The sequence below is a fragment of the Vipera berus genome, assembly GCF_964194415.1.
Source record: "Vipera berus genome assembly, chromosome: 3".
NCBI lineage: Eukaryota > Metazoa > Chordata > Lepidosauria > Squamata > Viperidae > Vipera > Vipera berus.
This window is the reverse complement of record NC_138204.1, coordinates 187,500,645-187,572,733: the sequence shown is the minus strand read 5'-3', so window position 1 is coordinate 187,572,733 and position 72,089 is coordinate 187,500,645.

The following is a 72,089-nucleotide window of genomic DNA, read 5'->3' as shown; positions in this document are numbered from 1 at the left end:
CGTCCCATCCCATTAATCCCTTTCATTTCTTGCTGTTCACAGACGAAGAACCCTGGGATGGCCGTAATAAGAGCTCCTCTCCAGTAGTTATAGGAGTGCTCCTGCGCTGAGGGGCAGCCTTGGCTTGGTAGACGTTCCTGCGGTATCAGCTTCCCAGGTTGGATCAACCTGGTTTTCGGCCAAGCCCCTGCCAGTGACATGTTCTCAGTGGCTGGAGCGCCAGCCTGAGCTACAACAGCCGGAGTCCCGTTGCGGCTAGAAGTGGTTTCAATTTTCTCCTCCATCTTGAGTCTTCACCAAGTCTTTACCGCTCTCCCAAAAATGAGTGGGTAGGCAGTTGGAGCCCAGCACCCCGAGAAAATTAAGTTTTATGAGACTTGGCCATGGTTCCGACAGAGACAAATAAAGCAGAACTCCGAACCTTGCAAATTACTCAAAGAACATGTCAAAAGTGAAACCAAGTCTGGAGACACATGTAACAATTCAATACAAAGTTAAAAAATCCCACCCCTAAATCTATGCAAGCAACTATGTTCTCCAATACATCTTCTCTGCAGGCTTTTTACACAACGCCCAGCCCGCAGTCTCAGGAGCAGCCAATGACCTTGGTTCCCACAGGACAAAAGTGTATTTTGACTAGCGAAGCATCTGGGCAACCTCTCCCCTCCATTCTATGTGGCAACCAAAAATGAGTAGGAAAAATGGTTGAAGCCATGCTCATTTGTAGAGTTAACACTTTGCTTATAATTCTCTTTTTTCTTTTATCCTACACTGTGACCTGCTTTTTCAAAAGCAGGTATTTTCAAATGCATACCGGTTCAGCCACAGGAACAGATTTATCTTTAAAACTATTTCTAAGCACTCCTTATTCTTAAAATGTATCTTCTACATACAAGTTCATAACTATCTCAGATAAGATGATTTACTTTTGGCCCAACATTCCACAGCTAAATAAATAATTTCATTATGAAAGTATTATGGGATTCTTTAAAGCAGTAGCCTTTTTATGTAGGAATATAGAACCATCTTGTCCTGCACTACACACTGAGAATAAGTCTATGAATGGCAAGTATTTGTAGTACAGTTATAATAACTACTAGTCACAGGTAGAATTATTATGATAGACATTATTATGATAGGCGTTATTATGATAGGCACAGCGTTCTGTGCGCCTTTGGCATCTAGTCATGCCAGCCACATGACCACAGAGACGTCCTCGGACAAGCGCTGGCTCTTCGGCTTTGAAACGGAGATGAGCACCAGCCCCTAGAGTAGGAAACGACTAGCACGCATGTCCGGGGGAACCTTTACCTTTATTCCTATTATGGGATATTCTTATTCCCAAATGAGCCATTTTATCAATTCAAAATCAGAACAATACATTTTTAGGATAAACTATTTCTCAAACGGCCATTTTGGAGTTATAACATTTCATGTGGTATCCTTACATATTCTCATTTTTTAAATCCTTTAAAAATAATTTAAACTTATCAGATGTATGTTCTTCTCAATTAGGAACTTTATAGTAAAAAAAATGGAATTAAATGCCATAGGCAATACTGAAATATATTTGCATGACTGCCTATTAAAAATACTGATAAGGAATTAATCGATGTGAGAGGCTTTAAATAAAGTATATTTCAAAGGTGACAAGTTTGTCTACAACAGCATTTATTGATTTCTCCTTCATACTAAGAAATGAAACTGCAAGGAAACTGGATACATAATTTCAGTTATATACTTTGCCTATCAATTGCAGAGAAGATGAGTTGAACCTTTAAATTTAATTATGAGAAACATCCAGAGATCTGAGTCAGATTGAAGGGACCTGAATCATTTCAGCAATCTGCTCCAATTCTCAATCTCCTACTTCTTCATGAGTTAAAAAGAAAAATAAACTTATTAGAACTTTTTAGAATAAACTTTTTGAAAACAGATTGCTTCTTGCCTGCATTAAAAAAATGAAAAAAATTAGAGGCTATAATGACTTATTAACCCACCACATATACATGAAATCCATATCTTATTAACAGAAATAATTTCTATGCTTAGTAATTATAGCCAAATGCTAAATCAATGCAATATAACTTGTTAACAAAGTACCATATATACTTGAGTATAAGCCGAATTTTTCAGCCCACTTTTTGGGCTGAAAAATTCCACTTCGGCTTATACTCCAGTCAACAAAAAAACTTACCGAGGACTTGTGCGCGGCCGAGGCTTTGGTGCTTCCGGGATCGCGCGCACCTCTCCCAAGCCACCGCCATCCGGAGACCTGCCGAAGTTTGGGGAGGTTTGGGGAGGTGCGCGCGGAAAGAAGCAGGCAGGCAGGGCGCGGAGGAACGGAGACCTGCCGACGTTTGGGGAGGTTTGGGCGCCTCCCCAAACCTCGGCAGGTCTCCGTTCCTCCGCGCAGACCTGCCGACGTTTGGGGAGGTTTGGGCGCCTCCCCAAACCTCCCCAAACCTCGGCAGGTCTCCGTTCCTCCTGCCGACCTTTGGGGAGGTTTGGGCGCCTCCCCAAACCTCCCCAAACCTCGGCAGGTCTCCGTTCCTCCTGCCGACCTTTGGGGAGGTTTGGGCGCCTCCCCAAACCTCCCCAAACCTCGGCAGGTCTCCGTTCCTCCTGCCGACCTTTGGGGAGGTTTGGGCGCCTCCCCAAACCTCGGCAGGTCTCCGTTCCTCCTGCCGACCTTTGGGGAGGTTTGGGCGCCTCCCCAAACCTCCCCAAACCTCGGCAGGTCTCCGTTCCTCCGCGCAGACCTGCCGACGTTTGGGGAGGTTTGGGCGCCTCCCCAAACCTCCCCAAACCTCGGCAGGTCTCCGTTCCTCCTGCCGACGTTTGGGGAGGTTTGGGCGCCTCCCCAAACCTCGGCAGGTCTCCGTTCCTCCGCGCAGACCTGCCGACGTTTGGGGAGGTTTGGGCGCCTCCCCAAACGTCCCCAAACCTCGGCAGGTCTCCGTTCCTGTTTGGGGAGGTTTGGGCGCCTCCCCAAACCTCGGCAGGTCTCCCTTCCTCCGCAGGTCTCCGTTCCTGTTTGGGGAGGTTTGGGCGCCTCCCCAAACCTCCCCAAACCTCGGCAGGTCTCCGTTCTTCCTGCCGACCTTTGGGGAGGTTTGGGCGCCTCCCCAAACCTCCCCAAACCTCGGCAGGTCTCCGTTCCTCCTGCCGACCTTTGGGGAGGTTTGGGCGCCTCCCCAAACCTCCCCAAACCTCGGCAGGTCTCCGTTCCTCCGCGCAGACCTGCCGACGTTTGGGGAGGTTTGGGCGCCTCCCCAAACCTCCCCAAACCTCGGCAGGTCTCCGTTCCTGTTTGGGGAGGTTTGGGCGCCTCCCCAAACCTCCCCAAACCTCGGCAGGTCTCCGTTCCTCCGCGCAGACCTGCCGACGTTTGGGGAGGTTTGGGCGCCTCCCCAAACCTCCCCAAACCTCGGCAGGTCTCCGTTCTTCCTGCCGACCTTTGGGGAGGTTTGGGCGCCTCCCCAAACCTCCCCAAACCTCGGCAGGTCTCCGTTCCTCCTGCCGACCTTTGGGGAGGTTTGGGCGCCTCCCCAAACGTCGGCAGGTCTGTGCGGAGGAACGGAGACCTGCCGAGGTTTGGGGAGGTTTGAGGAGGCGCCCAAACCTCCCCAAACAGGAACGGAGACCTGCCGAGGTTTGGGGAGGTTTGGGGAGGCGCCCAAACCTCCCCAAACGTCGGCAGGTCTGCGCGGAGGAACGGAGACCTGCCGAGGTTTGGGGAGGCGCCCAAACCTCCCCAAACGTCGGCAGGAGGAACGGAGACCTGCCGAGGTTTGGGGAGGTTTGGGGAGGCGCCCAAACCTCCCCAAAGGTCGGCAGGAGGAACGGAGACCTGCCGAGGTTTGGGGAGGTTTGGGGAGGCGCCCAAACCTCCCCAAAGGTCGGCAGGAGGAACGGAGACCTGCCGAGGTTTGGGGAGGTATGGGGAGGCGCCCAAACCTCCCCAAAGGTCGGCAGGAGGAACGGAGACCTGCCGAGGTTTGGGGAGGCGCCCAAACCTCCCCAAAGGTCGGCAGGTCTGCGCGGAGGAACGGAGACCTGCCGAGGTTTGGGGAGGCGCCCAAACCTCCCCAAAGGTCGGCAGGAGGAACGGAGACCTGCCGAGGTTTGGGGAGGTTTGGGGAGGCGCCCAAACCTCCCCAAAGGTCGGCAGGAGGAACGGAGACCTGCCGAGGTTTGGGGAGGTTTGGGGAGGCGCCCAAACCTCCCCAAAGGTCGGCAGGAAGAACGGAGACCTGCCGAGGTTTGGGGAGGCGCCCAAACCTCCCCAAAGGTCGGCAGGTCTGCGCGGAGGAACGGAGACCTGCCGAGGTTTGGGGAGGCGCCCAAACCTCCCCAAAGGTCGGCAGGAGGAACGGAGACCTGCCGAGGTTTGGGGAGGTTTGGGGAGGCGCCCAAACCTCCCCAAAGGTCGGCAGGAGGAACGGAGACCTGCCGAGGTTTGGGGAGGTTTGGGGAGGCGCCCAAACCTCCCCAAAGGTCGGCAGGTCTGCGCGGAGGAACGGAGACCTGCAGAGGTTTGGGGAGGTTTGGGGAGGCGCCCAAACCTCCCCAAAGGTCGGCAGGAGGAACGGAGACCTGCCGAGGTTTGGGGAGGTTTGGGGAGGCGCCCAAACCTCCCCAAAGGTCGGCAGGAGGAACGGAGACCTGCCGAGGTTTGGGGAGGCGCCCAAACCTCCCCAAAGGTCGGCAGGAGGAACGGAGACCTGCCAAGGTTTGGGGAGGCGCCCAAACCTCCCCAAAGGTCGGCAGGTCTGCGCGGAGGAACGGAGACCTGCCGAGGTTTGGGGAGGCGCCCAAACCTCCCCAAAGGTCGGCAGGAGGAACGGAGACCTGCCGAGGTTTGGGGAGGCGCCCAAACCTCCCCAAAGGTCGGCAGGAGGAACGGAGACCTGCCGAGGTTTGGGGAGGTTTGGGGAGGCGCCCAAACCTCCCCAAAGGTCGGCAGGAGGAACGGAGACCTGCCGAGGTTTGGGGAGGCGCCCAAACCTCCCCAAAGGTCGGCAGGTCTGCGCGGAGGAACGGAGACCTGCAGAGGTTTGGGGAGGCGCCCAAACCTCCCCAAAGGTCGGCAGGAGGAACGGAGACCTGCCGAGGTTTGGGGAGGTTTGGGGAGGCGCCCAAACCTCCCCAAAGGTCGGCAGGAGGAACGGAGACCTGCCGAGGTTTGGGGAGGTTTGGGGAGGCGCCCAAACCTCCCCAAAGCTCGGCAGGAGGAACGGAGACCTGCCGACGTTTGGGGAGGTTTGGGGAGGTGCGCGCGATCCTGGAAGCACCGAAGCCTCGGCCGCGCGCAAGTCCTCGGTAAGCTCCGGGCGGTCACTTGCTTCGCGTCTCCTGAGGGAAGGGGGGGCGACTGGAGCGGGCGTGTTTCCTCGCCTGCTGGGCGCCGCGATTTGCCCGGGGAACGCGCGGGCCCCGAATGGCAGCGTGGAGCGAGGAAGCGGACAGCCAGGGCTTCCCCGAGAGCCGCGGCCACACAGGGTATTCCTGTGTATTCAGGCTTGCAAAATGGCGGATCGAGCCTCTGCTGGCGGCAGAGGCTTGCAGAACGGCGGATCGGCTTATACTCGAGTCAATAACTTTTTCCAGTTTTTGGGGGTGAAATTGGGGTCTCGGCTTATACTCGAGTCGGCTTATACTCAAGTATATACGGTACCTTACTATCTGTGCTATGTCTGTTCTTTTTGTTTTGCAACCAAAATGGTGGCTTTCATGTACTTTCCTAGATTCTTTCTGTATTCTTTCTGTATTTTATGAATTAAATATTACTTCTAATACTTAATTTATTCCAATTAAATATATGTATACGATAAGATGAAAATGGAATCTTGCTGTGACAAATGAAATCTTGTGACAAATGATAGACAAGAAAGACAAGAAATAGTAATATAAAGTGAAATATTTAGTGTTTTCCTTTGTACACACCATGTTTATTCAACTTATGTTATAGGAAACAATTCCTAGAAAATTATATTCATCTCTAATATTTTATCCCTAAAAATTATAATACTAATTTGTTATCTTGCTACAAGTTCACAAAATGGATTGCTTTCTCTCAAACTATATCTCAAACTGTGTGATATTCCACTATAAGCATACAATAAGAAAGCAATTAATCTTGTTTTTACATACATGGCAAGACATGCTGGATTTTCTGAATGCAGAATAGCTATTCCAGGCAATCTTCTGTTGTTTGCATGAGTCAACTAACACAACTGACAAAAGGAAGACACGAATATTCATTCATTGTTACTGATCTGTACAACATTCCATTTCAGGATTTAGATCAGCCTTGAAAGCTTTTTCTAATGTTAATTTTGTCTGGGAAAAATGCTATTTAATATAGTAATTTGAGGGAAAATATATCCTAAGTGGGGGAAGAAGAGGTAATATTAATGGCATCATCAAGAATTAATTTTCTTAGGGGTTCCGGTTTGCGCGCGTGACACTGGCGGACGTTCTGGGAGAATCTCTCCCACTGCCGTCCGGTCTTACTCCTTCGGAGGACCCTGCAAAGGGTTAAAAGTCGCCCTGGAGGGGCGACCACTGCGAGGCGGTCAGCTCCTTGAGATCACGGAAGGGCAGCAGCCCTCCGTTTAATCTGGAGTACTCCTCTGGCCCAAAGGTCAATTATGGAGGTCACATAGACCTCCATAATTGGATTATGATCCCAAATGGAGCTACTTAAAAGAGCTGCACAGAAGCTGTAGAGCTATTTACTCTTTCAAATCAAATTTGAAAAAGAACTACTTAAACATTCTGCACTTTTAATAAGAAATCCTACAGAAATTATTTCTGCCTTTGAATTTGTTCTACCTTCATGACTTTAAGATCAGCAGGAATTTAGAATGACAAATAGCTAACTATGAAACAAAATATTTCATAAAATTTTACTTCCTTGTAATCTATTTTGCTCCAAATTTGGTGTTCAATATAACAGCATGCCAACTGAAAACAGGGTAAGCACTGAAATTTTTACAATCTGCTTTTATGGAGCAGTAAAATTTGAATTTAAATTCCTTATTAATCACATTGGCAGAGAGGATTTTTGCTGTCTAACCTGGGTACACGTAACTGAAATATCTTAGTTTAAATAAGAATAATTTAAATGAGAATAACTCAAAATGCATTTTCCTTGATTAAATTGTGTTCTCTAGTACAGTTTACAACTATTTATTTAGTGACCATGTGAAGTTACAATGACACTGCAATAAGTTACTTACACATAGGACTATTGCAGCATCCCCACAGTCAGGTGATAAAAATTTGGGCACTTGGCAACTGGCATGTATTTACAATGATTGCAGCATCCTGGAGTAATGTGATGACCAATAGTGACCTTCCCAGCTGGCTTCTGAGAAGAAAAATCAATGGGGGAAGCTGCATTTGCTTAAAAACTGCATGATTCACTTAACAACTGCAGTGATTCACTTAATAACCATGGGGGAAAGGTTGCTAAAATTGTTCATGACTGATTTATTTCATAATTTAATTGACATGTCACTCATCTTACTATCCAAAACAATGTAACAATTACTTTGCTAAGTAACAGAAACTCTGGTCCCAGCTGTAGTCATAAGTCGAGGACTATCTGTAATGCTTGTAGTTGTGAATATAAAATACAATGTAATAATATAATTCTTAATATAAATTATATTAAGTTCTTATCTAAATGACTAAAAGTGATTATTGGTAAAAATAATAGGAATGTATGAAAAAATAAAAATTCAGCTTTGTTACATGCATTAGCATAGAGATCTATAAATGTAGAACAATTTTAGAGAATTACCTTAAAAACAGCAACGAAAATACTAATCCTGTCTAGGTGATATTCAACTACCAGCTATCTAGTATATTATACCAACCTATAATATCTTGAGGGTTTGGGATTAGTATCATAAAATTTATTTCAGTATTTATTTTATTAAAAGGTATTTTTTCAAGAATATTATATGTATGGAGAATGGTTCCCTGGTTTCATTCATACTAAAGGAAATTGTTGAGGATTAGAATCTGCAATTACCTAAAGATGCTACTGTTTAACAAGAGACACAACAGACACTAAATGCAGACCAAATAATTATTGCTTTATTTACTTATGGGGCATTCCAACCCTCATTAAATGCTGCATACCAATTTTATCCTTTCTTTGCTGAAGAGAGCAAACCGAGATTGTGTTAAAATGAAAAGATAAACTGGTACTGACACGGTATCTACTTGGGTCTTGACATCTGACACAAGTTTTTTTTTCCTGATGTGATCCAAGTTTTGACACTTGCCCCAGCCTGCAGATGCCTATTCACAGCCTAGCCAAATGCCATTTTATGGTGGTGAACATAATTCCTATAGAAAGGTATTGAAGGAATAGGTATAATAGGGAGGATTTTCATTGGGATTTAATATAACTACTGCAGATATGATGCCAGTCCTGTGTCTTTTCCTTATCTGTATCCCTTTTTCCAGCACTTCTGCTAGCACAGGATCCATCAAGACACTTGATTCCAGCAGATCTATCTGTTGGCAGATCTCTGGAGTCACCCAAAAGAAATTGATTTCATTTGGAAGAAGCATTTCTTTCTCAGGAGACACATCTTTGAAACAGGTTTCTACTGTTAATTTCCTAATCAAATGTGCACGAAGTTTAATAAAAACTTAAAATAAAATTAAAATATACTATATACTCATACTAACATTAAGGCAAGGGATTATTTTTGATAACTATTTCTATTTCTTCTGTGGCTCAATCATTAGTCAAATACCAGTCTTTTTCTCCGGAATATTAGTAGTGAAGCCACAAGGCTTTTATTTAAAGATGATCAAAATCATAAGAAAGCTCTTTATACTATATATTACTCCTACAGATCAATATAGTGTAACATGAAGTTGTTGTTGTTGTTAATAATAGATTAATTTATATAAAATTGGCATTTAGGCACCAGACTAGAAACCAGGAGACCATGAATTCTAGTCCTAACTTAAATACAATGCCAGTTGAATGATCTTGGACCAGTCACTTTCTCTCAGCCTTAGGGAGCAGGCAATTACAAATCATTTTTGAAAAACCTTGCAAGAAAATTGGAGGGACTTATTCAGGCAATAATAGGTGAGTCAGAAAAGCAACGAGAGGAGAGGAGACCAATCATTATATAAAACACACACAACTGTATAAAAACTATTGCGCATATGAAACAATAGAAAGATTAATGGCATCCATAATCAGAAGCAGGACACTGGAATTGCTCAGCTCCATAAAAACATTTGGTTTCACTTTCTTAAATATTCACTTGACATGGAGGAGACTAGAAAACTGAAAGCTTGTTCTCAATCTTTCCTAAAGTATGCTCTCTAATAATGGTATGTGACCATAATAAAAACTGAACTGAACTGTATTCTCTTCAGAGTATAACTACTGAATACAAGAGTAGACTACTTTCCTATCTATGATAAGTAGAGATACAGGCTAAACAATTAGCCTTCCCTTTAGCAACCCCCAAACTTTTGAACAAATTTCCCCAAGGAATATTTGGCACACTCTGATTTTGCATTTTGGGGGTATTCTTCCCAGGTATGTATACTTATTATATTTTTAATATTCTGATTACTGGTGTAATCTTACTTATGTTCAGAATTTTTTATTGGCTCATTTGGTGTCCATCCATATTAGTAGTGAAAAAATAATACAAGAGTTTTTCATCTGTAACTGTCAAGTAAAATAACAAAATCTTTACTAAAATCTAGAGGTACTATGGTATCTTTAGAAGATAAATGGAGATTAATCAGAAATAAGATTAATCAAATTTTGCCAATTTTTATATATTTTAACATAAATATGCAAATTATTATGTTCTAAATTTTATATACTATAGTATAACTTAAGGTATAAAAATAGTATTGCATCTTATGATTATCATCTTTAGTGACTTGAATTTTATGCTATTAACTATTATGGCATAAGATTGAAGAAGTAGATGAGTTCATAGATTTAGGAATCCAATTTAAGCTAATATTACATACTGACAGACAGCAGAAAACCTGTCGTAAATATCTGCATACCCATTAAACAAGGAATGTAAAAAAAAACTTTACATTTTTACTTTTTTACCTTTGTGCTTCTAAAAGAAAAAAAAAAGCCTGGAAACGTTTAACCAAAGCTAAAAAAAGACAACTTGAATTATAATAGAATCTTTTTGATAAGACTTTTAAACAATGGAAATTGAAATTCTTCATTTTAAAGAAAGCAGAGTGGCAAGGACAGATTCTATATGCAAAATAATCCCAATTGCTGCAATCTTAGCTTCGAAAAGGGCTAATAGGCTGCAGACTCTGTAAACCACATTGCTACAACTCTGCTATGATAAAAATAGCTGGTATTAGCATAATTACATACCATAAATTCTGAATTCTGTGTCTTATAGGATTCTAATATCCTTACAGTATTATAGAAAAGCTATAGCCTAGCCTTAAAAACTGCCAAAACTGTATAAGCAAGCTATATTAATATATACTTTATACTTTCTAAAAATATTGCAGAAAAGTGAAAAAGTGTACAGGATAAAGAAGATAAAAGTAATTTTAAAAATCTGTAATGGAAAAACTGCAGATACTTAATGCAACATTTTTTCTATTATTTATATTTTACATTTCTCCATCACTGTGCTTAATCTATGTATTAATTTCTAATGAAGAAAAAAGAGCTAAATAGAATTTATAATAATTGCAGGTAATTACCAGTATTGTTCATATTGTTTCGTTCTCTTTTAAAATATTTTTTACACAGAAAGTATAAAAACACGTTTCCTGTTAATGATTTTGTCTACATGAAGTTGTACAGCTTTCAAGTGATTTTAATGTGCTCTGCTTTATCATTTCTATGAGAGATTTATATTATTTAATTAATACCTACAGTCTATAAAGTACATATGGTCCCTGAAAAATTTAGGGACAACAAATAAAGGTCCAGGTTCAAAGGAAATTGTTGTGATAGTGAGAAGTTATACAGCAAAGAGATCAAAAGGGATTAATGCAGGTGAAAGTTGTTATAGCATGTCCTTGAGAACCAGTGTGGTATAAAGATAAAGTGAAATGAATTGAGCTCGTGAAGGAAAGCCAGACCTAGGGAAACTAATAATGATGATTTCCTGCTTTAACTTTTCCCCACTGACACCTCTTTGGATAATTAATCTCTTAGAACAGGAGTCCCCAACCTCCAGTCCATGGACCAGTACCTGGCCGCGGCACGCCAGCAACTGGTCCACATAAAGTTGTGTTAAGAATATATTTGTATATCTTGTGTTTACTGAAGAAAAAGTCACAAAAATTATATTCCAAAAATAAAAAAATGGAATCAGTTGAATCCATATCTTTTATGGAAAGCTGTCTAACTGGCTGACTTAGCAAACACCTTTTTATATGTAGCATCTAATAAAGGGATTAAGAATGACTCTCTGACCTTTGAACTGAAGAAAACTGCATGTGCTCTGAAACTCAACAGTCTAATCAAATACATAAACCTCAATGCTGTTTGCATGATATATCACTATTTTTACAAGAAACTACAAGATGAAACATGGTGTTCTATTTTCACATTGCATAGGAGAATGAGAACTCTTTTCTTATCTACGGACACATGTGAAATCATGGAGTTGTAATCATTCAGCCAGAAACTTCTTAGTTTTCGATATTAGCTGCACCAGGACTCTTATTAACATTTTAATCTCATGCATACGCATCATAAAACTTCATATGATGATATGGCATCGTTCCTGTGTGAAATGTAATACTTCCTATAAAGTGAACAGTTAAATTGGATACATTATACCTTTATACAAATATAAATGTCCATAAAAGATGGAAAAGATGTGATCTTCATGGAAAACTCTCGGTTCTGTAGATAGACAATTCTCAAATTTCCTTGGGCAAAGCTGTAATAATGTAATCACTTAAAGCATTAATTACTTCTGGAGAGCATAAAGGCCTTTGAAACAAAACAAAGGACATTTACTCTGTGATCCAAAATGAATTTGTCTTTGTGGTATATTGCCATAGAACATAATTGCTAACAATGAAATAAATTCAGAAATAATCTGATGAAATTGCAGGTTCACTGGCTATTAAAATGATTAGGGACATATCTCTTGACAAAGTTCATTTAAATTATACAACATTACAGACACTTCAAAATTCTTTTAAGTGACCCACGCCATTATTATAACCTTATATACCGATAGCAAACACATTCTGGTTAAATAACCCAAATACATAAGCATGCTGTGAAATCCTTCATATTCAATGTCCAAAGGTAAATTGGAGCATGTGATAACAGAAACATAGCACTTGTATGCAATTCCGTAAACAACAGAGTCTTTCTCTGAGACTGTGAAACAATATAAAAGCAACCTATATCATGGCAAAGGGCATGAGTACGTTTTCATCATATTAATAATGCAATTTTTTTTGTAAATTCTACTTCTTTAAAATAAATATATTATCTAACTGCATTATCTGGCTCTATATTGAACAAAATTTGCTAATGCAAAAACATATAATAAGATACTACCAAATTAACAAAATGTCTTATATCTCTCGTCTTTGTTACTTATAAGAGTCAAATAATATATTGCAAAGAAATGATGATAAATCCAGCTCAATAAGATGAAAATAGCTTTTGGGGGGAATCATCCTATTATATTTAATCTCTGGTCACCTCCTTTGTAGTATTTTCAGAAGTATACATATTTATGTCCTTACTCTTTGTCCAAATCAAAAAAGCATATAATTTAAAAATAAAGTGATGTGGAATAAAAGACAGTGGAAGTACAAGCAACGTCTATAATTCAATGTGATATTGAGTGAGAAAACAATATAATGGGTTTGGCTTTTTTTTGCATTTTAGGAATACATATTTATAGGTAGTCCTTTAACAACCATAATTGGGATTGGTATATCAGTCATTCATTAAGTGAAAGCACAACTGTGCTTATGTTACTTCAATTTCTCTTTGCTTTACAGATTTGCAAAGCTTGTAAATGTGAGGATTGGTCGCAAAGTTACTTTTTTGTCACAACTGCAACTGTGAATGGACACTCTATGAGGCAGTTGCTAAACAGCACTACATGTCATTTTAAAATGCTTTGGAACTCTGATGTCTGCAAGGGACACTTTTGATTATGCAAGGAATCATCAGAGTTAAAACATTCCATCTGAACTATGGGTGGCTCTGGGGCTGCTTGCCACACTGTGGTCCAGGGACTTCTTCACATGCTATGGCACTGGGGCTGCAAGAAGACCCTGAGCCACAGCATCAAACTCTTCAGAATATAAAGCCTGGCCTGAGCCCAGCCCAGCCAAGCACCACAACACAAAGAAAGACTCCAAAAAGTCCCAGCCGCCATAGGAAGCTCCAGCAATGCACCATAAAACCACTGCCCAGGAAACTGGAACTACCCTAGCCATCTCAGCCCAGCTATCCTCACTGCCCTGCTCTCTGCCACCTAGCTGACCCCAGCTAGTAATTGCCTCACCAAGGACCAATCGCCCATGAAGTGGTGAAGGTCACAGAGTACAGGACACCAAGGGCAAAATTAAAGGAGATAGCTAGGAGGTGAAGTGTCCTTGTGGTTGTAAGTGCAGGCCGGCTGACAAGTGCCCAAATTTTGATCAGATGACTGCAGGGACACTGCAACAGCTGTAATTTCAGGAACTGGCCATAAGTCCTTTTATTCAGTGCTACCATAAATTCGAACAGTTGCTGAAAAAAATGGCCATAATTTGAGGACTACCTGTGCCGTGTTGACAGCAGCTGAACTCCTCAGAGAATCAAAGGATAATCTCTTTTGGTTTCCAACATATAAACCAAAAAATGACTGTTGAGATTAATAGCTGAAACAAAGATAAAGTATTTAATCAATTCCAAACTCTACTTATTGCGTATGCTGTCAGAAAAACTAGATTATAGTTAAACATTAAAAATTTTATCACAAAGAAAAAAAAGTCATACTTTTTCGTTGTCATAGGTATGAACTTATTTAGGATGGAAACTAAAATGTTAACATCAAAAGAAATTACATGAATAATTTTAACGAAGCAGAAATGGGAATCATGTGGATGAAGAAGTACATATAGATCATTTTCCAGAAATGAATGAAGTTCAATGCTTGAAGCAACATCTATTGGAGCATCAAAAAATAAACAAACCAGCAGTGAGCTTTTTAACACATGTGTGTCCGTGACAGAGGGAGAGAAAAAGTTATATTAGTTTTAATAAATTAGTTTCAATGAATGCAATAGTATTCTTGAAATTAAAATTGTTTCAAATAAACTTTCAAATGTAACCTTAAGAAATAATGTATAACAATTAGTCAGAAAAAAGACATGTTCAATTTTAATTATTTTAAATTAAAATTACTTTAATTTGCAAATCTTTTAGGTTAGGCATGTCAAACTGCCGACCCGCGGGCCAGATGCATCATACTGAAACCACACCCACCCCATTGCCAGCATTGGGGAAAAAATTGTGGTATGTCACGTGATGTCACGAGTTTGACATGCCTGTTTTAGGTGATTGAGCCTGCTTTCAATATGTGTAGGGACATAACACAACCCTTTTCCAATTTAAAAGTTTATTCAATAACTGACAAAGACTATAGTAATTATATATTGGTTTACAGGTATTTTAAAAAATGCAAAGTAGTTATTTAATGCAAATAAAAATGATTAAAATTCTAGCAAATCACCTTAATTCATCTAAATGTAGTATACTCATTATCTCTTATTAAAATTCTGCCCTTTGACAAAGTCAAAACTAGCATTAATTTTAATAAGGATTTCTCTTGAATAGTATTAAAGAGATAATTCGAAGTTTATTTCTGTTAAGAGTATACAAGTGAAATATTTGGAATAACTGAGATTATAAAATTTAAAATACTGTATTAAGCCTGCTTTGTACTCAATTTCTTTTTATTTGGTTATTTCTTAACTCTTCTTACAAAGTGTAGATTGAAGTATTGTAATAGAGTATACATATATCTCTACGTATGTATGTATATATATGTGTGTGTGTATTGATCAACCTAGTTTACTCATTCATCATCCAAAACTAGAATTAATTTTATTTTACAGTAAAGTGAAACCTTTTTTCTTTATCACTAGATATGCTTTTTGCATGAAATATTTGCCTTGATCTGAATAGATCATTATAATATCTTCAGAAAACTTTGTTGAATTTCTGCAACAACAAACAAGGTAATGATTTGTGCAACACAACATTCAATGATAAAATTGCTAGTAGATTCTATCACACTGTTCTCTCAGGGTCATAGAGTTGTAACAGCACCATTTGGACAATTTAGATTAAGTCCAACCTACTACTGAGCAGGGGAATCCAAATTAAGACAAAACTGATTTTTTTTTTGCTTCAAGACATAAATGAAAGGGAATCCATACCTCACTCACTCTCCTGGTCTCTACCCCTATTGTATCATATCTGTGTTTTCATATTAAGAGTTTAATGTGTAGTCCTTGGAGCTCTCTGAGCTTGTTTTTTTGCAGATGTTTCATTACCAGACTATGTAACATTATCAGTGTTACTTAATTTTCTAATGAAACATCTGCAAGAAAAGAACCAAGCTTAGAAAGCACCAAGGACCCCAAATTTCAAACCTGAGATAGACAGATAGATAGAAGAGACAGATGCTATATATATGCTATATATAAGCTATATATAAGAGTTTAATTTAATTTCATAAGATGATAGCTGATGGGAGAGCAACAGCAACACCAAAGCTGTAAATTGGTTAAAGAGGAAAGCTGCATCCAACCAGTCACCAAGAATCAAGCTGAATCTGAAGGAATTTAAGCATTAATTAATGCATAGGAAAGCTACGAACTTTATTAGCCAATTTTCTTTTTTTCTTTTTCGTTAACAGGAACCATTATAACAATACTCGTTTCCACACTGTACTGTATGCACAAGCCTTTATTTGAAGTTTTTACTTAGGATATTTTATTTTCCAACACCCATAGGATTCAGTTTAATTCACCATGCCTGAGCTTTATAGATCAGTCCATAATGGAAGTTATATGTTATTTCATTATAATATCAGTGAACATCTCAGCAAGACCAATACAAGGTATAATTTTGCATATATCCATGGATGAAATGATTGCCTCTAAGGATATCTGTCCATCACCACAATAATTTAAGAAAAAAATGTAACCACATAAGTACTGCACATATAGTATATTGATTTTCAGTATTGATTTTGGGTTGGCATTTGGAATTATATCCTACTTTTTATCTATTTCAGTTGACATTTTGCAAAGATGTATTTGTTCACTCCAAATGAAACATGCCACTGAAGCACCCAAAAAAGGAGTGTTTGTGATCCTTCTACTGTTTCTTCTTTTGGTAACAACTAATTTTCGTATTGAACTGTTTGCTTTTGATTACATGAAAAGTACTTACAAATCTTTTTAAAGATCTTTGCTCTCATACAGAGAGAGGTCTGGGAAATTTTAAGGATCAGAGTCATCAAAGAAGCAACATTCATCACACAAACACACATCCAAAAATATATCCAACCTGTTGGAATGGATCAGGTCCAGTAGATAGTTAACTCACTTCTCCCATGCATAAATATGATTTTTTTCCTGTGTAATAATGCAATTTATCTAGTCATACTGAATCTGTGAAACTTCTGCTGTGAAGCTTCTGCTGTTGGTAAAGGTGAATTGAGTTTTTGTAATGAGGCATATTTCTTTGTCTATAAACAATCTGGCAATCACTAAATTATTTTTCTAAACCTGAGGAATTCTCAATTTTAACATTACAATTTCCCTCTTAAAATCATAAATATATTTTAATTTCAAAACTATATCACAGATTCTTCAGTAAAGAAAATAAAAGACCTTTTTAGAACATTGGTTTAATTGTGAACAAGCAGTATCATGATGGAAGTTATTCAATCTCTCCTAGTTGATTTCTTCTTCTCAAGTGGATAACACTGGATATTTCTTAACAGTGAAAAAAAACTGTGAAAAGAGTTGAATTCAGTTTTCCAGGAGTGGCTAGCAATGCATAATAAATGCATAATAAAATATGCATTCACTGCAGTTAATCAGCTTGTAGCTTTGCAACAATTAACTGTGCTTTGCACTATAAAATCTTTCAAGTATTTAACATTACTCAGTCATTATACTTTCTAGTCTGTTAATATGGGCTCTTTCAATATGGTTATTACAGCATGATGACCACGTTTTCGTTCAGGATCTGAACAAGACAGTGCTTTATTGAAGCACTGAAGTAATTCAGTCTATTCTATTAGACACATTAGATTTTACTATATCTTACTGGTACTCATTATGATCCCTGTTGAAAGCACTTTGGTCAGCATGAGCCAGCTTAACATTAAACAGCAACGTTGTCAGTTGAGAAGTCTGGCAACCTTATATGTAACAACCCTCCTCCCAATTTACTTTGGCTTAAAAACATAACTTCCCTAATACATAAAATTATTTTCAAAGTATAGTACATTTTCATAAATCAGTACAAAATGTTGCAAGTAATAACTAGACATCACCTATTCCACAGTGCTATGTATATACACATTGCTATGTATATAATCACTGAATATAAACTTATTACTTTTCAAAATTTAAATTCTTGCTCATCGAATTTACTAAATCATATACAGCAAAGTCTTGTAGATTAGTAGCCTGAGATACCCCTGCCCAGCTTATATTTATGTTGTATACAGCTCAAGGATTGTGACAGTTTGCCATATAAAAATAACATAAAATGATAGTTTTATTAATACAATAAATTTGTAACTTCATTATCTGAAATTTCAAGTATCCATAGTTATTAAAAGGAGACCTGAGCTGAGTATACATGGTAAAACATTTCATGTATCAATGTTATTTTCCTTGCTGTATTCTCAAAGTAACTGAATTTATTAAAGAATCCAGCAGAATGAGTCACATATGATCATTTGTATTTTAAAATAAAGCAAAACATACTTCATTAAGTAAACTTATACTATTAGTTATACAAATCTGTGAGAAACTTTATCTTCAATTATACTTATAGGATGTTTCTTAGGGCTCCACAGCAGAACCTTGCCTTCATTGTCCACTAGCATTCTGAAAACAAACATGTTCACCTAATTGGGGAAGGAGGGGGCGTAATAGGGCTTCATGTATAAAAATGAGAAATGTATGTAAGTTTGGGGAGCATACAGGTTTTACAAATATCTTACAATTAATTTGGTGTGATGATAGAACATTTGACTTCGGCTCAGTAACCAAAGCTCCTTTACTGTACTAATCTCCGGACACATATATGGCATGTGCACAGGAATAGAACTAAGGTATCCTTTAATGGCACCAGTCTCACCAACACTACATCAGGCCAAAGACCTAAGCTCAAGACTCCTTATTTTCCTTTTCAAGTCATAATTATATGTCAGATAACTTCATTTTCTGAAAAGTGAGAGGGATATTCTGATTCTCATTATAAGTAGAAACACAATATAACAAATTGCTTATTTCTTTGGCAGTGGGTAGACCAGACAGAAGTCACACTATGAAAACCCCTTTATAATCAATGAGACTCAGATTATGAGCACCAGCTTGAGTTTATTCTAGGTAGAACAAGCTTTGGTCAACATGTTATTAAACACATAGGATGGAAAATCAACCATCTTCCTTAAGCCAATAAAGGCATCTATAGAAAACGTGGTCTATAGATGTACACCATAAAATCAGTGTCTCCAAGCAATTTTTTTCTTTTTAATGAAGTCATTCTCATCTTTTGAGCCTCATTTAAATGAGAGTGAGCTATTGAACAATATAATTAGGTAGGAATCTGTATTTTTTACATCTCTTACACATTCCCTTTCAAATTGACATAGCTGCTTCTTCAGAGTAGCTGCTCATTAGCCATAACTGAATAAGTTTGAAAAGAAATTCAGGTACTACATACTTGAAACCAGCTATGTTTGAATATAAAGGATTTATAAATATACAAATTATAATTATTGTCATAATATATTCAAAATATACACTTAAAACAGAAAAAATGTTCAGAAAGGATTTTTGTTATTCAAATTTCACTCTCTTTAGCAGTGATTTTATCTAACCAAGTAATGAAGACAAGAAAAGCTCAGAGAACATCAAGAACCCGAAAGTTAAATCCCAATTTATATATACTGCCCACTACTGGAATGCAATTTTGTATTTCTTTGCAATAAAATAATGTCCCTTTTACTTAATAGAGCTCTCATAAGTTAACTTGCTAAGAATAAAACCTAAATATGAAATGTAATACAATGAAACAATGTAATAAGGAAAATACATCTATAAAAATACCTTTTTTGCTTTAAGGAAATATAAGCAATAAAATCTTTACTATACTGTCATTTTCCAATTGTGTTTTTGTGGTTGATTAAAGCTTAATATTTTGGTAAAAATCATAGCAAAGATAGTCCTGGATTCAAGTGACCTTAATGCATTTATGACAGTCTGTTCTACAACTGTCATTGTTGACTCTCTTAAAGTAAATTTAAATAAAATAAAACTCTATAGTCCCATTACATCAATGCAAAACATATAATAAAAATCTAGATTAACAGGTATTCAAAATAGCTCTACCAAATGAAATGTGAATATTATTTGTTGGTCTACTAATCTTGAACTCTTGTTTTCAGGTGAAAACTGTTAGCCTGTAATGCACATAATAATTCATCACTTGATTAGTTGAACATGAAGATGCCCTCCCTAAGATATTACTCTTTATTATATATAGTGTGTTATTGTGTATATAGAATTATATTGTTACGTTGTAATCAAACCAACCAGAGTCAGTTTAGTCAGGTAGTGCCTAAATTAATTAATCATTAGCTTGTCTAGTTCAATCCACAATATTAGACTTTTTTAAAAAAGCATTTAACCACTTTTCTTAATCTGTTAACATTATTCCATGCAAGGTTACAAATAATAAGTACCACATTCATATTACATGAAGTTATGTGTAACTTTGTTTCTGTGCTTTTTGTTTTAAAGAAAAATAGTTGGAACAAATCAGGGGTCCCCAAATCCTGGTCCGTGGATCGGCACCAGTACGCAGCATACCAGAAACCAGGCTGTGCAAACAAGCGAAGTCCCATCCATGGGATGCAGGCAGCACACGAAACCATGCCCCCTCTGGTCCACCGAAAACCCTCTCTCCATGAAACTGGTCCCTGGTGCCCAAAGGTTTGGGGGCCACTGGAGTAAGTAACAAATAGCACAGGAGTTGGCAAGAGAGAAGAGATAATTAATTCCCCTGTGCCCTCTTGTCCATTCTCTCACTGTTTTTTGCCCCCATAGAGAAAAAGATATATGGACTTCCATGTCCAACGAGCTGAGATTAATCAGAAAAGCAGCCATGGCTTCAAGCAAAAAAAAATGCAATACCATCCCTCAGGATTAAGCCTGCAAATCCTTCTTCTTCACAAAAATTAAAGGGAGGAGGAAAGAAAATTATATGCAAGTTACTTTGCTCTAAACTATAGTTACAGACCAAGGAATTGGCATATTTATGTACAGAAGACAATGAGAAAAATGTGCAAATATTTCCAAGTTTAATCTTTAACTTTCTTTATTACTTTGGAGGCATCCAGTTCAGACATTACTGTTTGTGTTTCAGTTACTCAGAGTAATATAAAAGAACCAAGATATTAAAATTCATACATACGTAATACTTTCTATTATAAAGGCAGAACTCAATAAAAGAAAATACTTTATGTAAGGTCAAAGTTGCACTGTGGAATTGAGTCCATATTGTTGGCTACATTTTAGACCCAGTGAAAACAATGAGTAAGTTGACATGACGTTAAGTACTACTAATGTAAATGAAGGGAATTCTGTAGCAGCCCTAACCCTTTTCCAAATTAAAGCACTAGTGCATTTAACTCATTCTTGTTCATATGGAGCAGGGGTCTTCAAACCTGGCCCTTTTATGACTTGTGGACTTCAATTCCCAGAATTCCTCAGCCAGCATGCCTGGCTGATGAATTCTGGGAGTTGAAGTCCACAAGTCATAAAAGGGTAAAATTTGAAGACCCCTGATATGGAGCAAAAGCAGGTCTCTATGATTTACAACATAGACTTTCCCTAGCCCAAGGGTCAGCAACCTGAAACAGTGAAAGAGCCACTCAGAACCGGTTCCCTCACAAAAGGAAAAACTGGGAGCCACAAAAAAATGTGTGCACATTTGTGCACATGCGCAGAACAGGGTTTGACTGAAGAGTGGAGCCAAGGCGAGATATGCACCTACCCTGCATATTTGAATTGATTGGTTGAACTTTTTTAGTCCCACTTTTATTTTTATTTTTGGACTACACATGGCAGAGGACTGGGAGCCGCAGGAGACGGCTGAAAGAGCCGCATGCGGCTCCGGAGCCACGGGTTGCAGACCTGTGCCCTAGCCCTACCTGGAAATGTTTTCATTTCCCCCAAAATAAGGATGGGCTGTGGTATTTCAGCTCCCATCATTTCTAATATTTGGACTTGCTTGCTGGAAACGCATAATGGCACAAGATCCTTTCCCTCTTCAATATACAGTATACTTGAATATCTCTCAGCATTTCATATGCAAAGATTTCTTTAATTTTAAACATATTAAAGATGGTTCAGTCCTGACAGGCTTAAGATTGACTCAAACTTCCATCCTTCTGAGGTTGGCAAAATGAGAACCCAGAATGTTGGGGGCGATATGCTGACGTTGTAAACTGCCCAGAGAGGCGATACATAAGTCTAAGTGCTATTGCTAAAGGAAATCTTCTTGAAATACCAATGTGTTTCCTACATTGCCTCAAATTTCTGTGAAAAGAATTCTACATTAATAAATTTATTCAAGAGCTAAACTACTCTTAAGAAAAACAACACTATTTTACAAGAAAGCAACACATGCTATCATATTGTTTTAGTAATTCCTAATTTGAAAAAATAAAAAATCTTCTATTTATGTAGACCAGGGGTGTCAAACTCAATTTCATTGAGGGCCGCATCAGCATTGCGGTCGCCCTCAGGGGGCCGGGTGGGTATGGCCAGGGTGGCCGTGACCTACTGGGTGGGCGTGGCTAGAATGCATATGGCCTACTGGGTGGGCGTGGCCAGCTCTACATCGGTCGCATCAAGGGTGCCTATGGGGGCCTGAGCAGGAGTGGGACAGATCTGAGGGTCTCTGGCAGGAGGAGGGTCTCTGGGCCAGGGCCAAGGCAGTGGGGGCCATTCCCTCACTGTTTCCAGGATGGCTTTGCGGGTCACATGAAACCCCTTCGCGGGCCGGATCCGGGCCCCGGGCCTTGTGTTTGACATGTCTGATGTAGACTATGGTGCTGGAGAAGACTCCTGCGAGTCCCTTGGACTGCAAGGCGATCAAACCAGACAGTCCTAGAGGAGATCAACCCTGACTGCTCTTTAGAAGGCCAGATCCTGAAGCTGAAACTCAAATACTTTGGCCACCTAATGAGAAGGAAGGACTCACTGGAGAAGAGCCTAATGCTCGGAAAGGTTGAGGGCAAGAGAAGAAGGGAACGACAGAGAATGAGGTGGCTTAATGGAGTCACTGAAGCAGCAGGCGTGAGCCTAAATGGACTCCAGAAGATGGTAGAGGACAAGAAGGCCTGGAGAAACGTTGTCCCTGGGGTCACGATGGGTCAGACACGACTTCGCAACTAACAACAACATTTATGTAGAAACTATTCAAAGTTCAAATTGAAAAATACTTCTATGTTCCACTGCTTAATGCAAGGGTGTGAAACTGCTGGCCCATGGGCCGGACATGTCACGCAGAAGCCGCACCAACTCCATGGCCGGCAATGACAAAACAGTCCCGATATGTTGCACAACATCATGTGACATTGCGAGTTTGACATGTCTGGCTTAATGAATCCCTATACTCATTATTATGAAATATTTCCCAACAGGAACGTTTGAGGAGGGATTCCCCCCCAAAAAGGCAGGGGACTGTATAGGAAGATAGAAGAAATCCAGTGTTCATACATTAGCAGAAATGCTACAGAATTTTCAAGTACTGAAAAATGAATGAGTTGCAGAAGCAGGTGTGTATAGAACCTACTACACAAAGATTCCAATATATTTTTCTATTTGTTGAAACAAGTTATCTTTTAATTAATAAAAGTAATTTTACTTGCCTAGCATTTAAAATTTGCTGAGCCCTTAAAAGGTAAGTTTGATCGTTTATTTTAATTGTTGGTAAATAAATCCCTGAGTTATAAAATCACAGACAATTGTGAAAATGGTAAAGCTTCATAGATAGATAATCCTACATCAAAGTTCAATTGCTTCAAAGAGATTCAAGAAATTAGAACTGTCATTTTATTCTGTGTAAAAAAAAGTATGTCTCTACAAAGTGTAGTTTCCATCTGAAAACTGGAAACAAAAGTAACTTCTTTTAGAGAATGAAAACTATTTGATTCTTTAAATATTTCTTAAATTAATTTTTAATTAGACATTCTGAAATGTTTTTAACATCAGTAGGAAATAAAATTGTACTTCCTGTAGGCAAAATTTTACATGGACATATAGAAAAGATAAATGTAAAATGTAAAAGAAAGTACTCTTATGTTTTTTAGTGAAAAAAAAACTTGACTTACCTACTCAATTTCCACACCAGATTTTGGTTAGGCACATGGAACCAAATGCACAAGTAATTTCCAAATTCAATCACTTTCAACTTAACTCATATTCTTATCACCATTCACTTGGCCTACTGCAATGTACCCTAAGTTACTTAGCTGTTTTTCTATGCTCCATAAATCCTTTGAGCAGACATGTCATTTTAAATATTCACTGTTTTCCAATACATGAACTTCTTGCCCATGTTTTATGGTGCCAGAACATCTGGCATCACAAACAGGATTAGAACTCAATGCCTTTGAGGAGCTGAAGGCTAAAGGGGCTGTTCCTGCTGCAGGAAATATGTGTCAGTTAAAATGTGTATCTGGCTATAGTGACTATAGTATGAAAACTTAACATGACATACTTTTAAATTTTTCTTCATTAAAACACTGTAAATCAGATATTTTAAGCTGTAGAATTTTTTTTAATTATACCTGTTCTGGCAAGTTCTCTTCCCTTACTGTGGTAAGTTAACTAGGATATTTTAGCACCCATTTATAGTCAAAAACACATTCCACCTGTAAATTGAAATTTCTGCAGAGCTAGGGCAGACAGACACACATATAAAGCCTATATATGTAAATACCATTAGTAAATAATGATTTTTTCAGACCCAAGATAACAATTTTGATTATATTTAATAAGTAAATTTAATAATTTGGAAAAATTGCTTTGGAGTACATGGGAATATTAGCATAGCATCCGTCTGCCACTTTTTAAAATATGATACATATTTTAGCAGTCACCTGATGCTGAGAAAACACATCTGTTTTAAAAATATACAAACACAAACCTTATTTATGTCCGTGTGTGCTCTAAAGCACTTTTTTTGGAATCTAATCCAAACTTACTGGTCAATCTTAGTGCTAAGTATATTTAAAACTACACAGTTCCTCAAATAAGTATCATTAATGGATATTGATATTCCAATGTGACCTGTCAATGTTTTGGTCTGATTAATGAGTAAACAAATTATATTTATAGTATTTATGTTTATTGTATATTATATAGTAAAATATAGATTAAAATATATAGACAAAACATTGTCACTGAAATCTGGAAACTACTCTTATATAAAATTACTTCTTTTCTTCACAGATATTCACAAATAACCACCTAATGTAAAAGTACTGAGATACCTTTTTATGTAATGCAATTTGTATCAGTATACTTCATTTAGTAAGAGCACTGTGCTCTTATTAAATGAAGTATACTCTACTACAGCATATTGTTGATCTTATCCTTCAAGTGGTAGGATTTATTTCCATTTACAAAAAAGTCTGACTTTAACAAATACACTCTATTTATTTGTAATATTGAACTATTGCAAGGGTTCATTTTTTCAAAAAAATAAGCAGCTTCATGGCATTCGAGCTCATTTTCCATTTTCAACATAAACACCTACATGAATTATTCATCAATTACAATGTGCTATTCATTTACATTTGCAAACTTCTCATCTTCCATATTGGGAAGTAACACATTTTTATCATTATTTTTCTACCTTCAAATAATCAAAGTTCTATTTAATTACTATACATAACTCTGTCCCCAATAACTTTGCTTACATTCAACTGGAAAAAGCTGTAGTCTGACAAATTAGTTGAATATCAAGGCTGCATTCTCAAATACACTTGTAAGCCAATTCTACACTATACCATACTAAATTACCATATATGATTTAGTTGCTTCTTAAAAATAGTCTCCTTAAAAGAAGCACATTTATTTCTACAAAAAGTCAAATTCAGGCTGTCTTTTATCTGCCAGATTCTTCTGAAAAATTATGTCTTATCAAAACTGAAACAATACAACATTTGCTCCAAGTTTTAAAATACAAATATATGCACATTGATTACATTCATATTTCAGTGGACTTGAGTGGATTCCATCAATATAAAAGCTCCCCTGATTTTGTTTTGTTCTTCTATTTCAGAAGACACATTTGACAGTTTTATTTGTACCCATACATATCAAAAACTCTGTCCAATCAATTCAGTGCCAGTTCACACCTAGAAAATGGCATAAACTCAGATGCTATTCTATAAAATCAGTGAGGTATGATACCTGCATTACTCTAGGCAACAAAAGAATGCAAGTCTGATCATTTTTGCAAATCATCTTAAAAATGAATTTTATAAATGATTGCTAACACAGTATAGCCATTTTTCATATTTTAACTTAATCACTTTAGAAACCTAAGCATTAGAAAATAGGCATAACTAACTAATAAAGCCAATAACTATTAATAATAAATTGCTCCAATGAACCTTTCATGCAGGTAATATTTTCAATTTCCTGAAAATAATTTGCAAATAAATGGGTTAATATTCTTAATACCTTTGGTATTTATTTAAATTATGTAAAAGATGTGTTACTATATTGATGTATCAGTCATACAGTCCGATTGCAATCATCTTTGTACAAAAACAAATTTTAATCAGGTCAACAGGGCTTTCTCTGCTTACTTAGTTTCTCGATTTTATCTTTCAGTTGATCAATAGTGGATCAAAATAAACAAATGGAATTTACTCCTACATAAACGTGCTCATGTTTTAGAAGTAATGAGGATGAATGGGATACAAACTGCACCCTCCAAATAAGCTTTTCTACCCAATTTATATTGGCTTTCCTCGGGGGCATTAATACTAGCAGTTATTACAGACAGTACATACAAACTTTTGCATTATTATAAATGCATGCACAAAGTATTTTGAATTGTGGACATTTATGAAGTGGTAAATCAAATGGTTGTCTACAGTCTTTATATCACAAAAAATGTAAATATTCAACGTTTAGTGCTCTAATTCTTACCCTACCCTTCTTTGCTCAAAAAGGCTATATGTGGAGAAACAACCTAGTTTACATCCATTTATTAATTGTTCTGTCCTTGAAAAGTTCAATACAAAGCAACTGCAGAGTTTCACATGCAAGTTATTCATCTCTGGTCCAATGACTAAGCACTACTGAAAAAGTTATGTTTCATAATATTTAATGACTGTACAGTAACATTAACAATTATTCAAACCAAAATAAAAATCTACAATTTATCAACACTCTTTAGCCTCATAACTGGACACAAAAAATTAGAAATCAATAAATTGTTTTACTCTTTACTAAATTAATATAACAAAAATGAACTTAGGAATAAAGAGAAAATGTATGTGTGCGTTGGGGGGGGGGAAATATATCAAGCTCACAAGCAAACAGGTATGGATGGGAGAAAGACTGTCAGTCTAGTCTGCCTGTCGCAGACACCTAGTGGGCAATAGCAAAATCCCAACATCTTTCTTCTTACTACAATTAAGTTCTGTCACTGCCAATTTCTTAAAACCATCAGTGCTCCTGTGAGATATATTTTCATTCAGGTAAAGTTCCTTCATATACACAACCCATGCTGTTTCAGTGACCTGCATACAATTAGTAAAATAACTTGCATCTCCTAAACAGCATAAGAATACCTAGAATCAACTCTTTCATCACTTACAGTTCTGCAGCCAATACTCAAGAGAACTTATTTGGGAGAGAGGAAAAATATACCTCATAATGTAATTTACAAAGAGTGGAAACGCCTACAAGGAGCTGAAGTACCTGCACTGGGGGAGATGTTCAGTTGTTCACTTCATCTTCCGTTGACAAGGAAACCAAACAGCACTTCATTCTCCAGGAAAACCTTCCACTGCCATCTTTTGAAAATATATTTATTTGTATATATGTGCATAGCTATCAACATTATGATAATCATAAAATTATCTCTGTATAAAAATATTAAAAAGTGAAGGTCTGAAAAGGAAATATTTTTTGGCTCTCTCCCTCTCTCTTTTACTACACGGCATTTTTTGGATGGGGAGGAAGAATTTAAAAATGCTCAACAGTACCAAGCTGCAAGAAAAGTTTCACATTATAAAATCAGAAAAAGAAGAAAAACGGCAGATTCCAACCGGATGTCCAAAAAAAGAAAAAGGAACAAAACAATAATAATAAAAAAACATTTAACAAAATTAATATCTTGCTCGGTGGCTTGCACTAGTATTGCAAGATCACAAACTGTTTGTAAATGTTGCTGTAAAATGCATTTTTAAATCCCATATATATAAATATATATATATATATACACACAAAAAAACAAAAAAAAGAAAACACGTCAAAAATCTCTGCAAAAGAGAGTTCGTTAAGCAACATGCCCACTTCACATCTCTTTGCTTTTTTTTAAAAAAATGCATAATTTACATCGCTTTTTTGTCAGCACAAAACCAGTTGCATGTGTATATATACGTAAATAATGTAATATGCATTTACACTGTTGCTGGACTGGCAAGTCAATTTTTTTCCGCCTTTTCTTTTTCTCTTTAAGATTCCTAGCGACTTCCAGTCCCAGCAACACCTTTTGCTCCCAGTTTAGTAAACCATCGCATGCTAAGAAAAAAAAAACTTGTCATCAGAAAAAGGATCAGATCCATGAAAACAAAGAGGTAAAAATAAAAAAGCAGCAAAAACAAAAAAAAGGAAGAAGAAAACAGGACAAAAAAAGAAGGACAAGAATTTCAGCGGAAAGGTACTCACCGAGCGGGAGTAAAAGGAAGGAATAAAAACGCGAGTTACTATATAAAATACAGTATGGCGGTGGAAGAAGGAATGAAGCGCTTTTTTCCCCCCTCTTTAGTCTCTGCCTCAGGCAATTGCCACGTGATTCTGAGCCAGGCTGACTCGCAGGCAGGGGGAAGGAGCAGGCGGGGAAGGGGCAAACCCCACCGGAGGAGCCCGACTCGCTCGCAACAGCTCGGCGGCAGCAGCTGGAATAGTGGCGCCCGTGGCGGCAGCGGCGAAGGAGGCTGGAACCGCTAAGCCAACAGCGGCAGGAGCAGCAGCAGCAGCAACAGCAGACTTTAGCTTCGGCAGCAATGGGTGGCGCAAACAGCAGCAGCCAGACGAGCAGGTGCCCCGCGCGCAGCCCTAGACAAATCCGGGCGCGCGCGCGCTCGGTGCAAGAGCAGCCAGGCAGAGGGCGCGAGAAGAAGAGCGGGGAGAGGCGGGGGCGAAAGCCGACGCAAGGACAGAGCGAAGTGACGGGGGGGGAGGAGAGGCCCCCTCCCCACTCACATTCTCTCTCTCTCTCTCTCTCTCTCTCTCTCTCTCTCTCTCTCTCTCTCTCTCTCTCTCTCTCTGTGTGTGTGTGTGTGTGTGTGTGTGTGTGTGTGATTGCGCGCGCATGTTGGGGAACGGGTGGAAGGCACGCACTTAGAGGTGCGGTGGCCGCAAGTTGGTGCTGCTTGCCGTATCTGCATCTGCTTGAAAGAAAGAGAGAGAGAGAGAGAGAGAGAGAGAGAGAAAGCAAGCAACTGGCGCGATTTCATGGCCGATGGCAGGTGAAAGTTACTCCTTTCGCCTTGCGCTTGGCTGGGGAGCGCGTTCCGGGACGGCCTTCGGCGTTACAATCAAAAAGAACAAGGACTCCTCCTTTGGCACCTGGAAGACTAAGGGAATTATTAGGATGGCGAAAGCTTTGGTCGTCTCAAGCCCCCCTTCACTGAGTGCGGGTTTCCCGGACTGAATTCGACGACAGTCGCTAGAACACCCGATTCCACGGCGCCTTCAGATGTCCCAAGGTTCCCGTTTGGCCGTCCTTGTCCTCTTTCAAGATTAATTCCATTTTCCTCCTAGAAGGAAAGGTTTTCTTCCCGTTTAGGTGGCATTAGACTTGGAAGTGGTCTGTTATCAGTACAGCTTCATAGAAGGAAAATGTTTTCTAAAACGTAAATGCATTTAGATTGATTTGCACCAGAAAACATCCTTTTTAGTTCATTACGTCTCCCCTCTGAAATTGATGCCAAAGAATATTCCAGTTTGGCTCCTTTAACTGTACAACCCATTAATATTTATAAAATCTAGGGATTCAAACTATTTTCTTTGACAGTTCTACCCTTTGTTTTGAGAGTGGTTGAAATTTCAGATAAATTCCTTTCCTGCCAATTTTCTTCTCCTTTAGCTGAAGGCATTTGGAAATGACATGTAAAATGTAAACAGTCTCAAACAGGATCTCATTTCACCAGTCTCCAGTGACAAAAACTAGTGCAGTATCTTAAGAATCTACTAGAAAGTAAATCTCACTTTGAATTTATTGTGTAACTAAATGTATATTTGTTTTTAGAATTAAATTGTAAAATTCTAGAGCTTACATTAAACTATAGTTTTAGAGAATTTATCTGAAAGTAACTTATATTCAGGTTATTATATCTCTGGTGAATCCAGTGCCAGCATGCTTATCTATTAATTCTATATACTTCTTTTCTTCATCAATAAACATGCTACCTCCAGAAGGATGATTACACATGAAACATACCATTGTAATCATTATTCAATAAATGTTACATAATTAGCTCCCATGAAATAAAAAATCAGTCACTGATGCTGAATAACGAATAGATTAGTTTCTTTTCCATCATATTCTAATATCTTCTTTGCATTTGTATTTTTTTTAGTTTTTGAGTGACCCAGGGAGATGTATGCCATCTTGAGTTCATTGTTGAAAGGTGGTTTATAAATCTAACAAACTCAGATAAATGCACTTACTTCCTGTTTTCCCATCATGTTTCAATCTAGTTCTCTATAGAGAACTGTGGGAAATAATAGCAGCTTCATCTATATAGTGTATTTTGCCCAGTGCTTTCTTTATGAATAAAGTTGAAAATGCTTAATAATACAAATATTTTATATGTAGAGAGAGAACTTGTCATGTGGCCTAGGAGCACCATAGTGTCTGGAACCAGCACTATGTTAATAGCTTGAATCAGTGGAAAATATATTTATTTAAACATGTTTTAAAGTTATTTTTAAAATAAGAAAGAGACAATGATATATATTTGCATAATCATATTTTAAACTGCATCTGTTTAATTAAAATGGCCCTGTAGTAGTCAAACCAAGTCAAGTCTCCTGAGATTTTTTTTTCAACTTCCCAATATATTGTCCTACACTAACATTATTTGGAGCTCCCAATCCCAAGTAGCCACTCCAAGTCATTGAGATTTGGGCAGAATACAGATTTAAAATAAATACACATTTTATTTTTTCTGCATACTGTCATATTTAATAGGTGTATCTTGATGAAAGGAAGTTTTATATTTCAAGTTTCAACCCTGTATATTGGTTTCTGAAATAGAATAATATTGTATGTCTGTAGATGGGGTGATCAAACCACTCTTTCAAATGTATTTCCAAACTATAGAAAATGGAAGTTAATAAAGAATGTGTACTATTTCTGTATTTTGCAATAGATTTAAAACATTTTCTGCCTTTCTTTTCTGTGCAGAAGAAATGCGCATATTTAATACAGGAAGAAACAACTGTCCAGGCTCATGTGGAAGGGTAGAGATGAAGAAGAGGAATAAAAAGAAATGTAAAACAAGCAGAAGCAAAGAAAAAGTATTCATTGTGCAATTTAAAAAAAACCCAAATATTTTGGGTCAGAAAGGATAGTTCACAACTGAGAGAATAAAGTATTTGCCAGTTACATTGATGATCATGTTGCTGCATCATTTAGGGTTGTACGCCCTTTTCTTAATTACTTCAAAATATGTACTTTGCTAGCATTATACTTAAGCAGAGATTAAAAAAACAATTGAGTTTTAATTATAATTGTGACAAGCTTGAAAGTCAAAGATGTTTATGTGAGAGTAGAACATGCTATAAAACAATACAACACAAATATTTACAGGGTTTTTGATTAAAGACAATTTTGGGCACATTGAACTTAGCAGTTTCTCCCCTGCTGCCCCCTCTGGGAATAGAAAAGCATAATTCAAATCAGTATGCCCTTTACAGATGCTGAATCCATGTGAATTTTACAGGAAACATTTAAAACAGATTAATGGCTCTTCAGCACAGAGTTTGTTTTTTTTTTAATTTAAAATCTACACTAATATTTAGCTTTCAGGATATTATTTTTATGGAAAAGTAAAGTACTGTAATGAGGTCATCACAAAATAACTACCGAAAGGTTATAAATGGAAGGTAGGAATCAGAGATTGCACTTAACAGAGATGGTAAGTATATTGTACATCTGTGTCAGTCACAAAGATAGGGTTTCTGTGTTTGTATGTTGTTAATCAGATTTCAGAGCTAAGGAAGTATTTCTTAGCTTTCAGATGTTGGAAAAACAACAAAGCAGCTACTGTATATTGCTAAATATATTCTTCACAGGATATTGTGAAGAATAAGTCATAAGTGATAGTCTGAAGCTGGAAACCAGAAGTGAGTTGAGGATTGGGAAATGATCAGGATAAGAAGGCAAAACCAAAAATAAGCTAGAGGCTAGTACGATGGAAACCAGAATGTAAAACAATTGCTAAGAAAGACACCTCTGAATGGAAAGCAAATGAGAGTTATTCTTCCCCAAAGGTTCTCTTGGATGCAGACTCAGTTCAAGCATAGATTATTTGTGAAGAAAGTGCCACTTACAGTTCAGTAATTAATTATATAGGGCAGTACAGTAATCACAAATTTCTGACATCTAACAAGGACTTAAAGATAGATAAGCTTGTATCACACACCATCAACAGGAAACCAGTATCTGTTAGGCTCTCAGCTCAAACTTGACAGAAGCTATCGAACCCAGCACAGCTAGATAAGAATCTTGAATGCAGTTGACTGCCCACTGTCAGTATAAAATATGTTCCTTCTTATTCCCAGGACACTTTTAATCAAGCATTGCTTTTTCTCCACCTTTCCCACAGCTCAGTGGACCTTGAGTTTTGCGTTATCCAGACTTAGGAATGGGTAGGTGGCATTGCTGATATAACTAGCATTCCCTGCTGTGGGAAACTAGATCTCAATAAAACTTGCCCAGTGTAGGTATTTAAGAAACATTATATTAAATATTTGGGACAAGCATTTTAAGCTACTGAAGCAATGTTTGACTGAGGCTATGGGAAAATAAATGATTTTGAAAATGAATACAGAAGAGGGGGATCATAGTTAATCAACAGTATCGAGGTTTGCTATGATCAAAATACAGTAAATAAAAAATGCTAATTTTTGCTAATATGCGAGAATAGGATTGCATTTAATGGCATTGTTTATTGCCTCATACAATTTTATTCCCACAAGTATTAATAAATACAAAAGGAACTTACTAAGATGAAAGATAAAATGAATGTTTTTGATAAATCCATTTTATACTAACAAGTATTTGATATGTAATATTCCATAGTAAATAATAATTTAATCCTAATAATTTATTAAAACTGCATGTGCCTAACTCTCAAGGAATCCAGGCATAATACATAATTAATTTGCATGCAAATTTGATAAATATTAAATGTGATTTAATTAAACACTATTAGGGTAGTATGGTATTATGAAAAGGTGAAGAAAATCAGCTTGAGCTTTATTTATTCTTACTTAATACCTTTATTCATTTGACTTAGTATTTCTTAATCCTTTTCTGTACTTGCCATGAAAGGGAATAGCATAATTGGTATATATGTGTGTATGTGTGTACGCATGCATGAATGTTGGATGTTAACAGTTGATTGATAACGTATGCAACATCGTTAGCAATTCACTTATTGAAGACTCTTTAATTCTGATTGGAATGTACTTGGTGGTATACATTGTATCTATTGATGTCCTGTAAATATGACACCCATCTATAAGAAGATAATAATTCCCACCTGTTGTCAAGATATTGTCATTGTCATCGCATATAAGATTGATGATTGTTGATAGAAAAAGCCTCTTCACAATAATATGAAAAGCACAACTGTAATTTTATAGTAAAAATTCAGTGAAAAGTTAATTTGACATTAGCAAGAAACATTTTACAACAACCAATAAATGAATATTTGAATTTGTATTACCATTTAAATTTCTGTCTACCATGATTAGTGACTACAATACAAAATATATTTCATTCTTGTTTTACTTATAGAGTCATGCTTTGTGAATACACATAGGTAAATTCAGTATTCAAGCACTGGCAGGCTACTAGAAACAATATTTCTATTTGAAAAATTGCTCTTTAAGTGGACTCAGTGGACTCATAAAATAGTTATTGTGGGGAATAGCTAGGGGAAATTACTGTTTCTCCCTACAGTGGGTGTACTTTGGGTGTAACCAATTACAACATTCCCCCCCCCCAAAAAACCCTGATGGGATCGGTTTCTTTTACCTTCTGTAGTTCTGCAATGGATTGAGTACTGTTCTATTTCATCTTTGTCTTTATTTTCTGTATAGGTTGTTGCATTTTAAAGCAAAACACTTCATATTTTTTTAATAATGCATCTTTGTAAGGCTAAAAAGCATTCTTGCAAATAAAGAAGATTGGTGTTGTGTTTTGTAGTATGCCAGGTTCCTAATTACAGTTTTTGTAATTAAAAGAATAATAAAGTATCAACTAGAGTCAAAATCCTGACAACATAAGGAACTTTTCACATGCTGTTTGGTATCTATTTAAATATAGTTGCACTCCTTTTATAGTAATTTATCAAATAATCTTAAGTGTATCCAATAGCCACTCTAAACTCCTTCCAAGTTTCTTGTGCAAGATATCCAACTAAATATTCTCTCTAGCTCAGGGTGATATTAAAAGACTATTGTAAGGGATTTGGAAGTAGAAACCCTAATCTATTTTGGTGGTATGCATCTAAATATAGAAAATTGCTTAAGGGCAGTAAGATACTACTTTTTAAAATACTACTAATTTAAGGAAAATATGCATTAGAAATAATGTGTCTTGTCTATCCTATGATATATTTTTGGTTCAAAAAATATACCCCAAAATATGCTTATTTATTATGAACATTTTTGTCATGTTCCTAAAGCAGCTAACATTTAAAAATAATAGCCAGTATCAAAATGATAATTGAACACAAAAAAACAACAACAAAAAGGTGTAATTAAAAACACAAGATAGGGATTAACTTTCTAGGAAAACAATTCATTTTTCACATTTGAAAACACCAACTGTTAGCAAAAACTTTGAAATCCAGCAAAGACAAAGTTGTAGGAAACTGAATTTGAAATTGAAATTCATTAGATAAGTGTGTGTTGTTTATGTGAAAAGGGAACTACTGCTACTGCTAATTCCATGATGCCTTACCTAAAAATATGGTTACTCGTTATATTGGAATCTGCAGATGCTGAGGAAGAAGATCTCTCAAAACTGCTGTGTATGGTCACCTTCCTATCCATAATTCACATTTATAACAAGTTTTTCAATTATCTCCTAATTTCCGTACAAATTACTACGTCCAAGGAGCTGACATCTGATTATAATTTATAATCTTTTCAATTTAGTGTTCCAGCTTTGTTCATCTTAGTTTGTCAGTCTGTCTCTTCAGTTATATTTTGCTTTTGTTTTTAGTGTGAATTTTGACATTTTTGACTAAAACATTAACATTGTTGACTTTGTTGCTTTTGAAATTGCTACTTTTTTCCCATTATTTCACTGCATCTTTCTTTTGTAAGCTACAGCTACAGTACCTTTGGGAGGAGAGCAAGTAATGTGATTTAAAAATATACCAAATGAAAGGGTTATATACCCATAAAAGGGTTGCAGTTTCCATTGCCATCTTCAAGAGCAATGTCTGTACAGCTCACTGCAGTAGTCTATTCATGATATTACAAGGGCATGAATGACTGTAGCCAGAGTTTTCTTGACTGCAGCTTCTACCAGTTGTTTCAGTAAGAGCTGAAAGTCCAGGACCATCCTCAGGAAAAGGCTGGAAAATAAAATGTTTTCATTCTTGAAGCTCAGTAGGAAAATAAGAAATATTCTGCTCTCCTAGATGGAAGGATAGTCCCAAGCTGCCTAACTGATTGTTGGAATCAAATTTGACAAAAATTGTGCGTCCTATCATTCATGTCTAATACTTGTAACAAAGTACAAGTATATAGAGAGCAATCTTTCTGAACTGTTTTGACTAAAATACACAAGTAGAATGACAGGGCTCTGACATTTTTTATGCCTTTAGTTTCAGTAACCATGGGAAAAAATAATTTTGACTCTAACTCTAAATGTTCAATGACACCAGGATAATTAAACATAGAACCTCTTTTCTACAATTACAAAATCAATGGCAGTTTTCATGTTTTACAGAAAACACTGAGGTTTTGATAGGATTTAATCTCATGTAACATATTTTTATTTCATTTTGAGGATCCACAATGATAGATAATTGATAAATATAAAAATTGTCATACAGTAAAGTTGTATTTTACTGACAGTAAATATATAAATTATGTTTAAGAAATTAATGGAAAAAAACTAGTGAAAGTTTTTGCAAAAAAGTTAACTTTGCCTAGTACGTTGATTTCAATGAGCTCAAACATACTAATAGTCAACTGGGCTTTTAAGTAGTAGGAACATTTATTTGAAGAATGGTCTTTTTAAAGAAGGACTAACAAATTTAAAAAAATCATAGATTTGGAGGGTCCTCACAGCTCATCTAGTCCAACAAACTGCTCATTGCCAGATATACTAAAACATTTTAGAAGATAGCTATGCAACCTCTCAAGACCTCCACTGAAGCGGAATATACAACTGTAGAGGGAATTTATTCCAATGATTTACAGGTGTCATATACTAACAAATATTCTGAACTGGACTCTTTGGGACATAATCTTTACAACTGTATTGTCCCTACTTTACCTGGTCCTTCATGTATTTATATTTATATGTATGTGAGAAAAGGTCATTTTGTTGAATCTCTGCAGAATTAGATTTCCAGCAGAGATCAGGGAAGCTGAAATCTGCCATTGTCAATATTGTACTGTATATCTCTTTGAAAGGTGATCTGATAAAGAAAGCTCTCATTCATATATTTCCTTTTCAGATGCTCTGTAATATTTTCCAACTAAGCTTTGGTGTCTTCATCTCGGAGGCCCCGGTGGAGCTGGGAGGAGCCGCGGCTTGGAGGGCTCCGAATGGTGGATCCTCGGGGCCGATAGAGCCGCGGCCTAGAGTGGCCTCCGATATTCCTGTTTGCTTAGTAATGGAGGTTGACTCGGCGTTAGAATAGAACGGTGGAGTGATCGACAGCGAGCGGAATGGGGAGCGTTTTGCTGGCTCGTGGCCCCTGCGCGGTCTGTGGAGGACTGTTTGAAGTCACTCTTGTCTGCTCTCGACCGGGGAGGCCTGCGGCTGGCGTGGGACTGCCTGACTTCTGGTGCTGTGTGTGGCTGGCTGGGCGACGGGCTTTTTGCCTCCAGCTTTCAGCCCCCTGCATTGGGGTCCATCGATCTGCTATCCGGCGTCTCCTGCTCTCCCCGCTTTGCGTTTCCTGCCTTGAGATGAACTCTGCTCTCCAACTTAACTATGGTTACCCTCAGGTTAACCCTGATAACTGCTGCTCTTCTTTTTCTCTCTCTATGGTCCCCACTGAAGCAAGAAGGTCCTGGACGAGCCTCTGTGAGAGGGCGGCTCGTATATGTTATCATCGATACCAACCAATTACCATCTGCTGCCTCCCTAGAGGTGAGAGATCTAGGGAGGTATGCCTTCTTGAGTTGGTAATTGTCCATCCCATCGTAGATCTGGGCCCTTCGTGAGAGGGAGGTGCCTGTTCTATCTTGGAGTCATCTGACTGGTACCCAGCTCAGTGGAAGGGAGCTGGTGAATTGGACACTTTTGACCTTCCAGCTTTTCAGCTTTCCAACTTTTGACTGATGGACTGCCTGACTGGACTCCCCCGGACTAATGGTTTTATCTTACTCCAGCACAGCCTTATTGGCGCTCAGGGGTGCCCCCCTCTCCTGGGTGCGACCCGCCTGCCTTTCCATCGTGCCTCTTGATGACGGGCCCAATTATTGGGACCCCGAGAGATGGCTGGGCAGGGACAGGAGCCTCTCTCCCAAATTTAACAAGAGGCCCCTGGTGTGTTTTTTAGCCAAATGTTTTGAGGGGTTAGGGAGGGGGGTGGGCTTATCGGCTCGGTTGGAAACTAGGGGGGTTCCACCAACCGTTTCTCAGACCAGGTCAGGGACTGATCGCGCCGTGGTAGGGGCTGGGCTGGGGGCTTACGGGGCCCCGGGGTGGGGTGTGGGATTATCTATTCCCACGGCGGTTGGGAATGGCCGCAGGTGTAGGAACAGAGGGCCACATCAATACCCGGGGGTGCGTCCCCGCTGTCTTCAAGCGGTGATGCGCTCCGACCCTCTGATTTCAGCACGTGGTACCGGGAGCGAGGATGAGCAGCCACCTGAGCTCAGGCTCGTGTATTTCAATGCCAGGTCCGTAATAAATAAAGCACCTCTCATTAGCGATCTGATTGAGGAGGAGCATGCGGACCTGGCTTGCATTACGGAGACCTGGTTGGGCCCAGAGGGCGGGGTCCCCCTGGTTGATCTTAGCCCATCAGGTTTCCGGGTGCTGCACCAGCCTAGGGCTCAGGGTAGGGGCGGTGGAGTGGCAGTTGTTGTGAGGGAGACCTTATGTCCGCGGGAGGCCACCATAGTCCAGATAGCCGGGTGTGAGTCCCTCCTCCTGAGATGCGGTCCCAGAGCTCAGTTGGGCTTGCTGCTGGTGTATGTTTCACCTAGACACGTGGCAGCAGCCCTGCCTGAGCTTCTCGATATCCTCTCAGGGTTGGTGGTTGAGTTCCCCAAACTTATAGTTTTGGGTGACTTCAACCTACCATCCCTGGGGGGATCATCTGAGTTAGCTCGGGAGTTCATGGCTTCCATGACGGCCATGGACCGGAAGCAGGTTATTCTGGGCCCAACTCACGGGGGGGGGTCACACGCTCGATCTGGTTTTTCTATCCGGACGGTGGTTAGATGATCTTGGGGGGGTGTCCCCAATTAATTCACCCCTGTCATGGACCGATCATCATCTCCTGTGGATGGTCTTCCGTTTTGCCACTCCCTGTCATGGGGTAGCTGAGCCAATAAGATGGTTCCGCCCTAGACGCCTTATGGACCCTGAGCGGTTCCAAACGGCGCTTGGGCCCCCACCTGCCTCCTTTGCTCACAGCTCGGTCGATGCCCTAGTGGAAGCCTGGGAAAGGGGAGCCACAGAGGCACTCGACCAAGTTGTACCCATGCGGCCCTTGACCCGACGCAGATCCCAACGGGCCCCATGGTTCTCCATGGAGCTCCACAAGATGAAGCGTCGGAGACGGGGCCTAGAGAGCTGTTGGAGGTCCAGCCGATCCGAATCCGACCGGTTACGACTAAGGTCGTTTACGAGAACTTATCTCGCAGCATTGAGGGTGGCTAGGTCTAACCACTTTGCCACCCTCATTGCGTCCGCAGATAATCGCCCGGCCGCCCTGTTTAGGGTAACTCGCTCTCTCCTTAATCAGGAGGTGAGGGAGGAACCCTTGCAGGGTCGAGCCGAGGAGTTTAGTCGATTTCTGTCGGACAAAATCGCTCGGATCTGGACCGGTTTGGACTCCGACTGGGCAGAGTCTGACAAAGAGGATACGGGCGGTCTTGTCGATTTAATCTGGGAAGAGTTCGATCCTGTGACTCCTGAAGAAGTGGACAAGATCATGGGGAAGCTGAGCTCCACCACGTGTTTGTTGGACCCGTGCCCCTCCTGGCTGACTTATGCAGCCCGGGATGGGACACGAGGCTGGCTCCAGGCAGTGATTACTGCTTCTTTGAGTCAGGGTAGTTTTCCCGCCGCCTTGAAGGAGGCGGTGGTGAGACCCCTCCTCAAGAAGCCTGCCTTGGACCCAGCAATTTTAAACAACTATCGTCCAGTCTCCAACCTTCGCTTTCTGGCGAAGGTTGTTGAGAGCGTGGTGGCGCATCAGCTCCCTTTGTTCTTGGATGAAGCTGACTACCTAGACCCGTACCAATCGGGTTTCAGGCCCGGGTACAGCACGGAGACGGCATTGGTCGCGCTGGTGAATGACCTCTGGCGGGCTTGGGACAGGGGTTGTTCCTCTGTCCTAGTCCTTTTAGACCTCTCAGCGGCTTTTGATACCATCGACCATGGTATCCTGCTGCGACGTCTCAGGGGGTTAGGAGTGGGAGGCACAGTTCTCCAGTGGTTCTCCTCTTACCTCCTGGGACGTTCGCAGTCGGTGTTAGCAGGGGGGCAGAGATCGACCCTGAGACCTCTCATTTGTGGAGTTCCTCAGGGATCAGTTCTCTCGCCTCTCCTGTTCAACATCTATATGAAGCCGCTGGGAGAGATCATTTGTGGTTTTGGAGTTGGTATCACCAATATGCTGATGATACCCAGCTTTTTATTTCGACCCCAAACCACCCCAGTGATGCCCTCGATGTGATGTCCCGTTGCCTGGAGGCGGTCCGGGTCTGGATGGGGAGGAACAGGCTTCGACTCAACCCTGACAAGACTGAGTGGCTGTTCGTGCCGGCATCCCGGGAAATTCCGATTATTCCATCATTGGCCATGGGGGGTGAGCTATTACCCCCCGTAGATAGGGCCCGCAACTTGGGGGTCCTTCTAGACTCACAGCTCTCTTTGGAAGAGCATATTGGAGCTGTGACTAGGGGGGCCTTTGCCCAGGTTCGCCTGGTGCGCCAGTTGCGGCCCTATCTAGACCGGGATGCCTTGCGCACAGTCACTCATGCACTCGTGACCTCTCGTCTAGACTACTGTAATGCTCTCTACATGGGGCTGCCCTTGAGGTCCACCCGGAGACTCCAGCTGGTGCAGAATGCAGCCGCGCGAGTCGTCTTGGGAGTTTCCCGATACTCCCATGTTACACCTTTGCTCCGCGAGCTGCATTGGCTACCGGTTGCTCTCCGGGTGAGGTTCAAGGTGTTAGTTATGACTTACAAAGCCCTTCATGGCATGGGTCCAGATTACCTACGGCAACACCTGCGACCGGCGTCAACTTCCCTCCGTCCAGTGCGCTCCCACAGAGAGGGCCTCCTCAGGGTGCCGCCGATCAAAGAATGCCGATTGGTGACCCCCAGGGGGAGATCGTTCTCTGTGGGCGCGCCAGACCTCTGGAACTGCTTACCGGTTGAGCTCCGGACGGCCCCCGACTTTCGCTCCTTCCGGCGTGATCTTAAAACATTCTTTTTCAAACAAGCTGGCCTGGTCTGACGGGATGGGGTTGGGTTTTTAAAACTAGTTTTAACTTTAATATGTATTGATTTTATGGGCATGATGTTTAATGGTTTTTTAATTTTTGTATTCGATTTTTATTGTGTATTGCCCTGTTCACCGCGCTGAGTCCTTCGGGAGAAGGGCGGTATAGAAATCAAATTATTAAATTAAATTAAATTAAATTAATATATAATGTCAGCATTTCTTCCCTTTTATTTTATTTTTAATTTTAATCCCATTTATATCCCGCCCTTCTCCGAAGACTCAGGGCGGCTTACAAGCTTAGCAGTAGCCTTCATTCTATGTATATGCCTGCTTATTAGGGCTTTCGGGCCCCCCTAAGCGGCATTATTACAAAGTCAGCTTAATTGCCCCCAACAATCTGGGTCCTTAGTCTTTCCTAATCACTTTCAACATAGCTTCCATGTTCCGATTCATGAATTTTTTCAGTACCCCCTCTTTTCCAATAATTTGTGTTATCCTCTCAAGTCTCAATTAAGTCTATGATACCATATTTGCCCTCCTATATTAATATTTAAAGTTTCCCTGTTTTGAAGTCAAGAAGGAATCCATGAGGAAAAAAAATATTTGATCCAAATATAGCAGTCCAAGAAAATAATGAGATTAAAATAGCAAATATATAATATAATGGAACATATTTTCGAAAATAATGCAATAACAAATTATTAGTTTTATATCTTCAGTTGTTTTTTGTAGGTTACGGCAGTTGTGTTTACCTGTTTTCAGGCTGATCCATCCAATATAGTTCAACAGATGTTTGGGAAAGACACCTGCATGTCTTTGTCTGAGAAGCAGGCAGCCTGCCAATTGAGAGAAGGGCTGAAAGAAATAAATTTCTATCTTAATGAAGTGAAAGATAAATTGAGTTCTAAAATGAAAGTAGTCCAGTTGTTGAAATTTCCATAATATCCTTTATCCTTTATGTTCTTTAAAATATCCATCAAAATCTTGCTCTTGACTACAAGTAGCCTGACAATTTCAACAACTTCTTGTTCCCATTACAAGGAAAATTACTTCATTTTTTATTTGCTAACTTGATTATGGTAACTGACCTCATTTCCAATATCAATTACTGCTGAATAGATTACCATTGCCTTATTTCAGCACCAAAATCTGGTGTGAATCAGTCAATTGATAATGCCATTATTTAAATGATACTGCAATTTGGTTAAATACAGCAATGAGCTATGGCTGTCATAGTTGCTAATCCTACCATTCCTAATCTGATCTAATTACCTTGCTCCCCAGGCTGGTTTCTAGACAAGTGTGATGGGATAGCTATGTCAGTTTTATGCAGAAACTGACAACTGCCTTTAATGACTACCAGAAAATTACAGATAACAGAAAAATTTACCCATTATGCAAAGTAAGCACACTGTGCAAGAATATACAGAAAATTTAATTGTATTTAAGATTTATGGGAGGGGATGAATTAGCATTGATTGTTCAATTTTTAAAAAGATAATCTAATGGCTTGCAAGATGAGCTAGTTTGCTAGGCTGAATTGCTTCCTAATCTCTTGGACTCTTTGAATTGAACTTTAGCATTAAATTAGCTATAGCAAAATCACATAAAAGTACCATAAGCCAAAAGTTTATCTTTATCGCAGCACTTCAGGACACTTGCCTCCCCTTTAAATTTCTCCTTGGATCAGCTATGAAGTGATACACCCATAGAATAAAGGGTCATATTGTTATTAAGTGGTTCAACTACACCAAGCCTGATAATTTGGAAAGGGTCTAGGACAATTTATTCTGACCAACTTAACCTGGCCAATTGATCACAGGACAATTCACCATGGCCAATTTGCCATGGGACAATTCAATGCAGGATAACTCGAGAGGGACAAGTGGATTGCAATGGGCCTTGTTTGGCTTTAGGTTTCAACCTTCTCAAGTTAGAAATCTTCAAGGCTGGGTGAGCTGAATTCTACTTGTCCCTCTCTTGAGTTATCTCAAGTTGAATTGTTCCATGGCAAATTGTCCTAAGGCAAGTTGGCTGCGGTGAGTCAGCCAGGTGAGTCAACTGTGATGAGATGGCCAGGGTAGATTGACTGAGGTGAGTTGGCCATGATGAGATGATGATGATGATAATAATAATGTTGATGGATTTCCAGTTTGCTGATGCGGCCGCCATAGACATTTGGAAGACGAGCTCTGTCTTCCTTGTCCAGTTTTGTATCACTGGGGACCCTGAAAAGGGTTGAAAGTTGCCCTGTGGGGGTGACCAGCAAGGAGGGACCCTTGCTGGATCGTGGGAGAGTGGTAGCTCTCCTGCTAAAGCCAGCGAAACACTCTAAACCTGTGGACAAAAAACTGGCCATAGAAATATGGCTCGTCACTAGGCTGCAGACAGCCAAAGTCACAGTTACCACCAGGCAACTTTAAAGCAGCACGGAAGAGACTGGGTGACATTTACCTCTCTTAAATCCTAATTACTTTTTGTACCTGCATAAGCTGCTAAGTACTTTTCCCCCTGTGGAGAGGGAAGGGAGAGTTTAGCCCTCCTTCCAGAAACAGCGGCGACCAACTACCCAGGGGAGTTTAAAACATTGAAAAATTTAACTGGATCCCAATCGGAATCTTATTTTTTAAAATTTGTGGACTAAAAGATTTTTTTATTTTTTACTCCCTACTTTCTATTTTTACTATTTTTACTGGGTTTTCCCTTATAAAATAGAAGCAAAGATTAAGATTAAAATAACTTTGGGATTCAACGGAAATCTTCAATTGGCAGGAGCAACAGCTTGTGGCTAAACTTGATACTTCAATTTGTTATTGTTTAAAAGAGACCTGGCTGACAGCCCAGAAAAGAGATAAGAAACATGTAACCTTGAAACATTAGCTGAGAGAAGCTCAGCTGTGCTCCTTACCCAGTAGGGAAAAAACTTTTCTTTTTGAATTTCCTGACTAAAGCTTATAGCTTAACACATTATCATGGAAGATCAGGAGCAGACTTTTTCTATGGATCAGGGCCAGGAACAAATTATTTTTATGTTGAAAGCAATTCTTCAAACCCTCTTTACAGCTGGTGATGAAATAAGAGGCTATAGAAAAATACAAGAAGGCAGCCCAAACTTGCAAACTCAAACTCTAACTACAACCAAAAAAATCACCTATACAGAATACAATAGAAAAAGTGGAACAATTAAATATGACAGAAGATTTAACTGCTCAACAAACACAGATAATGGAAAATCCAGAAAAGAAACTGACAATATGGAATAAGGAAAAGACTTGCTATATAAATCAGAAGGACCCCGAGGATCAAGAAAAAGAACAGCTGGAAGAGAGACAGTTTAGGACAACTACGTCAAGATGGAAAAATAAAGAGATGACCTATTAGATCTGCTAGTTCTCTCAAAAAATGGCGACCAGATGGTTTTTCAATGTCAAATAATAGATATAACAACACAAGGAAATTTAACTGATGACTCAAAAGCACGGAAATGGTAGGTGATTTGGCAAAGAAAGAAAGCTAGAATAAGACTGAAGAAGAATGGAGTTTCGTCCTATCTATGAGAATTAAAATAGAACATACTTAGATAAGATCTGTGCTTTAAATATAAGATACTGTTATGAATAGAGAGAAAGAAAATCCTCATTTAAAACTTAGAAGTATAAATATTAATAGTCAAATTTGAATACTGATTTGCTCATAAAGGTCATGTAAAGTGATATATATATATCACACACACACACACACACACACACACACACACACACACACACACATATATATATATATATATATATATATATATATATATATATATATATATATATATATATATATATATATATATATATATATATATATATATATATATATATATATATATATATATATATATATATATATATATATATGGATCTTTGGTTATTCGGGTTTTTCCCCGCGTAGAACTAAAGGTGTAGGAGCGACGTTTCGACGGAATCCCATCCGTCATCAGGCTTGTGGCTTCAGCTTCCCTCTTCTGGGAGAAGCATGTGGTAGTGGCTGTTTGTTCCTCTTTTTTAAACTGCCAGAGGCAGTTTAAAACAGCCACTACCACATGCTTCTCCCAGAAGAGGGAAGCTGAAGCCACAAGCCTGATGACGGATGGGATTCCGTCGAAACGTCGCTCCTACACCTTTAGTTCTACGCGGGGGAAAACCCGAATAACCAAAGATCCACATACAAACACCCGCGAAAACCTATGCTAAAGATTATTGATGAATGTAATAAATATGTCTATGTAGCGGTAAGAATAAAAATTATTAGCTTAAACACGAGATAGTAAATACAAAGAGGAAGAGAGAGGAAGTATTAAATGTTGGGGGGAAAAGAAACTTTGGTTATTAAATTTAAGATATTTGGAACTATTAGAAAATAAGAATATTATATTGTAGATGTAGATGTTGAGAAGGTAAATAGTTAAGATGTGTACCCTGAACACCAGATTTGATGAGGAATTGTGATAAAGGGAATTGGGGTCATTTAAAATTTGGATATGATAAATATTAAACATTAACTTTAAATATTAATGGAAAATAAAAATTGGGAAAAAGTCACTAGGTTATTGGTTGTCTAAAAGATTGAGTGTTAAAACAAGTTACGTATAAATTAAAAACTTGATAAATTTAAGAAAGTTGCTTTTATTTGATTGTTAGAATAAAAATTGTGTCAATTTAAATAAGAGAGTACATATTAAGGGGAAAAGAGGAAATATTTACTGTGTTTGAGATTTGTACCAATGGCTCAGGAATTCTGGGAGTTGAAGTCCATGAGTCATAAAAGAGCCGAGGTTGCCTACCCCTGACCTATACTATACTTGTGCATTTGGTTTTTCTTGCCTAAATGTAGAACCTTACTTTTTTCACCATTGAATTTCATTTTATTAGATAGCGATCAATGTTCAAATCTGTCAAGATCCTTCTGTATCTTAAGCCTGTCTTCTGGAGTGTTGGCTCTTCCTGCCAGCTTAGTGTCATCTGCAAATTTGATAAGTTCCCCATCTATCCCCTTCATCCAAATCATTGATGAAGAAGTTGAAGAGCACTGGGCCCAGAACATAACCCTGGGGCATTCCACTATACACTTCCCTCCGTGTAGATGCAGTTCCATTGAGGACCACACGCTAAGTATGGCTGGTCAGCCAGCTACGAATCCATCTGGTAGTGATGCTGTCTAACCCACATTTTTCTATCTTATCAAGTAATAGGTTGTGGTCTACTTTATCAAAAACCTTGCTGAAGTCCAAGTAAATTATATCCACAGCATTCCTCTGGTCCACTAATTTTGTCATCTGGTCAAAGAATGCAATAAGATTTATCTGGCATGATCTGTTTTTGAGAAACCCATGTTGACTTTTGGTAATGATTTTGTTTGCCTCTATGTGTTCGCTGATTCTATTTGTCCCATTCCCTTTGGAAAATGAGGAAGCCTTCCTTTCAAGAATTTAGAAGGGAGTCATCAGGCAACAAATAATGCTCTGACATATGATGTAATGAACCAGAAGTTTATTCTGCTTATTGTTTTATGCTGTCAAGCTGTTTCTGATATACATTAGTCTCAGTTATGGGACTCAGAAACAGTAGTTGCCTTTATTAACAAGGTTATACGTATCCAGATGAGTAACGTTAATATCTATCTATCTATCTATCTATCTATCTATCTATCTATCTATCCATCCATCCATCCATCCATCCATCCATCTATTTTCTATAATATGCCATCTCAATCCATGACTCTGTGCAGCTTAGAATTCTAAAAGTATAAGAACACTTGAAACAATAAAAAACATTTTAAAAAACATCCATAATAAGTATACAGAGCAACCAAGATATTTCACCAATTAACAATAAAGCCAAGAAATGGGGCCTTTAACACATTCAGTTCTCCAGGCTCAGGAACAGAGCCACGTTTTTAAAGCCTTATGAAAGGCCAATAGGATTGGAGCCTGATGGGATTTGCAACTCCCTGAATCTATAGATCAAATTAGATGGATAGAGATTCTTGGAAAAATGCAAGTATCTCAGGTAATACATATGATGAAAGACACTTTAGACAAATGTGATTGTATGGTAATACGTTTGTTGCTATATTAACTGGGTAAGTTGCCTCCCTCTCCTGTTCCTGAGGCTTCTAATTTTTTTTCCTCAAGAGCTATAGGCAGTACAATTACTAATCAAAAAAACAATTGGAACTTGTCAAGAATACTTACAAGCATGTTGTTGACAGGAAGAGTCTCCTATTGCAATTGGAGATTGTGTTTGACTTTCCATTAAGAACTTACTCTCCTCGTGTACCATTCAAGAAATTGGATTCAGAGTTTATTCATCCCTTCATTCAGAATCGTCTTTTGGTAAGGAAAAATCTGTTCCACTAAAATGAGAACCAGAGAAATGGAGATCTGAGTTTGATTTTCTTTATTAAGATTTATTTTTTTGTATCCTGCCTTTATTTTTTTTTACAAATAGCTCAAGGCAACACATACTTTCCAGCACACCTTCTTTCTTGCATTTTCTCCACAACAATGCTGTGAGGTGAGTGGACAGAAAGAGAGTCACTGGCTCAAGGTCACCCAGACAGCTTTCATGCCTAAAATGGGATTAGAACTCACAGTCTCCTGGTGATTGGACCAAAGTCACCCAGCCAGCTTTCATGCTTAAAGTGGAACTAGAATTCATAGGCTCCTGGTTTTTAGCCTTGTGCCTTAACTTTTAGACTAAACTTTCTCTTTCTTTCTCTAAGAGATACCTATGCAGTAAATCACTGGACCTCAACCAAAGTGAGCCCCAAGCTTAGGTCAGTAAGAATTATATAGAAACGAAAAGAACATGCACTAATCCATAGTGTGTAATCATATAACCTCCAGTTTTACATCACTACATGAGGCAAATTCCTGAACCCAATCTTGAAACTGATGCCTGGTTTTTGTGTTTTCCTAAACTGCCCCATTAAGAAGGGAGCCGGACATTTTATTTGTTCCTGGCTAAACATTCAGTTTATTGCAATAAGATAGCCCTGCTTTACGCTTCCCCTTGCTTGGCAGATTTAATCTCACTTTTTGCCTCAGGGTCAAGTGTGGTTAGTTATAGCATCAGAAAGCCTTGTGCATTCCTTGCTTATGACTTGTGTTACATGGGTAAGTATACCATATTAATATTAAAACAGAAAACATCAATTTCTTTTTTTTGTTTACTGCTAGTGGAGAATAAAATTCAGACTTCTAAATCCCATAACCTGATGACAATATACTTACAACCACCAGCCACAATATACACATTGTTCCATCATTCTCGACTGGTTTTGGAATGATTCCATATTGCCTTATCTTCTGCACTTTTTAAAGTAAGTGAAGATAAATTCAAAGTGGAATATATTTGGATTCCATATCAGATGGGACAAAATTGAATCTTTGATTCAATGGAAACGTCCTAACACTAAAATGTCCTGAGAATCTGGAGATAATGTTCACACAGCCTGATCTCTGCATCATCTTATTTGTAATATGCATACAGGCCAAGGCCACCCTAAGTATTATATGTCCATATAAACTTATCAGAATCTTGAGGACGAGGATGATCAGGAAGAGGAGAAAAAGGATGAACTGGAACTCAGAGAAGATTGTCTGGTTTTGCTACCTTCTTTCATCCCAGTCTATAGTTTCTGAATCAGGTTACTGTGTGAGGTGGGGTTGCTGTCCACTCCCTCTAAGTTGAATATCACCTTCTTCCTTCCACTGAGTTGGTAGACACTACTTCCAACTACATCCTCTTATACTCTGACAGGAAGGGTCCTGATTTAAAAGAATAACCTGGGTCATCACATGATCAAAAAGGACTTCTCTGTCTCCAGACCTTTTGGTAGGAATATTGGATATTATTGAACTTTGGATCCCAGGAAGGAGAAGAGAGTATAAACACTGCATGTATCAGTGAAGCAGTGGAAGGAAGACAGCATCACCACCAGATGGATTCTTAGCTGGCTTACTGGTCATACTCAGCATGTGGTCCTCAATGGAACTACATCTACATGGAGGGAAGTGTGTAGTGGGGTGCCCCGGGGGTCTGTTCTGGGTCCAGTGCTCTTCAACTTCTTCATTAATGATTTGGATGAGGGAATAGATTGGGAACTCATCAAATTTGCAGACGACACCAAGCTGGCAGGAATAGCCAACACTCCAGAAGACAGGCTTAAGATATGAAAGGATCTTGACAGACTTAAACACTGGGCGCTATCTAACAAAATAAAATTCAATGGTGAAAAAAGTAGGCAAGAAAAACCAAATGCACAGGTATAGTGTAGGTCAGGGGTAGGCAACCTTGTCTCTTTTATGACTTGTAGACTTGCAACTCCCAGAATTCCTGAGCCAGCATGGCTGGCTCAGGAATTCTGGGAGCTGATGTCCATGAGTCATAAAGAACCAAGGTTGCCTACCCCTGGTATAGGTGGTACCTTGCTCAGTAGTAGCAGCTGTGAGAGGGATCTTGGAGTCCTAATGGACAATCACTTAAATAGGAGCCCACAGTGTGCTTCAGCTGCCAAAAAAGCCAACACAGTGCTAGGCTGCATTAACAAAGGGATAGAATCATGATCACATGCAGTGTTAATACCACTTTACAATGCCTTGGCAAGGCTACACTTGGAATACTGCATCCAGTTTTGGTCACCACAATGTAAAAAAGATGTTGAGACTCTAGAAAGAATACAGAGAAGAGTGGCAAATTAGGGGTCTGGAGGCTAAAACATATAAGGAACATTTGTTGGAATTGGCAATGTCTAGTCTAATGAAGAGAAGGACGAGGGGTGACATGATAGCAGTGTTCCAATATCTCAGGGGCTGCCACGAAGAAGAGAGAATCAAGCTATTCTCAAAAGCACCTGAAGGCAGGACAAGAAGCAACAGATGGAAACTAACCAAAGAGAGAAGCAACCTAGAACTAAAGAGAAATTTTCTGACAGTTAGAACAATTAACCAGTGGAACAACCTGCCTCCAGAAGCTGTGAATGCTCCAACACTGGAAGTTTTTAAGAAGAGACTGGACAGACATTTGTCTGAAATGGTATAGGGTTTCCTGCCTGAGCAGGGGGTTGGACTAGATGACCTCCAAGGTCCCTTCCAACAACAACATCTTCTTCTTCTTCTTCTTCTTCTTCTTCTTCTTCTTCTTCTTCTTCTTCTTCTTCTTCTTCTTCTTCTTCTTCTTCTTCTTCTTCTCGTCGTCATCATCGTTGTTGTTATTGAGGGGAAGTTTTCCTAACCTAGTAAGAATTCCTCACTTGTCTAGAAAGTGAGTAACCAGCCCACCAGTTCAGAGAAGGTGGAGGTAGAAGAAAAATGGAAGAAGTCCCTATCCCAATGAATTAGCAGATAAAGAGGGATCTTTATTTTAATTTCATTCCAGTTTTCAATAAATCTTGTTTAAAATATAAACAGCAAAATTTTTCCTTTTCGCTATCAAGACCTTGACAGCAGTTCAAAAAGCCAATTCTAAATATAACTATTTTTTCTCACTACTGTTAGAAAAGATAAACATATAAACAATATATTAGCAGCTATTTCATTATACACTCAGTTGGTGATCTTCTAAAGCATTTGTCTAAAATATATATGCTTAATATTATTTCAGATTACATAGTAAACAGAAACCTGATCTGAAAAAGACGGAATAATATCTAAATGAAATATTGGTTACAAATCTATGGATCAACAAAAAGAAAACCTCAGTCAGCCTATAAATTAATAGAATACTAAGGAGGTATTTTTTTAAAAAACAAAACCTTGAAATTGAACCCTGATGGCATCTCTAAAATATGACACTTTTTGGTTAAACTTTCAGCTGAAGTAATGAATTACATTCAGGAATATGAAGAAATAATTGCTTTAATTTATAAAAAAGACTCAAGGTAATAAAGATATATTTCTTTACTGAACAGAGATTTTTACTGATTTTTTTAACTGAATGTACTTCAATAAATTACATTCTAAGTAAATAATTAAAATAATTTGCTGTATGTAGATATTTCATAGCAATAATTGCAAAGACAATAAATGTTTTGTTTTAACACCCTGTTCAGACTGGATTAAAGTTGTCCAAGAGAAGCAATACTATAATACAATATTATATATTCTCTCAATATATAACAATATATTTTGAACATTATCAACAAAATAAATCAGAAAAATTAAAATATTTTTTTATTTTATAATTTTTCTTGATGCAGAAAAAGATTTTGACAATTTGGAATAATCATTTATGCTTAAATTCTGAGAAAGAAAAAAAATGGTTCTATTTTTTTCACATGGATAGAGATATTTATAAAGATAAGAAGCCAAGTTAATACAAATTGATTTTCCATAACAATGCACTATGTCGAATTATTGTCTCCTCTCCTATTCTTTATTTTTATTGACCTTAGATAAGCAGTGGAAATATTTCAAAAACTAAAATTCTAAAACCTGAACACAAATTGAAATTATACACTAATGATGTTGTACTGATAGTAACCCAGCCAGACTCTCAAATACATATTTACCGTATATTTGACATATATTTTTTCATTTTTCACACAGTGCTAACATATTGCTTTAGAATATAATTACCTTATCAATATATTTTTTTGTAAATTTGAAACATTTAATAATGTTAATTTATTTAAACTGTTTGAATATATTAATACAAATATTTGCATTTTATTTTTCTCCAAAACGTAACACAACTGTTTTATTGTTAGAGCTTCTGAAACTTCAGCCACAGAGACAGGGGAAAAAAATCTTGCACTGTACCATAAATTTTTGTATTCTTCATAATTTGAATACTCTGATCAATTAATAGTTTTGATTTTCCCAATTATACTCACTTTATTATATAGCATCTTTCTAAACTCTGTTTTGTTGTGCTATTTTATCTGTACATAAAATAATGGCTAGGACTTTACTGGATTGTTCCATATAATCCTGCATGTAGTATTTCATGTAATGATATATGAGATCAAGTTTTCACCTTGGTAGGCTATGATATATATGGTATCATGATTGATATGTGATATCATATACATAAGGTGGGTAACCAGGAATTTTTTTGTTGTGTTCTGCATCATTAATGTAGTTTGGCTTTCCTATCAGCAACTGTCTCATAAAAAATAACTAGAAAAAAATGTCACTGTCCATGTGTTTTTGTCTAATCCCAGAAAATCCTGGTTTATTTCAAAAACAGAATAGGAAAGCAGGATGCAATCAGTCAACCTAGAAAATCAGGTTGGTGAACTGTACATAACTAATATGCTATTCACTCTTCAATTCCACTTGAGCAAATTAAGTCAGCAGAAGAAATATATATTAAAATGGTTCCTTAGCTTTAAATAACTTCTTCTGTTTCAAAAGCCATAGAATTTAACCACTTCCTTAAATAAATTTGTACCAGCCATCCCCCACTTTTTTCGAGAAGATTTATACAAGAGCTTTTTTCTTGTAAAAAAAAAAAGCAAAATCAGAAGACACCCCCCTCCCCCCATACAAGCAAACCTAAACCCTGAAAGATAAACTTCTTAGAACTTCTTTCTTAGAAACTCCATGAGTGAATGAATATATTTGTGCCGGAGGAAACCCTACTGTAGATCTCACAGTAGAAAAAAAAGTTACACAGATTCTCATATCCAAATTTAATCAGCAAATCCAAGAGTTTTGAAGTTCTTGCTGACACTATTGAGCATAGGCAGAGGAGCCAATGCTTTGCAGTCTATTTTCAGAAGGAAATCATAACATAACATCATAACATAACATAACATAACATAACATAACATAACATAACATAACATAACATAACACAACACAACACAACACAACACAACACAACACAACACAACATAACATAACATAACATAACATAACATAACATAACACAACACAATACAAATAATAATATAATATAATATAATATAATATAATATAATATAATATAATATAATATAATATAATATAATATAATATAATATAATATAATATAATATAATATAATATAATATAATATAATATAATATAATATAATATAATATAATATAATATAATATAATATAATATAGTATAGTATAGTATAGTATAGTATAGTATAATTAATATAATATAATATAATATAATATAATATAATAATATAATATAATATAATATAATATAATATAATATAATATAATATAATATAATATAATATAATATAATATAATATAATATAATATAATATAATATAATATAATATAATATAATATAATATAATATAATATAATATAATATAATATAATATAATATAATATAATTACTTAAAAAAAACAGTAATAGCACCATTAAAATGCAAGTTGTTAAGATTTATAGCCTAAGAATACAGGTAGACAAAGCATAATCCAAAGATGCAGCACAAATGCATACAGGTGCATTTCTATAGTTTATTTTTAAATGGCCTTCAGTTTTGGAGACATGAAATAATATCCAAACCCATTTTTTGTAACATTTGTATACAATATGAATGAAAATGATATTGTTATATCTAACTATAAAAAACAGGCTACTATTATGCAAAAAATAAAGAACTGAATGCATACCAATAGCCCTACTCCCCAAAACTAAGAATGATAATTAATATGTGGAACAGTTAATCTGACATACTGGTGACCTTTAATTTGCATGGTTTTAAAAAGGAATTGGTTGAATTCGTGGAGGACACATCTAAAGAGTTATTAGTCTTGAAAAACAATGTTGCCTCTGGATTGGAAGTTGTATGGCTCCAAACACCACTTGCAAAGGAACATTGGTGGAGAAAAGTGGATCTATCCTTTCCTGCATCCTGAGGACTAAGTCAGACCTTGGAGAGATCCAGAAGCATTTTTCTTTTATTTGCAAGAATGAAAGCAGCACACTTAAGCCCCAGGATTATCTGTTGTATTTTGTTAATTATTTTAACGTAAGATGCAATCGTACTGAAGAGATTAATTACTAATGAATTACTAATCTCAGCTGATTAGTTTATACCACTTACTCAGCTAATACAGAATTATTTTTTCAACTTGATCTGTTATCTTTCTTTCCAACAAAGTATTCCCAGATACTATGAACAAATAGATGACAGCCAGAAAGTAATTATGCCTATATCATTTAGTTCTTAAGTGGTAAACTTTTCTGTAGCTTTTCTGAGGGATGTAGATATACTATTGCATGCATACATGCAATAAAAAGTAAAAAATAAATGTGTAACAATGGCAAATTTATAAAAAGGTAATTGGGTTAATTCCCCTTCATGGATTACTGCCTTGTCGTGGTGAAGGGGCTTGCGTAATTCAATGAAGCTATGAGCTATGCTGTGCAGGGTCACCCAAGACGGACAGGTCATAGCAGAGAGTTCTGACAAAACGTGATCCACTGGAGAAGGAAATGGCAACCCACTACAGTATCTTTGCCATGACAGTACCAAAAGGAAAAAAGATATGATGCTGGAAGATGAAGCCAAAAGATAACTGGAATAACAGGCACGTTTGGCCTTGGAGTACACAATGAAGCAGGCTGATAGAATTTTGTCAAGAAAATACGATGGTCATAGCAAACACTCTTTTCCAACAACCCAAGAGACGGCTCTACACATGGACATCAACAGACGATCAACACAGAAATGAGATTGACTATGTGCTCTACAGCCAAAGATGGAGAAGCTCTATACAGTCAGTAAAAACAAGACCAGGAGCTGACTGTGGCTCAGACCACGAGCTTCTCATTGCAAAATTTAGGCTTAAATTGAAGAAAGTAGGGAAAAGCACTAGGCCACTCAAGGTATGAACTAAACCATGTCCCTGACGAATATACAGTAGAGGTGACAAATAGATTTAAGGAATTAGATCTGATAGACAGAGTGCCTGAAGAACTATGGACGGAAGTTCGCAACATTGTATAAGAACTAGCAACTAAAACCATCCCAAAGAAAAAGAAATGCAAGAAAGCAAAATGGCTGTCTGAGGAAGCTTTGCAAATAGCTGAGGAAAGGAGGGAAGCAAAAGGCAAGGGAGAAAAAGAAAGATATGCCCAACTGAATGCAGAATTCCATAGAATAGCTAGAAGAGATAAGAATCCCTTCTTAAATGAACAGTGCAAAGAAACAGAAGAAAACAATAGAACAGGGAGGACTAGAGATCTCTTCAAGAAAATTGGAGAGATGAAGGGAACGTTTCATGTAAAAATGGGCATGATAAAGGACCAAAATGGCAGGGACCTAACAGAGGCAGAAGAGATTAAGAAGAGGTGGCAAAATTACACAGAAGAACTATACAACAATGAGCTTAACGTCCCTGATAACCACGAAGAGGTGGTCACTGACTCAAGCCAGACATCCTAGAATGTGAAGTGAAATGGGCCTTAGGAAAGCTGAGCAACAACAAAGCTAGTGGAGGTAACAGTATTCCAGCTGAGCTATTCAAAATCTTAAAAGACAATGCAGTAAAAGTGCTACACTCAATTTGCCAGCAAATTTGGAAAACTCAACAGTGGCCACAGGATTGGAAAAGAAATTCCAAAGAAAGGCAGTGCCAAAGAATGTTCAAACTATTGCACCATTGCACTCATTTCACATGCTAGTAAAATTATGTTTAAAATCCTACAAGGTAGACTCCAGCAGCATGTGGATCAAGAACTACCAGAAGTACAGGCAGGATTTCGAAGAGGCAGAGGAACTAGAGATCAAATTGCCGACATATGCTGGATCATGGTGAAAGCTAGGGAATTCCAGAAAAACATCTACTTCTGCTTCATTGACTATGCTAAAGCATTGGATTGTGTGGATCACAACAAACTGTGGCAAGTTCTTAAAGAGATGGGAGTACCAGACCATCTTATTTGTCTCCTGAGAAATCTGTGTGTGGGTCAAGAACCAACAGTGAGAACTGGACACGGAAGCACTGATTGGTTCAAAATTGGGAAAGGAGTCTGGCAAGGCTGTATACTGTCACCCTGCCTGTTTAACTTATATGCAGAGCACATCATGAAAAATGAAGGGCTAGATGAATCAAAAGTTGGAGATGATACCACTCTAATGGCAGAAAGTGAAGAGGAACTAAAGAGCCTCTTGTTGCAAGTGAAGAAGGAGAGTGCAAAAGTTGGGTTGAAACTAAACATTAAGAAAACCAAGATCATGGCATCCGGCCCTCTCAATTCCTGGCAAATAGATGGGAAAGAAATGGAGGTAGTGACAGATTTTATTTTCCTGGGCTCCAAGATCACTGCAGATGGGGACTGCAGCCAAGAAATTAAAAGATGCTTGCTCCTGGGGAGGAAAGCCATGGCAAATCTAGACAGCACACTAAAAAGCAGAGACATCACCCTGCCAACAAAAGTGCGTATAGTCAAGGTTATGGTCTTCCCAGTGGCAATGTATGGCTGTGAAAGTTGGACCATAAAAAAGGCTGAACACCAAAGAATTGAGGCCTTTGAACTATGGTGCTGGAGAAGACTCCTGCGAGTCCCTTGGACTGCAAGGCGATCAAACCGGACAGTCCTAGAGTAGATCAACCATACTGCTCTTTAGAAGGCTTAGATCCTGAAGTTGAAACTCAGATACTTTGGCCACCTAATGAGAAGGAAGGACTCACTGGAGAAGAGCCTAATGCTTGGAAAGGTTGAGGGCAAGAGAAGAAGGGGACAACAGAGAATGAGGTGGCTGGATGGAGTCACTGAAGCAGTAGACGAGAGCCTAAATGGACTCAGAAGATGGTAGAGGACAGGAAGGCCTGGAGGAACGTTGTCCATGGGGTCATGATGGGTCGGACATGACTTTGCAACTAACAACAACAACAATTGGTTTAATTATTGTAACAGAGGTTACATAATTATATTACCTTGTACTTCTTGCCATTTTTAGAATTGGCACAGAAAAGCAATTTATGTAATGGTCTGAAGTTTCATAGTTTATGAGCAAGATCAATTCTAAGTTAACATTTATTAAAATCAGCATCCACTACAGCAGTTTAGAATAATCCTATTAATTTTGTTTTTGTAATATTTATAGTTTGGTAGAATATACTTATTTGGAGCTCCAGCTATGTACCTTCATTGGAACCTAAGTGTGAAATAAGATACATTTTGCTTAATTTTGTTGAAGCATTTACTCTTTGCTGTTATAGAAACCAATTATTCAATAACTTTCTGGTGAAGCTGACATTGTGTACTCAAATAGAAAATTGAAATAACCCTATGCCAATGTGGATAATTTAGGTTCTGCTTTCAAAAATTCAAAAAGCAGACAACAAGATTATTTTACCCTCCCAGTAAATCTTTATATTAATATTTCTGCAACTATTTCCAGGTTTTATATGAATATAAAAAGCTCATGCAAGAAAATAAGAAACATTGGTCTTCTGATATGTCTTATATGTAAAAAAAACCCAATGACAACCTAAAGATGTGCTTGTTGTGACTCAGGGCCAGCCTGTGGTTTCGGCAGCCGGCTCAGATGTGTCGGATGACTCAGATGAGGGGGAGGAGGACCGTGTGGGAGACGAACCGGTTGATGATGGCGTGGAGGCTTGGCAGAGTTCCCAGCCGGGGCCCTCTTCTCAGCTGCGTGAGCCCGATAGTGCGGAAGATGATGACCCACAGCTGGCCCTGTTCAAGGACGCCCGACGCAGGAGGCAGTCGAGCAGGAACAAACAAAGAAAGAATGTGGGACTCCTCGGGAGGAGGCACAGGGAGACCACGCCCTGAGCTCTCTATAAAAGGAGTGTTTGGGGAGGGGCTGGTTGCTGAAAGCAACTTTTCCGCTTGAGAAGACAAGCTCTAGTGTTTTTGTTAACTGCGTAATAAATCTTGGCGGATGCCTTTTAGCCTTGGACGCTTTCCAGTCTCTTCTTTCTAAATAGGGGTTTGCCTTTACAAGGCCAGAAGAGGGTTGGTTCAGAACAGTTTGCTTTCAGCCACCCACCCCTTATTACTACGATGGAGCAGCTTCTTGCCGAGAATGCCCAGCTCACCCAGCAACTCACTTTGCTGGCAGCTCAGGTGGCACAACTGCAAGCTCAGGTACATGCTGCACCCCCACCCAGGAGGAAATGTCAGATAGCTATGCCGGATAAATTTGCTGGTAAACCAGAACTGTTTCCTGCCTTCCTGGGACAATGCCAGCTTTATATCAGCGTGAGAGCAGCTGATTTCCCCACTGACCGAGATAAGGTGGGATTCATGTTGAGCCTTCTGTCGGGTGATGCAGCTCGTTGGGGCACGCCTCTGTTGGCACAGCCTAGCCCTTTGTTGGATAACTTTGGGGGGTTTTGTGACCATATGCGCCTCATGTATGAGGACCCGATTAAGGCGCAGACTGCCACCCGACGCCTGAAAGCTTTGAGGCAGGGTCAGCGCCCTCTACAGGCCTATATCAGCGATTTCCGGCTGCTTAGCCAGGATTCCGCCTGGAATGAGGCTGCGCTCGTGGATGCCTTTCAGGATGGCTTGTCAGAGGAGATGTTGGATGAGCTGGCCCGCGTGGACATTCCCTCAGACCTGAATGGGCTGATCCATCTTTGTCTGCGGATCGATGCCCGGCTGCAGCAGCGTAAGAGTCGCCGTGCCACCCCACAGACCCCTGCCGCCCCTGTTGTGCGTGAGCCCCCAGTCCAGAGGGAGGAGCCAATGGAGCTGGGTGCCGCCAGGTCCCGTCTATCGGTGACGGAAATGGACAGACGACGATCGGAGGGGTTGTGTTTTTACTGTGGGGACCCTGGACATTTGGCTGCTTCTTGCCCGAAGAAGCGTCAGCGGGCGTCAGTGACCAAGCCTGCCCCGAGAAAGTCCCCTGCTTTGCTATCGGGAAATGGCCCGAGCCCGATCTAGACGGTGTGAAAGATCGGGCGACCCACAACGACCACGCCGAGCGACGCCGTTCCGACGGTGCCTGTGAACCTCCACGGCATTTGATTCTGGAGGCACGACTGATCCTTCCTGGCAAGCCAGAGGGGATTCCGGTCCATGCCTTAATTGACTCTGGGGCTACCACTAACTTTATGGATTCGGCCTTTGTGGCCAAATGGGCTGTTCCCCAGTGTCCAGTGGATCCGCCCATGCTTGTGGAGACCATCGATGGTCGAGTGCTCCGGTCCGGGCCTATTACGGCCGCCACGCAACCCGTGTGTATGGCCATCAGTACCCATGTGGAGGCCATTCAGTTTTACGTCACTTCGGATCTGCACTTCCCCGTGGTCTTGGGACTGGCGTGGCTCCGGGCGCATGATCCACAGATCTATTGGTCTCAGAACTTGGTCACCTTCCCAAGTTTGCAGTGCGTGGACCACACCCGCCATATCTGTGCCGGCCAGGTGGAGGGTTCCTCAGGGGTTTCCTTGCCTCCCGAACTGTCCGACTTTGCTGATGTGTTCAGCGAGTCAGAGGCGGACCAATTACCCCCGCACAGGCCCTATGACTGTTCCATTGATCTAGTCCCTGATGCGCCTCTCCCAGTGGGGCGTTTGTACTCCATGTCGGAGCCCGAGTTGGCTGCATTGCGGGACTTCCTGACAAAGAATTTGGCTCGTGGTTTCATCCGGCCCTCGTCCTCGCCAGTGTCTGCGCCCGTGCTCTTCGTCAAAAAGAAGTCGGGCGAGTTACGGCTTTGCTGTGACTACCGGAAACTCAACGCCATCACGGTGCGTAACCGCTACCCGCTGCCCCTCATCCCCGAGCTCTTGGACCGACTCCGGGAGGCTAAGATCTTCACGAAACTGGACCTGCGTGGAGCTTACAACCTCGTCAGGGTTCGGCCAGGTGATGAGTGGAAGACGGCGTTTGGTACTCGCTATGGACATTTCGAGTACACGGTGATGCCGTTTGGCCTGACCAACGCCCCCGCTGTGTTTCAGCATTTTATGAACGATATCTTTCGGGATCTGTTGGACCAGTTTGTCGTGATTTACCTGGACGACATCCTGATTTACTCCCCGTCGCGTGAAGCGCATCATCAGCATCTCCGTCAGGTCCTGCAGCGCCTCCGGGAACATCGGCTGTTTGCCAAGTTGGAGAAGTGCCAGTTCTACCAGGTGACCATCGATTTCCTGGGTCACCGCATTTCTCCTGAGGGCATCGCCATGGAGCCGAGTAAAGTCGAGTCGTTGCAGAGTTGGCAACCCCCGCGTCGCGTGAAGGACGTTCAGCGACTCCTTGGATTTGCCAACTACTATCGGACATTCATCCCTGGCTTTGCTGCCTTGACAGCCCCCCTCACCCGGCTCCTGCAGAAGAAGACTCGGTTCCAGTGGAACGCCCCCGAACAACAGGCGTTCCAGGCTTTGAAGGACGCCTTCATGAAGGAGCCCATCTTGAAACATCCCGACCCGCAACGGCCGTTTGTCATGGAGGTGGACGCCTCCGACATTGCCATTGGGGCCGTGTTACTTCAGGCAACGACGCCCAGCGGTACCCTTTTCCCTTGCGCGTATCACTCTCAGAAATTGAACCCCTCGGAGCGCAACTATACCATCTGGGAGAAGGAGCTGCTGGCCATCAAGGCGGCGTTCGAGGCTTGGAGGCATCATCTGGAGGGGGCGCAGCATCAGATCGAGGTCCGGACGGACCACAAGAATCTGGAAAGCCTGCAGACCGCTCGGAATTTGAATCAACGCCAGATCCGGTGGTCCCTCTTCTTTGCGAGGTTTGACTTCCGGGTGCGGTACATACCAAGCGGGCACAACCAGAGAGCGGATGCTCTGTCCAGAAAGCCCGAATACACCCGAGCGGAAGACAAGCTTCCGCCCAGGACAGTGATCCCCGTCGAGTCTTTTGCTGCAGTGCGGGAGCCGGTGGATATACGGGCTCGGATCCGGGAGGCGCAGCAGCAGGAGGCGTGGGTGGCTCAGCGGAAGGAAGAGGTGGGGCCAGATTCGCCTTGGTCGGTCGCGGATGGACTCCTGTATTATCGTGACCGGCTCTATGTTCCAGGAGGGCCACTCAGGGGACTCGTCCTCAGCCAGTGTCATGATAACCCGGCTGCGGGGCATTTTGGCCTGTTCAAGACTCTGAACCTGGTCTCCCGTACCTTCTGGTGGCCCCGAGTCCGACACGATGTCCAGTCTTATGTCACCTCCTGCATTCCTTGCAGGCAGGCCAAGTCAGCGACAGGGGCCCCGCCTGGTTTACTGCAGCCCTTGCCAACACCCAAGAGACCCTGGGGGGCTGTGTCCATGGACTTTCTGACGGATCTACCCCCATCCTCCGGCTTCACGACAGTGTTTGTGGTGGTGGACATGTTGACCAAGATGGCGCACTTCATCCCCTGTCGCGGCTTACCGTCAGCTCGCGCCACTAGTCGCATGTTCATCCAACAGGTGTTCCGGCTGCATGGCCTTCCCGATAGAGTCGTCTCCGATAGGGGGGCCCAGTTTACAGCCCGCTTCTGGCAGGAGTTGATGCGGGCGTTGGACATTAAGGTTTGCCTCTCGTCCGCGCATCATCCTCAGACCGACGGGGGTACCGAGAAGGTCATCGGCATCTTAGAGCAGTATCTGCGCTGCTACGTTAACCTGCAGCAGGACAATTGGGTGGACTATTTGGCCATAGCCGAGTTTGCCTTTAACAACTCGCAGCACACCTCCACGCAGATGACACCGTTCTTGGCCAACGTGGGTTATCACCCCCGGTTTTTCCCCCTTTCTCCCGTGGACTCATCGGAGCCGGCAGCGAACGAATTTATGGCGGAGTTACAGGCGATCCATCGGTTGGTGCGACGGCAGCTGGAGAAGGCCAAGGCTGACTACAAGAGGTTCGCCGATCGGTCGAGAAGGGATACGCCTCCACTATCGGTGGGGGATCGGGTCTGGCTGTCCACCAGGAACCTACCATCCACTCGGCCGGCGAGGAAGCTGGACCACCGTTACCTTGGACCGTTCCCAGTCGAGGCCGTCATCAATCCGGTCGCCTATCGTTTAACTCTGCCACGTTCCCTGCGCGTGCACCCCGTCTTCCATCGGTCCTTGTTGGTCCCCGAACAACCGGCCTGTCCACTTCGCCAAGCGGAACCTCCCCCATCAGGAACTCGTGATGGAGGCAGCACCCCCGAGTACGAGGTCGCCAGCATCAGGGATTCCCGCTGGCTGAAAGGCCGCTTCCAGTACCTGATCGAGTGGAAAGGGTACGGGCCGGAGGACTTCACATGGGAAGACGCGACCGCCGTTCATGCCCCTGCGTTGGTGACTGAGTTTCACGAACAGTTCCCATCCCGACCACATCCGGATCGGCAGACCCGGGGGAAGGGCCCTGCGGTGCGGGATAGTGTTGTGACTCAGGGCCAGCCTGTGGTTTCGGCAGCCGGCTCAGATGTGTCGGATGACTCAGATGAGGGGGAGGAGGACCGTGTGGGAGACGAACCGGTTGATGATGGCGTGGAGGCTTGGCAGAGTTCCCAGCCGGGGCCCTCTTCTCAGCTGCGTGAGCCCGATAGTGCGGAAGATGATGACCCACAGCTGGCCCTGTTCAAGGACGCCCGACGCAGGAGGCAGTCGAGCAGGAACAAACAAAGAAAGAATGTGGGACTCCTCGGGAGGAGGCACAGGGAGACCACGCCCTGAGCTCTCTATAAAAGGAGTGTTTGGGGAGGGGCTGGTTGCTGAAAGCAACTTTTCCGCTTGAGAAGACAAGCTCTAGTGTTTTTGTTAACTGCGTAATAAATCTTGGCGGATGCCTTTTAGCCTTGGACGCTTTCCAGTCTCTTCTTTCTAAATAGGGGTTTGCCTTTACAAGGCCAGAAGAGGGTTGGTTCAGAACAGTGCTTATTTCCAAACCTTTTTGGGATGTTGTTTATATATATATGTGTGTGTGTGTTTGTGTGTGTGTGTGTGTGTGTGTGCGCGCTCGCGCGTGTGCATGTAGTTTATGAATAACACATCACAATAATAAACTCTCAATCAGAGTTCCAGACAGTTGTGTTCCTAGTTATGTTTAGAACCTGCATCAAAAAAGCCAGAAATCTAAAATCCAGTTAAGTTTCTGTACAGCAGTAATTGCTAGTATTTCAGGGAACTGTGCCAAAAATCCAAAAAATGTTGTAGTACACGAGGAATTCCGTTCCCCTTGGATGAAATTTTATATCTAAGAAATCTTATAGAAGGGAGACTCACATATTAGATTATTGTACCTTATTAAATTACTGTATTCTACACTTATTGAAAATTCTGAGATGGAGAATTTTTCTCCTGCTTTATCTAGGACCAGGTTTGGGAACCAGAATGCCTTAGGAACAGTGATCTATTTCCTTGTTACTTTGCAATTAAACTATTGTAACCTGCTTTCATTGGGGCTGCCTTTGAAGATGTCCCCGAAGCTTCAACAGTCCAATGTGGCAACATATCTAACAACTGGAGCAATTAGAAGATGATGCAACAGATTTAGCAATAGAGCACCTATATTACATTCCAATCCAATTTAAAATGCTGGCACATACAGGACTGTCTATTTTGCCCAGACTTTGTTCAGTCCATGCAATTATTTTAAAAAACAATGCTAGAATGTTGTACCTCATGGGAGGTGAAGAAGTAGGAGCTCAATTATATATTTTCTCACTAATTGTCTTTGCCCTTTGAAGCACCCTGAGTACCAAGATAAAAAATGCCCCAATTTCCTTTTTTGGTTTTAAGACCTTAAAACTGTTTCATTCTACAAAGCATTTTGGCAGTGATATATTGACAGTCTTAGTTAATTAGTTAGATTTGCAATATTTTTAATTGTTGTATTCTTATTTCATGGTATTGTAAACTATCAAGATAGTTTATGATAATGAAGAGGCTAGGTAACAAGCATATTGTTACAAATATTCAAAAGAATATTTAGAAAAAATAGATTGGGGAACATTTATTCATCTCACAGATATGTAATCTGAATTTAAATAGCCCAGATTTAGGAAATCTAGGAAATAAGCAATCATGGGTCCAACTTATACATAAACATTAAAATATGCATAAAACCAATCAGAATGCCTAAGACATACAGTGTTTCTAAAAACGGTTAAAACATTTCAGAGGTAATCAGAAATACATATATCAACACCAACTTTTTAACAAATTCCAAGAACAAATCTTGATATCTGATCCAGAGAGTAGCTAAATATTGAAGTGTATTATTGTACAATCCCATGAATATCTTTTTAGATGTAAAATACTTTTCAGATCGACTAGGCTTACTTCCAGGAAAAGTACATATATAGGGCTACAGCCTTAAAAAAATAACATTTATTTAAGAAGAGGTGTAATTCTTAATTTCAGTATTATTGTGAGTTTTTAGCAAGCAAGCTGGTGTGAACTGTTGATAGATCAGGCCTGTAATCTTCTAACACACTCCCTGGGCCTTGAATTTAAAACCATCTGGACACTATGACAGTGTTCTATTTATTACATACAAATGCTTGGATGCTACTGGTGCATAAACAATAATTAAGCACACAAGGCAGCCATGCATGCCAGATTTGCTAGAATTATCCTTTGAGTATCTGAGATTTTCCATGCCAGTGAGCTTATGGAGGCAGTGGCTGGTGATTAAACATTAATGATTTATGGTGCAAGCAGGATTCATTTACTGCTTACTGAAATATGTTTGACAGCTTTTCTGTGATTTCCCAAGAATTAGTACCTTCATAGCTATTTTTTCCCCAGAGTAGTTTTCTAAATTGCTTTCAGCAAAGGTATGACAGAGCAATAATTGCTGGTAGCCTCATTTCTAATGATGTTTGATTGATCAGAGCCATGAACTTTAAAAAACTCAAATTTGAAATCATATAAAATAATATTGGTTGCCCATTCAGTAGGGTGAAATGCTTGGGCAGAGATAATGTATGCACCCTCACTTTTTACATTCTATTCCATCCTTAGCCATTCCTCCTGCTTGATCATAAACTGCTTTTTAAAACGATGTGACTGGACACTTGAAAGGAACTGTGGACAAACTTTGCCCACTGCTGACCATTCCACTTCCAAAAGCTTGCAGGAATCATCATAGATGTGGAGCATTTCACTAAATACATTGAATAAATAAATACATTTGGTCTAGCATAAAGGATATTAAAATATTAATTTAAGGGGATACATTAGCTTGACAGAATCAATTTCTTACATCCTCAAAATTCAAAGTTAATGGAAAACTTATTTCTAGAGCTATTCTTTTCTGTGCTATTTCAATAGCTGTGATCATCCATGTTATTTCAATAGCTGTATAGAGGGTAGAGAAGCTTTTTGTACACTTATCAGATCTATCAGTCTTACCAGATAGACCTTACAGGAAACACAATCAGATACTGTAAACTACAGAATTCCATTTTATTGTAAGCCTATACTAACAATAGGGGGCATGATGGCTCAGTGCTTAAAGACACTGAGATTTTCAGGAGGAAAGATGACAGCCTGGATTCAAGACTCATGTGCTGCATGAAGGAGTGAGCTCTCATTACTTGCCCCAGCTCCTGCCCACCTAGCACTTTGAAAGCATGTAAATAGGTACCACTTTGGTGAGAAAGTAACAACGTTCTGTGCACTCAGTATATAGTCATGCTGGCTACATGACTGTGGAAATCTCTTTGGACAATGCTGGCTTCCTTGCCTAAGAAATGGAGATGAGCACCACCTGCTAGAGTCAGACATGAGTGGACAGGGGAAATGTTTACCTTTACAGTAACAGAATCCCGTAAGTCTGAAAGTACAATTCTCCCACTCTCAACTTTTCAGTCTGATAACCTAGGAAGCGTTCCCTATGAGTTTCTTGCTCTGTCCACTGTGCAGCTGTGAGCTATACTATCTCTTATCTGACTGTTCCCTAGGCAGCATCTTCACAGCCCATGTCCAAGGTCTTTTCCATATACCATTACAGATGAATAATGAAAGATGTTGAAAATGAGGATTTATAGTATATAAGATTTACAGTATAGAAGGTATACATAAGGGTATTTGTTTGCAAGACAGATGGATTCAGATTAATGGATAACAGAAAAAAATACTTTTTTGTTGTTAGTTGTGAAGTTGTGTCTGACCCATTGCAACCCCATGGACAACATTCCTCCAGGTCTTCCTGTCCTCTACCATCTTCTGGAGTCCATTTAAGCTCATACCTACTGCTTCAGTGACTCTATCCAGCCACCTCATTCTCTGTTGTCCCATTCTTCTCTTGCCCATTTTTCCCAGCATTAGGCTCTTCTCCAGTGAGTCCTTCCTTCTCATTAGGTGGCCAAAGTATTTGAAATACTTTTAAAAAGATGTAATTAATTAATTAATTAATTAATTAATTAATTACATAAAAGCTTTGTAATTTTAATTGGTTTGTTGCTCTATCATTTTTTTCTCATGCTGCTTCTGAGATGAATATGAACTCTTATCCATTGAAATATGCCAGATAATGCAGTGATAAACGAGAGTGAATTGATATTCTTTTTGCATAATCATAACCTCTTTCCTACAACTGGTTTCACAATCAAGAAAGTAAGAGCATATAATTGACTTCCAGTTTGCCTACAGGACTTCCGGTTTGCCTACAGCTGTAAAATGGACGTCTGGAGGACGGCTCCCGTCTTCTACGTCCAGATTCGCATCGCTGGGGGGTCCTAGAGGGACTGAAGAGTCGCCCTGGAGGGGTGTCCAGACAGAAGGGGCCTTTGCAGAAATGCGGGGGGCAGCAACCCCCTTGTTAGTGCCTGCATTCCCTTTGTACCGGCGGACAAATGACTGACCATAGGAATATGGCCAGCTCCTAAGCTGCAGACAGCCGAAGTCAAAGCTAACATCAGGCAACATTAAAGCAGCGGGGAAGAGTCGAGAGTAAGAATCCTCTCTTGTACCTCAATCAGCTTTTTTTCACCTAATTAAGCTGCTAAGTACATTCCCCCCTGTGGAGAGGGAGGGGGAATTTAACACTCCCCTCGGAAGGCAGCGAACAAATTCAGGGGTGTTTTTTGGAAACAACAACAAAAAAGTTTAAAGAAGAAATAACAAAAGAAAAGGACTCTTAAAGTACTTGGAGGACACCCAGTGGCTAGATTTGAAATTGCAATTCTGGGGATAAAGAGTAACCTTGAACACCAGGTGTGAGGGTCTACAATGGAAGATTTTCAAAACAAATTCATGCTCTGTGGGAAATATCCTACCAAACCTATCAGCTTCTTTCTACAGCTAGCGATGAAATAAGAGCCTTCGGAAAAGAGTTAGAATGTATTTCGATGAAAAAACCTCAAACTCAGACTGTGATTACAACTAATATCTTATTGGGACAGGACTCAATAGAAGAAATTGAACAATTAAATACATTGGCAGAAGAATTAAATAGACAACAAATACAGGTTTCTAAAGATGGTGATGGAGAAAATATGGAAGGATGTTTACTTGGACCAGGACAATTGTATCAAGAGGTGAAAATAATAAGATTTGGTGCTATTGGCAGATTCTTTAATTCTTCAAAGGTGAAGATTGGAGGTCCACCTCAATATGATACAGTAATACAAGAATGCTTTGATGATCCGGAGGCAAAGAAGCGTAAAATGACATGGCAAATGAAGAAAGCAAGAATAAGATTGAAGAAATATGAACATTTTTAAGAGGCCTGAAATAGATAACATTAAAATAGACAGGATGGTACTGGGATTACGAGAATGATTTGATGAGTAGATAAAAATGTTGATTACCCAACAAAAATAATAATAAAAATAAAAAACAAAATACAAATGTATGAATATTAACATTGAAATATTGAGTTTTTAAAAATGATATGGGTTAAGATGTATATATGCTAAGAATGATAGAATGTAGTTAGTATATTTGGATGCAGAGATATGAAGGATGTATTGAATGTTAAAATGGAACAAATTTTGGTTAATGTTTAATATGTGGAAACTATAAATGAGAAACAAGAATATTTTATTGTCCTCCTCCTTTTTCTTTTTTTCCTCCTTCTTTCTTTTTCTTTTTCTTTCTTTTCTTTCTCTTTTTCTCTCTTTTTTTCCTTGCGATTTGTATCTTAATGACTACTATTTTAAATATTGTAAAATTGATATAGATATGGAAATGAGATAAATGAGAACTGGTTTACATTATTAAGTATTGAAGAGAATTGTATAAAGGAAAAAGAGGTTATTTAGTAATATGAAATCGAAATCTTAAATGTTTTAATTTTAATATTAATGTAAAATTAAAGCTAGAAAAAATAGATAAGGTGTTTGATGTTTTAAAGATGGAATGTTAAAATATGAAATATATTAAAAGATTGATGGGTATACATTCAAAAAATAAAATAAAATAAACTATTAAGTGATTGATGGATAGCAATAAGAAATATGTTAATTTAGATAAGAGATAATATATATTGAAGAAAAAAGAGAGAGGAAGTATTGGTTATAATAATGTGGAGATTTGTAATAATATGTATCTGTCTGAAATGGAACTATTGTAACTCAGACACCACGTTGCTTTTTAAAGATATTATTGTAAACATTGAAAAACTAATAAAATATTATAAAAAAAGAAAGTAAGAGCATATAATTAATTAAAAACTAAAAGTGTGCTCTATTAAAGAACCAGACTAAACTTGCCCCCAACCCTTTTATAACTACGGTAAAATTCTATGCCAGATCTAGTTTCGCCCGGCTCAACAAGACTCGTGTTGAATACTATGGCTCCTGGGTGTTCAGTGAAAAATATGCTACAGGGCTCAGCAGGAGAAAAAAAGGCTTTTCAACCTTTGCTGCTTTCATGATTCAGGACCAATCAGACATTATTTGAAATGTACAATTGGAGAACCTGAAAGCAAAAACCCACGCAGAGGAAGGAACAGATATTGCATTTAAAAGGAGATTCAAATGAGAATGTTCACCAACAAAAGTGATCAATTATCTGCATTTGGCAAATGAACAGAAATGATGTAAAATGCATATCAGTACCAACTGTGGCATAAAATATAAGACTTCAACATTTCATGAAAGTTGGAGTGATAATGATACTGTACCATATGCAGTTCTGCATTTTACTCGGCATCTTCAATCTGGCTTCTTCCATTATGTTACATGTTTAATCAAAGCATTAGTGCAATCTTCAATAATTGGCAAATAAGGTGACTATTTCCAGCAAAACCATATTGTTTGATTTACTAACCCCCTATTGAGTGAAAGGTTTTTCTGCCTGCAGCACTATTTATATTTCCAAAATAGCTAGCAACCTAGAATAAAGCTGTTAATAAAGACATTTAAAGAACTAATACTTCTAAAGTTGGATTTTATAGTTTGGAGAATATGTTTAATAGAAAAGCAGTAGAGATTCTGATAGAATTTTTTAATAGGAACCTGTACTCCATATAAAGTTGCTGAACTTCACCTCTGAGCAGCAGCAAGATGGCATAAAAAAGGCAAAATGTTTTTTTGTGACCACACCCTGCCCCTTTCCACATGGGTTCATTTCAGATACATGGACAAAGAAATAGAGCTCTGATTATGCAGTTGTGACATCCATCTTCCTTTCTGTCCCTCCCTTGTAGACTAGTATCTCCCAGCACTCAGCACCATTGCCCACGTTTGGCAAAGAATGAAGAAACACAAGTTTTCCATATCTACTTTAATAAACGGTAGAACTGAAAAGTTGGCTTGAAGAAATATTAGAAAAACTTTAAACTGGAAAATTCTCATTCCAAAGCATTGCTAAGATAGTATATTGAAACAAATGATTCAAATAAAAATTGCCCACTTTTCAGTTTGGTCTTCCTTTAAACTCAACTATTCTTGCTTTCCTAAGTGGCAGAAGTTAGAGGGGTTATAGATGGCAACAGAATGCTTTATTAAATAAGGATTAAAGAGTTCAAATGAATGATACTGGAAATATTTCAATTTTTAATGGTTAAAATTAGAAAGGACACAGTCCCACATTGTTTGTTTTCAGGAATTATATTCTTGGTGCCATTTGAAAATGCTTAAACTTTGCAATGAAAAAAATGGCAGTACCCTTTCTCTCCTTCTAAATGTATGACTTGAGTCATACACTACTTAAATGCTAGCTGTTATTTTGACCTCAGCCCCATATTGTATGTTCTGCAGGAGATACAGTAGATCTCCATACTCTTCTGAAACATCCTAATAAATTTTGATATCCCATATAAGTGACAATATAAAATTATAATGTTCTTTATTAGAATTATACAAACCTTTTCAAATAAACATTTCAGGACATGCAATTCATTTCATGGATTGTTAAAGCAGCCATGTTTTTTCTATTTAACCATTTGTCCCAATACTATCAATAGCAATTATTTGTTCTCTTGCCTCGTGCTTCCTTGCGGCTATTCCAGTCTTTTCCAACAAATAGCAATTCAGACTCAGAATTATGGGAGTTAGTCCAACAACTGAGGAGAGTTAAAGAAACTGATCAAATGAATTGCAGAGAAGGATTGCTTCTAAAGGGACATGGCCACAATTCAAGCGTCTGATCTGCTGAAAGGCCAGAAGAAGCTGGCTAGTGGCAACAAATCATGACCAGACAGGACAGCGAAATAAATGATGGTCTCATTTTAGTTTGTCTTCAAAGTATTTATAGGGAGGTGGGGTGGAAATAAGTATATTTTGCCTTTCAGAGGCTGCCTGTCCCCATTTCACAGGAGATTGTGAAAGGAAAGGAAATACAGTTACCCAATTTCAGTAATCTTGTTACTGAACTTAATCTACACAATCTTGGTTTACTTGCAAATGGACTTCCTGAATCTGCAGGCTATACATTGCAAGTGTGTGCACACATGCATGTACACACATACACAAACACACATACACACACAAGCATACATATAAAAATACATGCATATGTTCAAACACAAGAGCACATACACACACCCAAACATACATTCCAACATCTGTCACATTTTGGAATGGAACATTAGATAATTCTAGATTGTTCAATCTATTATTTGAAGACTACTAGTGGTCAAATGCAAATTTCTGTTTTGAGCTCTGACATTTATAGGAGGGAGTAATGAAATGGAACGGTATTCCCTCTATCTGTCTTTGTAAAGGAAGAACTTTATTTTGTACTTTTATAATGCCAGCTCTATGGCGATGCTTTAGCTATTAGAAAAAACAATTTCAGAATAACTTTAGGAGGCTTTCAATTATAAAAGTATAATTCAATAACTTTCCAGTCATGATTTTGACATTTTTGTATGAAAGGAAGATACCTAAGATATACTATAATTATTGGAACACCAAAAGAGTGTGATTACTGTCTGCATTCATCCTTTTGACCTGAACAGCCATCTATTCAATGCAGAAGAATTTTATGTTGTAAGATAAAGACTAGACTGAGTTCTTGAAGAAAATGTGGAGCTTTCCTTCCTTCCTTCCTTCCTTCCTTCCTTCCTTCCTTCCTTCCTTCCTTCCTTCCTTCCTTCCTTCCTTCCTTCCTTCTGAAGGGCCTAAATAAATCATTGAATACTCCTTCTCTTTTCTGTATCTTTTGTCCTTCTATCACATTCTATGAAAAGTTAATGCAAAGAGCACAAAATATTAATGTCTTGTTATTTTTAAAAAGGTAGTGGATACATAGTTCATTGAAAGGAAATTATGCTCTTTTGTGGTATGTTGCAAGCAATCCAATCATAAATACATTTCCCTCAAATTATGTTCCAGAGTTTTCAATTAATATACTTAAGATTTGGACATAAACCTACAATTTTATGTACCTATATTTGGAAATATTTTCCTCTGAAAATGTTCTACCTGGGTTGAGATAGAATGATATATTTCTGGGTACAATTAGAAGCATTAAACATAAGTTTATGTTTTAGCTAGTATGGGAACAGGATAAATCAAGAATTATCCTACTGAATTATTCCTGAATACTGAGTGTAATTGAAGGAATTTTTGACTACCCTAACTTCCCTTTAATACAGTTTATTGGAAGAAGGAATGTTCCTTTTTTGTAATATTACCTAAGATGTAGATTTCCTTGATTTTGGAGGGAAAGAAAACCTTTATGCTGTTTTAGTTTTGAGAGACCTTTGTCGTAAGCTCCTAACAACATATAAAAAAACCCAGATACTTATTAGCTGGGTTTATTGTAAATAAAAAAGCCACAGGGCACTGAAGCTTGGAAACTGCATAAGTATGTAACTTTTTTAAATCAGCAAGAATATTAAGGCAATTCCCCCGTGATGTTGTTAACCCTCTTTCTATCTTTCGCTTTAAGGATAGCTAGATGAGATAAAAACACAACATCCATTTTTTTCTTATTCTAACGTTTTGTAAATATCTACTCCTGTTTCCAAACTCAGAGTTTTGGGTGATGTATTCTTACGAGTTACTTCTGTACAATTGTTTTTGTGATATTTTAAATTAATTCCAGTTCA